Genomic DNA, 70,953 nt, shown 5'->3' with positions numbered 1-70,953 from the left:
TACCAGGGAGGCCAGAACTGGACCCATCACTCCAGGAGTGGCCTCCCCAGTGCTGAGCAGAGGTGAAGGATCCCCTCCCTCAGCCTGCTGGCAATACTTTGCCTAATACAGCCCAGGATACAATTCGCCATCTTTGCCTCAAGGGCACTTTGCTGGCTCACATTCAACTGGGTGTCCACCAGGACCTCCAGGATCTTTTCTGCCAAGCTGCTTTTGAGCAGGTATGGGAAAAAAAAGAAAAGAAAATGCTATCAAATTAGATGAGCTACTTTATAAATTTCCGAATTGGTAAGTGGATGATAAGAGAGTAGATGAGAGCTAAGTAGATGATATAAATGCCATCCTCCCAGGTTAGTGAGAAGGAAATGTTATAAAGTTTTAATAGAACAGAAAGCCACATTTCTGCTGAGGGAGCACATTATGTATTTTTTAGCTGTTAATGATACTAAGCTGTTACGGGGAATCAGTAGTGACCTGCTCAATTCAACATGTGTGTCTGAGTCCACACCTGAGGTGTGACAAACCTTATGTTTCAAGTAGTGGGGTACGCTGCTCAAAAGGAACATTTTAAGCACATAGCATAAGGGTGTTTATTTTTGCCTACTAACCTCTTCCGGCTGCTTTAAAGTCTATAACAAAAATGCTAAAGAGACTTAAAATACAATTTTGTACCTTTTTAGCAAAAATGAAATCCAACACTTAGACTGCAGGGCTCCAGCAGAGATGCGATGGGTGCTCTATGTTCAGCCAACCCCTCTGGAATAAACTGGCTAAGTTGAACATTTTCTAGGCCTGCAAAGCAACATTCCCTTGATGCCATCTTTGCTATCACAGCTCATGTGGAAGGTTGGCGGTGTGGTGGCCTGGAGGGCATTGCTGCCCATGAGAGCAATTACGCTGCTCCCTCCGCTCGTAGACCACCTTTCCGAAAGGACTTCAAGGTAGGGAACCATTTTAAAGGTGAGATAAATTTATCAGATGGCAGATGCCGGCTTCTGGGTGCTCCATTTTTTGTGGTGGGAGAGGTGGACAGACCTCCTGTGCTGCTCCTCCAAGACATGCAGCTATTTTCAATCCACTCTGGACAGACTAATAATTCTTGAAAATTTTAAATGGAAAGAGAAACCATATATGATCGCTACAATTGCCTGTATTTTCTCCAGCTTTAATTACTTAGATAATTGTGAGGAAAGATGCAAAATACTCTTTGAATAGGCCTCTTTTACAAATGAAAATCAGGATGTGTGGTTGGAAAGCCCCTTCAGACAACCTTCCTGGCGCAGCTCCTGGAAGCAGCCACCAAACAGTTCTTGTACGACTGCAGTTGCAGAAGATGCCAAGTAACTGAACTAGCCACACGGTGGAGCCAGTTCTGAGGAGAAGAAGGTCGAAGCATCCCGAGAGGTGCTCCTCCTGGCTTTGGGAGAAGAGATGCTGCCTCCCAAAACTCCTGGCAGGTTTCCTGCTTGGTGTCTTCCAGACATAAGTAATCAGTGGGCCTTCAAATAAAGAGCAAACACAGAAAAGCAGTTCTCAACAGGGAAGAGATTTAGCAAGCTGTTCAGCAAAGCTAAATAGCAGGGTTGAATGCCAGCAGGCACGGGACCCCAGCTACTGACCCAACTGCTGCAATGAAAACAGATTAGGGGAAGAGTTTAATTTTCTAGATGCTTGAACATCATGGCTAATTTCCGCCCGAAAAAGTATTTCAGCAGGATCTAAAACATGGCCTGTGACTCAGAATAAGGCTGTGATTATTTCCGTGGACACTACAAGCTGTGAATGAGAAGTATAACTGAGCGGCATCGTCTGTATTTCCAGCAAACAAAAAGGATTGCTGCAGTAACTCCTTTCAGACAATTTTTCTGTTCATGGTGATGGAATCAGTTCAAAATTAATTATCAAGCAAGTATCAATTAACCACATCATTTGAAGGAGAGGCCAGGATTTATCGTCCCTGGTGGGTCTTTCCACCAGCCGGGCAGGAGACCCTGGTGAGCCGCCCCCGGGACCCCGAAGTGCTAGGTGACAGCATGTCACCCTTCAAGAGGATGGTTTGGTGGCTGGGAAATCCAGTTAGTAATGGAGCGGGTTAGAAGAGACCACAGGCTCTGCAGAGACGCTGCTTTTATGTCATGTTGCAATCTCCTTCCCTCCAGCAGTCCTGTCTGCTACAGGCTATAAATTACCTGTCCCCAGCTTTCCACACCAGATAACCACTTATTCACCTCCTTCCTTCCCTCCCTTCACAAACACTTCATTGTACAGCAGCAATACCACTTGTTTTTTCTGGAGTTTTATCCCAGTTATCCTTTTTTAGAGAGGGCTAAAGGCGGCAAGCTGTGATTGAGCACAATGAGTGTCCCTTAGGGAAAGGGATGGCCGGAGATGTTGTTAGTTCCTATTAAGTGGCGGTGCCAAAACTTCACAGGATCAGGCTTTATATGACCGGACATATTTAGCATTTTAGCAGTACTGTAAGTGAGGATGTGCATCGTTTCCTGGGATTGTCAAGCCTTTGATGGAACTCTTGGTATGCAATGAAAAATATTATTACAATACTGTACTTTCTTAAACATAGCGGGCATAATTAAAGTCCCACCCGCAGAGGTCAGATCCATCTGACTCACTATTGTTAAGAGTTAAGAGACTTCCATTTATTTTAACAATGGCTTGTTTAGAGTATGAAGTCAATGAATTTCTTGTCTTTGTGGAAGGTGTCATTTTACTATGCCAGGGACAATGTGGGGTTCTGGAGTAAAGCTAAAAATAGAGGACAGATACTATTGGATCTGTTTGTCACTTAACAAAAATTAAAGCCACTTCGATGAAATCAGCAAAATTATTATTTGCATCTGGTCCTCTATATTTAAAAGTGGGTCCATACCTTTAAAGGTAGGATTGCTAAACCAGTAAGATTGTAGCTTATATGAAGCAATAAGACTTCTAAAAGTTTTGCCTACTTGTTTTATCACTGTGAACTAGTTTAGAAAAAAAAATATATTTCTCATTTTTATGTCAGTTTTACTGTCTGGAGCTCTTGCAGAAGCACAGAACTGGTGCACTGCACCGTATTTGTATCAAGGATTGCATTGGAACACTGAAGTTCTCCTATCAGAAGAAGAAGAGTTTGAACTATTATTACCAATAACAGCAAAATAATTATTAATGAAAGCGATTAGCCAAAAGCAATCTCTATTTTTTAGTCTATGCATTTGAAAGCCCTCTGTGTATAATTAGTTTCATGATTTTACTGATAATGGCCACTTAGACCCAGGGCTTCAGAGGCATTTCAGTTTGGAAATCTAGGCCAAGCCTTCTGCCCGTGTTTATTATTAGGAGCCTAAATAACTTTGTGGAGTCAGACATTCATCCTGCTAATGGAAACACATTAATCTGTACCTAACTCTGTTACTGTGAACAGTCTGGTTGTCAAGCTCGAAAAGAAAAACAATGAAAAACAGAACTCCTTTCTTACTCTTTTAAGTAAGGAAAGTGGGCAGAGAGCTTCCAGCGGTGGGGAAGGTACTGTCTGAGTCCCTGGTGGGTGGCTTTGCAGATGCTTTTGAGGAGTGACCTGCCTGAGGTGTGGGGCAGGATGGCCGTCACTGGGGATGGAGGCCAGTGGGCAGCCCTCCTCGCCCTCTCAGCGAGAGGACCGCGCTGTAACCGCCTCATGAAGTAGCAAAACCACAGCAATTCCAGGGAATGTGTCTTCCAGCTTTCATAAGGCAAACAACTGGAGCACCCTGGAGGCTGGACATCTCTGAAGAAGATGTCTCTGGAACGCTGCAAACCCCACTGGCTGACCCCACAGTGGCCACTGGAGAGCTTAGGGCTGTGCTCATCCCCGTGCTCGGTGGGCAAACCATCACCTTGCCCAAATCCAGATTTACTGATCACTCAGCAGCCCAGGAGCAGACTTAATCACAGAATCACAGAATGGCAGGGGTTGGAAGGGACCTTTGGAGATCATCTAGTCCAGCCCCCCTACCAAAGCAGGTTCACCCAGAGCAGGATGGACAGGAACGCATCCAGGAGGGTTTTGAATATCTCCAGAGAAGGAGAAGAATCGTCTGGAAGTGCTGGAGACCTTAGGGCTGGCTGTGCTCACACCCATGCTCGGTGGGCAAACCATCACCTTGCCCAAATCCAGATTTACCGATCACTCAGCAGCCCAGGAGCAGACTTAAGAATCAGCTGGGACTGCATCTATATATATTATACTACTTTTCTTTCATTCGTGCATGAGAGAAACCCAGCCGCACACACTGCTGCCTGTGGTGCTGATGAACGTGCTGGGTAACCGAAGCAAAAGATGCCGGCAGCATCTGGCAGAGCCAGCAGCCAAGCTGGAAAGGAGTAGGAGGGACAGTGCCCTGAAAGCCACTTCTCAAATCGTTGTACAGACCTCCGCAATTTTTCTCCTCAAGCTGAAGGGTAGAGGGCAGGGTTCGACACAGCACTGGAATGAGTCTAAATTTTCGTTTGTGATTGATTTTGCTGTCTTCCTTACATAACCCACCTAATCCTGCCTCCCGGCTTGGTAAATTGCAGCCCGCAGCCCTCTTCTTAGACATCAACCCGGAGGATCGTGATGAAAAGCAAATCTCGTTACCCATCAGCAGTGCAAGTGATAGAGAAAGGAAAGGAAAGAGAATTGTAACTTTGCTGCCTAGATTGAATCAGTTTTATCTTCATTTTTATCCAGTATTAGTTCTTAGACACACAAAAGCCATCGTGCCTGGGGGTGGGGAATGAGGTAGGAATTGCACTACAGGATTTTCCGTGACCAGAGGAGCCCAGATCTCATGCTGAAGGTGTAGGATTAGGGAGTCAGGGGCCGTGTTTATTCCAGCGTCCCCAGTTAAGCCCACAAATGAGTAGTGAGGATTTGCAAAGAGATATTGAACTGTCCGGAAGAGTGCTCTCACTGACATATCCTGGCCAGGAATAGCAGAGTGAGGCACTTCTTAAAACCTACTCTTATTTATTGACCTAAGCAGGAGCTGAGGACTTCTGGCAACTTATCCCCAATGGGGAGACTGAGCAGCTGGGACATCTGACCTTGCACACCCCACACCCTCCCTTGGTACTGGGGAGGTGCAGTTTTGCCTTTCATTCTTTACGTGCAAAAATGAGGGCAGTGCAGAAAGTATTCGGGGTGGGGGGGTGGGGGGGGCGGGGATAGGGCAGAAGTGGCCCCTGATTCAGTCACTGCCACCTTGAGAAAGGTTGGGGTTTTACATGAGTAACTTTGGTCTTGTTTCTTCAGACAGTTGGGTTTTTTTCTTAAGGTAAATTTGCTCTTTGCTGAGATGAAAATAAGGTATGGTCAACGGGCGCGCGGGGAGGAAGGGGAAGGGTGAGCAGAAGGAGGAACTGGTGCCATGGCCGCTTGCATGAACCTTTATGCCTCAGAGTGTTTGGGGAAGTGGTACTAGCTAGATATCTGCTGTACCCCAGCCATCTGCACCTGGAAAACTGCTCTCCTGGGGGAAGGATGTTCAAACCATCCCCCACAGACTTCAAGGATGAGGTAAAGGAGGGTCTCCTGGTGAGACAGCACCATCTTTCCTAGGCCATCCTTCACTGAGAGCTTAATCTGGCCCCGGGCAGAGCGAGGGGACAGGGGGTCATTGCTCCAGCTTGTGAATGACAGATGGGGGCGATGCCATCAGAGCGTGCACGGCCCTGTCTCTCTTCGACCAGCTCTGATTAGGAACCTTGTGTTTTGCAGCAGTAGCAGAACAAATGCAATCAGGAAGGCCACGTGAAATCAATTTCTGTTTAATTATTCATTGCATATCTCTGTGCTGTACTGAAGAAATCATTCCAAACCCTATAGTTCCCAACTACTTTCGGCTGCCTTCCTGAAGGTAAGCATGTGACTCTGGTTTCGATTGCTACTGTAAATATACAATTATTTATAAACTACCTCACAGGGACCATATGGTCCCCTTTTGAATAAAAATGCACAGACGGAGCTGAAAAAAAAAGATCTGTGAAGGAGAGGCATAGTAAATTGATGCGTAGTGTACCATCTGCTTCCATGTGCGAGTGATGTTATAACAAACTGCAGGAGGCACAGCTAAGACAACTGTAGAGAGCCAACTCCTTCGTGGTGTTTGCAGATCTTCTGCTGGTCTTCTGCCTGGTATCAATTTTGTGTTGTCATTTGCTGCGGCAATATACCAGGAAAGCCATATTGCCTAACTTCTACATGCTTAGGACTAACAACCCTCTGTGGTTTCCCCTGCATGTGACTATCTGGTGAGAACCCCTTAATTTGATTTCAATTGCTTTGAGTTTTGTTAGGTTTATGAAACACATTGAGTATCACCAATCAACCGTGATAGGGTTAAAATGCTTCTGACAAGGTCTATTCTGTAAAACAGCAAGAAAACTGATGTAGAACTTCTCATTTGTTGAAATATTTTCCATACAGGACTGAAACATCACGGATTTTCTTGGATGATGTTAGAATAATGTTTGTGGTACTTCTCAGTTATTACAAAGGAGCTGAGAAAGCTGCACAGATCTGGTTTTCATTATTGTAACTGTAATATCAGGATGCCACAAGCACAGGTGGAAGCGTCGTTGATGCCGCTTGGGTTACGGTGCAGCAGTGCGAACTGCTGCATGAAGATGATCCGAGGGCTGGAGCACCTCTCCTATGAAGACAGGCTGAGAGAGCTGGGGTTGTTCAGCCTGGAGAAGAGAAGACTCCAGGGAGACCTTATAGCGGGCTTCCAGTGTCTGAAGGGGGGCTATCAGAAAGCTGGGGAGGGGCTGTTTGCAAGGGCATGTAGCGAGCGATAGGACGAGGGGCAATGGTTTAAACTAGAGCTGGGTAGGTTTAGATTAGACATTAGGATGAAGTTCTTTACAATGAGGGTGGTGAGACACTGGAACAGGTTGCCCAGAGAGGTGATGGAGGCCCCATGCCTGGAGACATTGAAGGCCAGGCTGGATGAGGCTGTGAGCAACCTGATCTAGTTGAGGATGTCCCTGCTTACTGCTTACTAGATGACCTTTAAAGGTCCCTTCCAACCCAACACGTTCTATGTTTCTATGATTCTGTTCTATGAACCCTTAAATGGGTGGCTGTCTGCACAGGGAGAGTGTAGCTCAGTACCAGCCAAAGGGCAGTGCAGGTGGCTATGGGTATCAGCAGGTTGTCCCTGTGCTGTGCTCCATCCAGCGTTGCAGGAGCCAGGCTGCTGGCAGTCCCTTGAGAGCACAAAGGCAATGACTGACTAATTATGGGTTTATTATGGCAAGAAAAGCACACACAGAGAGTTACTTTTGTTCTCACATGGTTTGGGAACTCAACTGAAGGCCAGGAAGCCAGGTCTGCCCTTACCTGCCCGGCCCCTAAGAGCAGGCAGGCAGAGACCATGGGTCCCCAGGTCGCCCCAGTGTTTGGGGAAGGGACCCTCAGGTCTGAGCTGCCCCATGACAATCCTGCTGTGGCTGCACTGTCTGGGCAGGGGCGAGAGGAGAGATGTGTGACAATGCTCAGGATCTTCGTAAAAGCTCAAGAAAAAGATCATTTTCAATAAAAGAGCAGAGGGAATGCACATTTTAAGAATATAAACACTGCACATTTTCTGAATCATAGAATAGTTTGGGTTGGAAGGGACCTTAAGGATCACCTAGTTCCAGTCCCCCTGCCACGGGCAGGGACACCTCCCACTAGACCAGGCTGCTCAAAGCCCCATCCAGCCTGGCCTTGAACACTTCCAGGGACGGGGCATCCACAGCTTCTCTGGGCAACTTGTTCCAGTGCCTCACCACCCTCACAGTAAAGAATTTCTTCCTCATATCTAATCTAAATCCACCCTTTTCCAGTTTAAAACCATTACCCCTTGCCCTATCACTACACTCTCTGATAAGGAGTCTGTCCTCATCTCTTCTCTAGGCCCGCTTTCAGTACTGGAAGGCCACCATAAGGTCTCCCCAGAGCCTTCCCTTCTTCAGGCTGAACAACCCCAACAGGCTGAACAACCCCAACTCTCTCAGGCTGTCTTCATAGGAATTAAGATAATGATTATAATAAAGTAACAATATTATGATGAATAATATTATTACCAATATTAAAATGCATTCAAATTGCTCAGGTTTTGACACTGAAATTCCAACCACAGAGCAGAGGCTGAGTCAGACAGAAAAGGACAGAAGCGTTAAAAAGGCAGTTATAAATAAACTGAGCTGCCTTATTCTCCTCCCCTGTCCTCCTTGAGGCCCTCAAATGCAGGATGGCAGGCAAACAGGCCTTCTGGCCAGCATCTCCTCGCCTGGCCAGCTCTGAGGAGGTGTTGGGCGTCTCATGGGCACTTTCTTCGTTTGCAGCTTGTTTTGTGCCTCTCTGCAGAATACACTGAACAGAGACTTCACCATCTTGACTGGCTGTGCACTGGGGTCAGCCTGAGACTCTCCGCTGAGAAACAGCAGTGCGAAATGAGATGAGAGAGTAGCACATTACTAAAAATGAAAGCATGGCTCATCAAGGGACCTATATTTTCGCACAAAGCTTTTTGACCCTCTGTTGGTCTTTCCTTACTTCAACCAATATTAAGGATCCGTATGCAATGTTGTCCTCTTCTAACTCCCTTTCTAGGCTTCTCAGATGATGTGCAGCTCACTGGAGCATCTCTTTACAGGGTCTACCAAACTCTCTTAGCTTTAAAGCAGCCGAGAAGGAAGACAGTCCTTCTAAAAGCACCATCTGCTGACTTGAAACAGAAAAAGCAGCAGGCACCCAGTGCCTTGCAGGTTGGTTAAGGCCCTCACAAGAAATGTGAGCTGGGCTGCTACATCACACACATACACACACACACTAGTGTTGTGGTACGAATATTTTTTTTCAGATGTCAAAGCAAAACACGAGGTATCTGTCTTATCCCAGGTGTAACCCTATAAAAAATGCTGTGAGTACCAGTGAGGCTTGTGGTTGCCTCTCATTTCCTTGCTGGCTGTGGTGGATTTGTTCCACAGGTCATCGCGAGCTTGTACACTGGAGTAACACCTCAGTTTCTGCGTATTCAGATATAAAATAACAGCAGGGGAGGAAATACTTCTGGTGACCCAGTTTCACCGGAGTTGAGAGCAGATGTGTTTTCTGTAACATGCAGTGCTGCTGCAAAGCCCGTTGGTTTAGTGCTAAAGTGCTGGTGTCCGTGCTGATTTACCTCTTCATCTTGGATACGAATGATAAATTTGTGTCAGGGAATAGTCCGCATGTGAAGCCCACAAGGAGAAAATCGTACAGCTAATGATATTTTTGCTCAACTGACTGTGGAGATGAGGAAAAAGAGCAGCAACAGCTAAAGGCACACTTAGCAATATGAGTGCATATGCAAAGTAATGTTGCCTCAAGAACAGAGAGGACTCAGGTGCCCAGTTGTGCAATTCTCAGTAGCCGTCACTTGCCATGTTGGCTACCTCATCACGGCTTGGGCCTCACACATTAGATGGAGTTTCACTGAGCTTTACAGCTGCACTTCGCTTTAATTTTTTTCTTTTTTTTTTTTCTTAGTTGAGATTTGTGATAATGTTGCTCTGAAAGACCTGGAGCTCCTACAACTCCATTGCGGTAGTTTTTATTCCTTAAAATGTTTTCCTCAGCAGTGCAACACTGGCATCCTTTGCTATTTATTTTCCTGGGGTTTTTTTGATTCTCCACATATTTTACAGAGTTTTTCATTCCTGACCAAGGTTGGAACCAATAAAATATACATCCTATATCAGCAATAAAAGATACAAAAGCTTGAAGCCTACCTAGCATTTTCCTTGTCCTCTCCATCCCCCCAAAACAATTCATGTATAACTTGGTGTCTTGGTAGAGACCCATTAAGGCAGTTCTTCAGATTATGAAAATCTAAAACATTTTATCAGATTGTATAAATCTAAGGCTAATTCCATTGACCACAGTGGCCTCAACCATTTCACAGCAGGCTGTGAACATTGGAAAGTCTGTGGAAGTGATGCCTGGGAATAGCTCCGTGTATCTAATAGTAAATTAGTCTGGGCCTTTTCAGTAATGTTCCTTCTACTTAGTGGTGGCTGCTAGTGACCTTTGTGAAGTGAGCTCCGTACCAGCACCCACAGAAGTGTTACCAGCTGTCTGCTGGCACAATACTGACTTTGGTGGAGCACATACGGAGGGACACTGAGACAGCGCCTATAAAGTAGTGGGGTTGGAAACACTGCATGTTCTTCTTGTGGGTAAATGCCCTCGTCATGTTTGTCCCCTTGTGAAAAGTGCACCTTTCAGAGCTGGCTTCAATGAATCCTGCTCTCTGTGGGTGTTGTTTTCATTGCTCAGCTGTGCTAACCATAGTGTTTTCTCAGAGGTAGGTGGGTAGGTAAAGAGTGTGTTGCAAGAAGTGTTTTCTAGCAATTAGTTTTGACCTATTTTGTTTGCTGGCATCTGGACTGTTTGTAAAGATGAAAATCAAAAAAAAACCTTTCCAATTTTAGACAACTGTCCCCAGCCCTCAGAATGGCATTCAGATGCCCTCAGAGGAAATATGGGTTATTTCTGCAGTAAACAGGACTAATGGTCTTTTGTGCTTGGTGGAGGGTTGTAATGTAAATATAGACATGTTCTTACTTGAACAAACTGATTTATAACCGTCTTCTCTTTTAGCGAGATCGTCCCAGAGAAATCAGGGTGTTGGTGATGTGTTTGCCTGGTGGGTTGTAGTGCCACCCCACTTGCTCAGTGCTTTAGGTGCCTGCCCGGGGTTTGCAAACTGCATGAGGCGCATCTTCTGCTTACTGGGCTCATGCTCTGGTCACCTGTGAGGAGGAACTTTCTCCTTGAGGCTGACCAGAGCATGAGTCCCACCAAGAGCTGAGTTTGCCCCGGTGTAATCTGGAGCAGACAGGGACATGCCAGAGCACTGGACGAAGGGAGATAATTAGGTGGCAAGCGTGTGTCCAAGCACAATTCCTGTTCTCCAGATAGTACTCTGCATCTTGGTGGGCACGGCAGCCCTCTATGAAAGATTTCAGGCCATTCTTTATTCCTCGGCCCAGAGCAGAGGTGAGACTATCATCCCCTCTCTGGATTAGATTGGTCCTAAACAGTACAGACTGTGATCACATCTTACACTAGGAAATCCGCATCCCATGTGAAGATGACACGTCTGCTTTTGTAGTGATACTGAGTGTGTGCTGAAGCCATCAGCACAGCTAAGACTCAGTTATTCAGGCTTTTTCATCAACCGAGTTTGATTGTTTTCACTACCAGAACTCTTTAAGAAAACAATTTCTGCATCTCTTAGTACCCGCATTCCTGGGTTTTATTCCATTAAATAAACGGAATAAAACTGTGGGGACAGTGGCTTCTAGTTAAAATAATCTGCCTGTGGAAAGTGGAGAAGTTGACCCTGTTTGTTCTGCCCGGAAAGACGCCAATTAGTGCTCCACTCGAGTCAAAATTTAACAAAGGCTTGAATGTTCCTGTGCCTGTTGCTCAACAAGATTGTTTATCAATTTACAGGGAGGCCACGCTGCCTTTTCAAAGTGCTGCTGGAGACCTGCCAGCAGCAGTAACAGAGACTGCGCTCATTGTTTAAATGCCCCTGGATGCGAGAATGGCAGACTGATGCCTGTTTTCCTTTCTTTTTACGATGATCTAATTGCCAGAGATATATAATTCCTCGTTATGTCAGGGAAGTTGTTTCTCCGGCATCTGGTACTGCTCTGATTATCTACAAATGGTACCTGAAAATTAATAGGAGATCCAGCTTTCATGTAAGAAATACTAGTGAGAACTGTTGCCTGCACAAAACCCGAGGAGACTTCAGAGTCTGCAAGAACTGGCTTTGTCAGTGAACATATAATTTTCTTTTTTTTTTTTGTTTTTTAACTTCCTAGTAAATTACAGGCTTTGGTTATGGTTTGAAGAAATGTGTTCTACAAATGTTGTAGCATCTGTATGCTGCTGTTTTTACTGCAGCCGTTGTACAGGTCATTAATCCGATCTCACATCGTAAAAATTTCTCCACCCTCTTCATGAGTTCCTTTGTTATCATAACACTTTCCAATACCTTGGCGCCTAACTCCGCTACGCTCCCTTATAATTACCCAAGGTAGAACAACTGCATTTTTATCCTCGATGTGCTTGGCTCCTGCGGCGGGTGCTGCCGAGCCCCGCGCTCACTGCATCTCTGCAGCAGACTGCACATCCAGGAACACGTCGGGAGCTCCGGAGGGCTGGTCCCGGCAGCTGGGGAGCCATTTGGCCAACAGACCCTCCCCTCTCATCCTCATCGGCCACTCACCAGCGGGGCGTGGGCCTGGAGAGAGGAAACGGCAGCCGCGGATGCTCCTGCATCTGATACTTAAGTTTTACTTCTCTAACCGCTGTCAAACACCTCTGTGCAAGGGCTGTTGCCATCCGGTGCCGTGGAAGGGGAATGTTTGAGCAAATCCCTCCTGAGCGAGGTAAGGGGAGCTGGCAGCTCTGCCTGGGCCGCGGGGCAGGTCTGTAACAGGCAGTAACGGGGATGGTCCAGCTGTTGCAAAGCTTACGTGAAGTGAGCACTGCCGGGAAAACAATGGGGTTTGGAAAGAGTCACCCAAAGGTGTCCAGGAAGGAAGAGCTCATGACAGCAAGTCATGGGCACAGTCAACGCCTGGTACGTGCAAAGGGAATAGTCTGAAATGATGATCTCTACCAAAAACCAAGTGAATTTCACCAGCTTTTCATAACTGGCAACAGGAGTGTGGTTAAGGTTTGCTGACTAGTGGGCAAACACTGTCCCAAGGGGACGTGGTGGGCACGAGGAGGAGAATCTGGTGCTAGAGTTACCTCTGAGGAAAGGACCTCAGGCTTTAAGCAGGGTGGGATTTTCCAAGGAGGGGAAATGGTTCTTGGCAGCGGGGTATGTTCTGGCTCCTGCTGATGATACCCTTCCCTCTGTTTTTCCAGGGCAGCAGCCTCCGTGGGCCCATAGCACAGGGATCTCGCAGAGGGCCAGGCACCACTGCCAGCCTCCCAAGGTGGCTTTGCTCTGCAGATTGGCTCCCAGACAGGGCTGGCCTGCGCCACCCCGCTCCGTCGCAGATTACTTTCCTAGCCCTATTGTCTAAGCCTTGGCCCAACTACATCTTTTTCCAAGAATCCTAATAACCTCATGTGTTTCAAGCAGCGAGCCGTGGCAGGGCTGAGGTGCACTAAGCCAGCAGCGCCGTCCCTTGCCAGCGCCGTGGCATTTAGCAGTGTAACACCAACGGCTTTAAGAGACTCCATTTTCTGTAACTGTAAGTTGAAAGAGGCAGGGCACGTAATATTTGCAAAGTACAGATGCCAGGCTGCCTGAAAACTTCTGCTAACTCCACTGGGGTCTGTGGTAAGAAGTCAGTATTTTGGGCAGGGCCTGCTAGCACAACCGAACACAAAGCAAATGGTGCTGCTGGCCTGCGGGAGTGTGAGGAGAACAGGGTGTAAGAAGTGAAGCCCAGGTTCAGTTTATCAGAGGTCTGTGATTAGAAAGGCTTAGAAATGGTCTTACCACTCATCCCTGCTCTTACCATCTCTGCTTTCTCCACACTTCTTTAAGTTGGTGTGAGCGCTTAATACCAGCTCTTGGCACAGTGAGGAATGAGACATCTTAACAGTGGCCTGAATTTGGGCTTCAGCCTGAAGACCAACTGCAATTTCACTTGAACTTAAGTCAAACTAAGACCCCACTTGAGCCAAACGGCGTGGTGGTGGTGGGGGGTGTCTCTTCCCTCAGGCAGAGCTTGCCCTAGGTAATTTTCCTTTTTTTTTCTGGACTGGTCAGGTGAACTCAGAGATCTGGCTGACCTTGGGGATACACGAAGACCAAGCCAAACCAAAGGTAGAAGTTTGTGGCTGGAAAGGAGGTTGGTGTTTCTTTCTTTGGCTGTGTGGCTTGAGGTGAGCTTCAGGTGAAGCTGTCAGACTGCACTGCAGAAGGCAACAGAGGTTTGTTGTTGTCTCTGCAAGCAAGGAAGAAAATCAATGTAGCTTCTCTTTTTCCTCCACTCCACAAACCACGCTCCCATGTTTTAAAGTATGGCTCTGAGATGATTATGCTCGGCTGGGCAGAGAAGTGGGTATGCCCAAATAGGAGAGGCTATTAGACCAGGTCAGTGTGGAAGCTTTTACTTCTGGACAGGATTATGGCTTCGAGACATTTCCCTGGGCTTGGGGACTGGGCAAAGGCTTGCCAAAGATCCTCTGGTACATAAATCATCCCATTATTTCTCCCGCAGAGGGGCCTGGGGAACTGTGCCACAGAGATGTTGGCTGTACTCATCCTGTTCACTCAAATAAGTTCTTCAGTCGTACGGACAGGACTCTAGCCAAGAGGTCTTTCTGTAAACCGTCACTACAGCCTGAGCACTAGTAAAATTAGTGGTCAAAGGCAAAAAGCTAGCATTTTCCAGGCCCTCTAAGGCTTTGACAGAGGCACTTTGGCAGATCTAGCTGGGAATGCTGAAGACATTACTGTCCTCAGGTATCCTCCTCGTCCATCTGCTAATGGCTTCTGCTTCCGTAGCAGAGGGTCTGGCAGGGGTTTAGCTACTCCAGGCACCACTTTGGCATCTGAACTCAAGCCCAACTCTAACAGCAGCCCTTAAAGCTAAACTGCCTGACTGGCGAGCACTCGGACAGTCTTCAAGGAGCAGGCAGAAACAAGCCCTGGGCTTGAGAAACGCTGTCGTCTTCAGCAGCCCCAGTCTATGGGCTGGCTTCAGGTCCTTCTGAAACTGTATCAGAAACTCTACATTAATGTTCCATAGCCATCTATTGATGTTTTACTGCACTGAGTCTAATATAGTTGGCTTTGCAACAGCCGTATGGCGAGTTCAGTGAAAATGTTTGCATAAAAGTGGGGAGCACATGCTGTTTAAGGCATCATAATGATATACCGTCATCCCTTTGAAAGAAAGAGTATGGCCCCAACATTAGTTTAGATCACAATTTTAATGTTTAAAAACTATAGAGGTAACAGAGAGATTATAGAACTTAATACATTTTTTTTAATTATTATTTACACACAGAAACTGAAAAACTGCATCATTTATTTGGATATGAGCAGCACAAAGTATGGTGATGTTAGCAGGACCAAAATATTACCAATGACTCACTTCAACAATCTATTAGAGACGAGCTCGTATCAAGCGTACATCATTCAAACAGTATTGTCTATACTGGATCTGGGTGAGCCTTAACACACCTTGGGACACTAAAAACAGGTTTCTATAAACAGGTTAAAGTTCAAGTCTTGTGGAAAAATACCTTTACAGTTTATATTTTGTTGGCTATAACACTGAAAACAAAATGTACACTTGTATTAATTTGAAAAGCTCTGTAGAAGTGACTGCATATAGGGGTTTTTCCTCAAATTTGTGCTCACGGTGAAAGCAAACATTATTTCAAGTTTCATTTTCATCCAAGGCCATAAAGTAAACATGGAAAAAAAATACAATTATTTTTAGATGCATTTCTCAATTTCTCAACCTATGTTTTTCAGCAATCCTGAAAAAACCTCATGTTTACGTGCTTTACCAGCAAGAAAGTCTACGCAAGGCTCTTGACAGAGGCACTCTCAGGGCATACACAACCCTTCCCTCCCATAACCCCCACCCCTGGACATGCAGCTATCCCATGACCAAAATACTGGCCTCTGCCCATTCCTAGGGTGGGATGTGCAAGAAATCCCTGGCTGGGGATGCTCTCATCAGCCTCAGGTGCTAGCCTTTTGGTTGTATGATAGCAGCGTGCCTGGCTTTGCAGCGGAGGAGATGCCGCAGGACTCCGCAGGAAGGAAACTGGATAGAAATGGCACGGATTGCTCTGATTGCTGCCCACCCCTGGCCTGTAGTACTCTTTTTTTCCTGAACTACAGGCATTTCTGGTGGCTGAAAATGGAAACGCAGAAGTCCTGCCCCGACTTCTGTTGGTACTAGTTGGGTAAATACATGCCTGGATACAACATGGCATAATGCTGGGTCCAATTGCTGGCTGCAGTTTGCTCTGGTTTCTGCAAAAAAAACCTTTTCAGCACTTTGCTACCACCCGACCTCAGCTGAGGAGGTAAGAGGTACCTGGGTACCAAAGGGGCCCTTTACAAGGCAGATATTTTCCCCAGCAGGCAGACCGGCTAACTTGCTGTTGAGAAAACAGGGAGTCACGCACTGGGCTTACTCCTGGCAATTTCATTGCTCCTTTTATTTCTCTTTCTCTTGTTACGTTAGCGATGTAATTATCATTTCAAGTTTAGGATTTAACTTGTGAACTCTTGGGAGAAAGAAAAGGATATACATTTTGCTAAGTCAGAAGCTAAAGTATTTGTATTTCTATTAAAATTATTCTTAATATGCAGAGCCTATCTCAACACTTCTATATCATAGGGGATAAACAACTGCAAAAATATACAGCATCCTATTTATTTACAATATATATATGTACATAAAAATGAAATTTCCTACAATACAACACAACTGCATAGATTTGTCTTCAGAAACATAGGCATGTGTACAATTTGTGAATTTGAGACCTTTCCAGCCCTGTACTTTTTATTAATTCATTATCTTTTTTTTTTTCACAGTTTGTTACAGAAATCCTTACATTAGATACAAATAAAACATTCTTTGTGTAAGTTATAGGAAATAAGGATTTTCCTGATGCCAAGGGCTCTGGGGAATTGTTTAAGAAAGTACCCTGGCGCCAGGCGATAAAGCCATCTCGTGGAGCTGCTGATGGAGCTGAGTACATTCTGCTGTGCCTTTCTCCTACAGGCACTGGGGTGGGACGGTAGGACTGGAGGTGGGACACCACCACGTGGAAAGAGTTTTGTTTTGACCAAGATGCTCTTTAGCCTTAATGTAAGGTTCAAGCAAAGAAACGTATTCATTTAAAGGTAAGCTAGAGATACCATTCATTGTTACTGTTAGTATCAGAGAGAGCTGTGGTGCGTTGTAAGGCAGAGGTACGCACACAACCCATATCTCATCCAACCTGCGTCTGCACGTGTGACCTATTGCAAGTGGAGCAGGAGCTATGGGTCGGTATGTGGTTTGGGAAAGCAGCCCTCGGGAGCAGACGGGTGTCCCCATCCCTGACCTCGCAGGATGAGACCAGCCGTTCTGCCCTGGACCTGCACACAGGCTGGACACCACTCAGTCCGTGTCAGCCCTACAAAAGGTCTGTGCCGGTGCATGGATTTGGCATTGGCCCTCTGACCAGGAGCAAGCATCACCCAGAGAGGTCACCGCTCCCAAGATACTGTTCCCAAATAATAATTTACTGTGTTTTACTTAGCAGGCGTGTTTGCCGTCGGACAGAGAAGGGCAGCTGTGTTCTGCAACCATAAGGGTGCTTTAAGCTCATGACTATTTTCGTTGCAATGTGCTGTGGACTAGGAGCGGCAGCAAGGCCGTCTTTTAAGTGTAGGATTAACTCCTACAATCTTATTAGGAGCCCCTGCTTCTAATTAGTCCTTCCGTGTCCCTCACCACTCAATTGTTGCTATTACACAACCAAGAATTTTAAAGTATTTTGTTGTAGCTATTAGGAGCAATTTTGCATCCAGTCTATGACATTTGCAGTGCTCACAATAGTGATAAACTCTCTATGAAAAGAAAGCATGCTACCACCTACTAAGTAGATACGGTACTCTGGATCCTATTAATTTAACGACAGAGAAACTCCTACAGCATTTCACTGTGCTCTTAAAATCCTAGCTAAAATGTGGGACTTGTACATCGTTGGCTACAAGTTCACTATTCCAAATGAACTGAATAACAGCAGTACATTTTACAGATAACCTCATACAAATATTGTCATCCATCACTGATGTTGACAGTTACAGCAGGGTCTATTGCATTCTGTTAAGAATGTATAAACCTGATGAGAAAACAAAAAGCACGTTATTTCACGTTCATTACCACAGACATCAATAAACACATGATTCCTTTCCATAAATATCTATAAATATGATGCCAGTAAATCAGTCTAAGCAAAATTCCCTCTATTTTTTTTCTTTTTTTTTTTTTTTTTTTCCTGACACCCAGAAACAAAGTCTATTTAGAGACTTAATATTTTGGGTATCTATTTTTCAGTATCCAAGATATGCTTTGATGGTCCAGTACCTGGGGTAATTTCACTCTATGCACACACCCAGCTCATTCTTCTCCCTATTTATCCAGTAAAACTCCAGTATACAAATAAACTGGGAAAAAGAAAAAGGCAGAATAGCAAAGAGGAGAGAGAAGGATAGTGATGGAGGAGATTTGGGAAGATGCAAGGAGCAATCAGTAACCCAACAGCCCTTCAAGTCGAAGGAAGCTGGGTGCCAAAACTCAATGGTTGGTACTCTGAACACGAGACTACAGATTATTTGCAGGGTGGGGGTGGGAGGGAGATGTCGCAGTTGTGACATTGCTGGTACCCTGTGCAGCAGATCAGACCTCTAGCTCATACCTGAGTACTTGAAAGTCGCTCCCAGGATCTCCTCTCTCACAATCCCCCAATGCACAGAGCTGCACTGCTCATCAACCAGTAGCGGAAGAAGGATAAAGGGGGGGATGAAAGCAGGAAAGCCCTGGAGCATCTTGAGGATAACACTGTACAGCATTCTCAGGTCTGAGTTAGGTTTTTTAGGATAAGATCCAGAGAGATTATAAGGCACCTCAAACCCTGAAATGTGACCCCAGCAAGCTGAATCAGGGAATGGAGTGAGATGCTGGGCTCCTGCTGCAGTCACCAGGGAGGGCTGGGTGCCTGCAAAAGAGGGAGCCACAAACTTACATCCTGAGCTGGGAAGATGCCTGGAACGAGCTGCGAGGAGACAGGAACTTCTCTCCAGAGCTTGAGTAACACATGGGCTCATAGGCTTCTGTGTATGGACTGTATGGACTTCGTGAATAAGGGCAGGGATCAGTCTCATGAAGAGACAGCGCAGAGAGAAGTGGTGACCTGCACCATTGCAGGCAAAGGTTTGAGACCAGCTGCAGGAAAGAGAGTGACCTCAGCATGGGGCTCCCAGGTAGCTCAGTGGTTCGTGTCTTAAACGCTGGGCCAGGGCATGCTTGGGAGGAAGGACGCCACACCGGAGACCTTGCTGGGAGCCTGTGAGAGAAGGTCTGAGGGGCCAGGAGGATGACAGGGTAAGTGAACCCCATTCTGCAGCCTAGCAGGTCACTTTCCCAGAGGGAGGAGGCTTCCAGTTTTGTTCTTGCTGCTGGGCTACTCTGAGGACTTGGGCAGCCTGCAGAGTCCACTCTGCCTGGTTTCTGGATCACAGTGGAGTATCGGCAGAGCTGGGTACCTCGCTGCCTAGGCTGAGGTACGGACCTAGAAATCTGGGTTTAGTAGGCTTAGTTTCTGCAGCATGAATGCTCCGCATCTCGATGCCCAAATTCCAAAGAAGGCCCCAAACTAACTTCTCTGGATGTTACCTTTAGAAACCATCTTTCAAAGTCCTGAGAAGTGCTCTGTGATCTCAGCTTTCAGTGACTTCAAGCCATGTAGGACAAGGCAATGGCAACTGAGGCTATTCAATAGCTCACAGAAATCCCGAGATCCTGAATTCTCCATCCCTAACCTTAAAAATAGCAAGCTGGCAATGACAGTCTCCTTCCGCAGTTGCAATGGGAGTCAGCAATGAACCAGCTACTGGGAACAAGAGGGTCACTGCATACTGACAGGTACAGCTTGAGCACACCGAGGGCATCGCTCAGCCCTGGGGCATGAAGCGGGACTCCCTTCGGCCGTCGGTTCTTTCAGCGGGAGCCGGGTTCATATTTTGAGACACTTTTTAGCTCACATGGTGAATGACACAAAGTGAACACGTTGATGCTGCTGGCAGTGCACTAATAGATGTCTGCTCGGGATGGTTAACGATCACCTGCTTAGCGTTTGAGTCTCTACAAGTAGTTCTCTACACCAGCTATAAGGCATTAGGCAAATGCTTATTTTGTGGACAACAGATGCAAGTTACAGTGTTTCTGCTAGTAGTAATTGAATTTTGTTAATTGTTATGGAGAATAGATGAGAAACGTAAATGAAACATTTTAAATATAAAAAGTGTTTCTGTTTGTTTAAAGAAATGTTAAAGATTTCAGTTTCCATGAGAAATGCAGTAGTTTGGCAGGGTGAGTCAAATCCTGCTCCCGCTGAAGTCGAAACCCCCGTTGACTTCAGTGGGAGGAGGGTAAGACAAAAGAGAGGAGCCTGTCTCTACAAGGAATGTACAAATGAATCCCAGAATGGAAAAGGCATGAGGTATGATTTAACGCGTAGGTTTTGGTAAAACTGGAGCTTGCCACTTTTTTTTTTTTTTTCTGAGAGAAGTGGGGCATTAGTAAACAGTTTAGTGCTGAAGAAAACGCAGACTTCCTATGGAAATCTCCGACCGCCTGCTTCTCTTCAGGCTCAAGTACTGATGTCTTGGGGTCAAGTCTAGTTCTGGTCAGGCTCCAGCTGAAGTGTGCCAGGGTAATGGTGGCTGGTGGTGGCGGCTGTCCTTCTCCTGCTCCCTGCACCCCATCACAAAGACACACAGGTCTGTTCCCCAAAGCCACAAAACAGCCAGGCCCTGGGGTTGGCTCCCCCACCAGAACACCAGAGAGAAGCACCAGATTTAGGACATAACGCTTATACAACACTCATTTACGCTCTCGTGGTGCCTTTTGTGCCCATATCCGGAATGCTACACTTAACCCAGTGAGGCAAATGGTGCACGAAACAGCAACGGAACAAACAAACAAACAAACAAACAAACAAACTGGTTGTGTACAATTGGAGAGCAGAGTTTTGGCTAAAAGGTGTGGGGAAGGATGTGAACCGACATCACTCCAGTTGGGATTGATAACAAGAGGCGCTGCTGCCTAAAGGAGCACAGCAGGTTGAAGGGCTAAGGATAATAATGGAACAATGCAATTCATGGGCAGAAGAGGGGAAACAAATTAATTGTGATGAATTGCTATGAATAATGCTTTATATAGTCTCACAGACAATTAACACAGACTTTAGGCTGATCTGATAACTCAGTATTGGGGGACAGAGTGATATGCCTGTTGGAAAAATGGGTCTGTTTTCTGCAAGAAAATACACCCATAACAGTATTTTCAGTACTGGATAATCATTATTTGGATTTGATTTGAGTAAACTCACAAAAGATGGAATAGATAACAGAACGGATGGTTGCGATTTTGGTGTGTAGCAAACAGGGGTGTCTTCTTTTCAGAAGGAGGTGACCTTCAGTGGCCTTCGGTGCTGCCTCCTGATTGTACCCAGTCATAGATGACCAAGGGAATGCTCACTAGGGAAAACATTATCCCCAGCGCCAAGAAAAGAGAAGCCTGGAACAAAAAGAAAAGATAGTTAATGAACAAAAAGAAAAGACAATTAATTCAAGTATGTTAACTTCTCCTCTTAAGGAGATTTACAAGGTGATGTATCAAAGTTATCAGCTAAAATGGGATAGCACTTCTGGTAAAGACAAGACCCATAGATAATTAAACAGATTAGTGTCGTTAATAATTACTTGCTGAACACCAAAACCAATTTTTTTCTTCTTTCAATTCACTTCTTAAACACCGATCATCCCTAAAGAGGATCAACTGAGTCTGTTTTTAGGACCAATCGGCTCTGCTCTTTTCAAAGCCTCACAGAAATAGGTGTACTCTTCCCATCAGATATGTGTCCACTGGAGTTCAGCCCTTTCGTCTTGGGGTCTGTGTATGAAGCCACAAGTGAAACATTGATTTCCTGCCTGTCTGCTCAGAGCAGGGTCTGACCTTACGGTGCTTCCAGTGCATGCCCCGTTAGACTGGGAATACACAGGAGCGTTGCATCTTTCTAGCTGCAGCTCTTTCTGGGGCACGGATGAAATCTTTCCAAGGCCCATTCCCATCTGGTGGAAGCACCCTAAGTCTGACTTGGGTCCCCTAAAACCATGAGGAATACCACACACAGAGCACTTGGCATGCTTTCTGGATCAATGTGTTGAAACAGAGCAATCTTGCTGGGCTGAAAGGGCCGCCGAAGGGCGATGGAGGGCTACAGCTCGCCAGCCAGGGGAAAAGCCCCTCGCCCCACAGAGAAGGGCCCCCCAGAACACACACAAGATGCCCTGCGTGGTAGGGCCCCTCCAGTGGGAGACCCCCAGGGTAAGCAAAGGAGAAAGGCAAGCACGGCTGCCAGCTGACTGAAGCAAGGATGGAAAGTAACGTAAAGAAGCTCACACATATGTTCAGATTAGGTACGTTTGCATCTAGCACATTATAAGGAATAACACGATGAAAGTGTTGCATTAACGGGAAAGGAACGCATACCCAAATCCTCTGAGTCAACTTGGATCCATCCTGCTGTGTAATTTTTAAATACAATGATGAAGGGAGAATGAAAATCAGCATATTGGCAGAAGTGACCCCTGCAAAATTCAAATAAATGATTTTCGTTAGTTGTCAGCATCAGCTAACTATTGTGTTGCTGATTAGCAACAGTCTTTTATTAGTAGTACAAAACCAGGATACTGTACCTACAACTCCGAAAATATCCTTCATGGTCGGGATGAAAATGACTAGCAGGTTGATGATAACCAAAAGAACAAAAGTAACCAAAACGTGACGACATAGGTCAAATTTTGTTTTCCTAGCCAGTTCAAATAATGATGAACGCACCTGTAGAAAGAGAGAGAGTTCTCTGTCAGGTACAGTCTGTAAGCCAATTCAAAGCTTCCCATGTTTATTTTAACCAGTTCTTCATGCAACAGCAAGTGCTGCATAGATCCGTCAGAAACTGTGGGGTCTCTGATGTCGTGCCCTTTGAAATAGTTCTTAAAATTCATTTGATATTTCAAAACTGTAGGCATACAAGCATCTGCAGTAGGAAATTCCTCCCTTTCTGACATGCCTTTGGGGATCCTTTTGCACTTAAAAATGTACTTCACCTCTGAGCCTGTTCCAGTGAAGTCATGTGAAGTAAGAGAGGGCCCTTGTGGATTCAATTTAAAACAGATTTAAGATTATAACAGATTTTAACAGATTAATTGATTTCCTGCAGGGAGAACTTCTCCAGAAGTTAGTGGGAGTCTGGTGTGGGAAAAGACTGATCCAACCTCAAGCTCTTTTTGTAACTCAAGATCAGGTCACTGCCACGGCAACTGCTGGACTGTGGTCTGAAGAAATGTGCTGTGTACAGCCATTACCAACTTCCAAACCGCATGGAGCTTTTTACTTACAGTGAAAAACAGCACCGGCACCGTGAGTATCACCGCAACGATCACAGCCAAGCGCACGGTCAGGATGAGGATGTCATCTTTGCTCTGGTACTTGTGAAGCAGATCTGACTGCACATTGTCTATGGAAAAGACAATAAGATAAGTGTTCTGGCAAACAGGCAACCCGTTCACAAAAATCATTGCTTAACAACAGCCTTCTTGAACAACAAGTGATTTATCTGCAAACAAAAGAGTATGGAATGAAACATTCTTGAGTTAAAACAGCACTTTGAACCAAATCCTAATGATCCCATTATTCCAGATTAATCCTTTGGAGGCCTGATTTAGGAATGCATCCTAATTCAAGACAGCACATGCCTAAGTCTAAGGTAATTTTCACTGTAGGAAAGACAACAGTGAGACATACATGAAAGCTTGCTTACATATATACATATATAAAAAAAATAAGTAAAGTGAAATAAGCTATTTCTAATTGGTTCCATGGGCTTTTTTTTTTTTTTTAAGTGTCAAATGATATAAAAATAACCACATGCACTGCAACGGCTGAACTTAATATAAACTACGAGGTTTTGAGCTAAATTAGTCTAAACAGCAAATAAACTTCCAGCGAAAAGCAGTACCCCTGTTCTCAACCAAGAACAAAGTCTATCTGGGGTCAACGCTCAGCGGGACGCTCTGACATTTGCGCTCAAACCCCTCAGCAGCTCCTCCTAGGGCTGCCCTCATGGGTTTTTTCTTCTTGAGCCTGCCACCCACCCAGCAGTGCCTGCAGCTCGGCCCCAGCAGCCAAGACAAATCGCGGGGAGGGGGGGGGGGAGTTGTGCATGTGTGCCTAATGGGGAGGCGCTGGTGACATTTTAATACGACCTCCTGCAAAAACATTTCCTTGAAGCTGTGATAAATACTGCAGAGTGGGTCTGCGTGTGCTAACCAACAGGAAAACCAAGCTGCTGAGGGACCTATGTGTTTTTTTTTTTTCTCTTTGTAGCTTTTAAATATCTAGGAGCAATAACCTAATGGGGTGGCTGTTAAGCGCGCCACAAAGCATACTCGCTACCCCTGTTTAGGCTCGTATTTTGTTTCTGCCTGCTAATCTTAGAAGGCTGGTGGTAAAACGTAACGCCTCTTAAACCAAAGTCCTTAAAGGGAACTCGGCAGCCACATCTAGTTTAAAATCTTTGGCACTTGGTAAAACCTCACGTGTCCCCGGAGGCAGAGACATCTGTCCTGTGGCAAAACGCCTGCGCTCCCCCCCCAGGATGCCCTTCTGGGGAGAGACCACGGGTCACCACCACCTACGCAGTGCTTGAATCCCCACCAGGAGAAAGAAAACGCTCTCCCACCTCCCTGCAGATTAGGAGTGGGGTTTTCAAGCCGGGCACATGCACAGCTTCTGCGACACAGAGCTTACTCTGCTCCTGCAAGCACAGACTGCAACTTCTGTACCGCTCACGGACTGCAGCCAGGTAGGAAGTGAAGGGCAAGGCTTACAGTTGAAGGTCTGTTTTCCTTTCAGCTAGATACACCACAGAGCCCAACCACAGTGTGACCTTTTAGGGGAAGAAAAACACCTCTTTTCTGTAATTCTGCAATGTAAATATAGTCATCACTGCAACACTTTTGAGAACACAGCAAACAGACAAGTACTATTGGCGTAAAGAAGAAATGGCCATCATAAAAATACTGTTCTTACCCAGGTAAGGGTAGAGAAGAGGGTTAGGAAATTGTAAGCGAACATATGACAGATAAGGTCTCGTCAGTCTCGAGGGGATGAAGGATCAAAGTGGAGGAATTTTATATTCCTTCAGTGTCTTTTTTGCTGCCTGTCATGGCACTGACCCTCGGAGAAGCCCCAGTGGAGCCGCACAGCTTCCACCCACAGGCTCTCAGCGCTGGGGACCAGGGACGCCTGCTGTGGGGAGAGGCACACGAGACACCCCAGGGATTCCTCCGCCATTCCCCCTCGGGAGGGCCAGAAGGACGCAGCCCCTACCTCCTCCATGGACTCCAGACCCTCGTCCTTGAGGGGCGTGGGAGATTCCCAGAGAGGAGCGCCACGGATCTGCCTCCTCAGATCCCTGGGGCAATCACATCAGAATCTCCTCCCTGCCAAAGCGAAGGGGTCCATGCTGATTTACACCCACTTGCTCCCTGGGGCTGCTAATTTGATGCATTTCTATGAAAATGCGTTAGACGGGAGCAGTTGGATGAGAACGGCTGTTGCTGTTGTCACTTGCAGCGTAGTTGCGGTTTTATTGGGAAAATTAGAACAGATGACCTCAAGTTACTTCAACACATGCAGTCTTAAGGCCTCATAATCAGAATGAGAGCCTGAGAAAACAAATAGGAGATAGATACACCTTTGGGAAAAAAAAAAGCCAGATTTCATATTTACTTATTTTCTTTCTCTTGCAATACGTGGCTCACAAGGAACGGTATCATGAATGAGGAGATTGTAACAAAAAGGTCACTTGGAATAGGATGGAGAAGACTGATGACCTTTTGGTGACTCTGAGGTAAAAGGCAAACATCAGTTTTGTCATCTGTCTTGTAACCCCTTAATGGTCCCTGGAAAAAGACACTACTTTGCAACATTCCCATTAGACTGGAATATGGGAGTATCTTCCTGGTCAAAATTAATCTTTTATACTATTTTACTTAATAGTTGTGCCATTAGGGCATACATGTTGTATCCTTTAGCGATACAACATAATTTAATTTGTTTGTTTCTTTAAGTGAATTGATATGCATGAAAAGAGACAGGGTGCAAGTCTCAAACACTGAAAGAGCCATCCTTTGGTGTCGGAGCTGGGACAACGCTCAAAGCTTCCCCACCTTCGCTGCCAGTTTATTTAACCGAGACCTGAAGGGGTCGGCTCTAGGGACAGTGGGAAAACATTTGGTCCTTCGCCTCTATGATGAAAGCGTCAATAAGAAAATGAAAAACCTGTGATGGCTGATTTGATACACATTTCCTAGGACCTGCTCTCAAATCTGTCTCATTTTATGCAGATATGCATGCTCCAGTCGTTACCAATGTACACAACATTCAGGAGAGGACCTTGGAAGAAAAATCTTAGTGGGGCCCAGCTAATCCCCAATTCTCTTAAACAGCTCTCTCCCTCATATTTTGAATATGCCTTTTGCAAATACTACTTTCACTTCTGCTTTTCATCCACAGGGGAAAAGGAAGAAAGGATTTGTACCTTCAGTATGAAAACTTGATGGAAAATTATTTGAAAAAGTATTTTAATATAAGTGGATGGGACTTTCCTTTCCAGCTGGGATATGCTATTGATTTCATATGTATTCCCTTTCTACTTTGATTGGTAAAGAACTGCATACTTACCGTAGAAAGTCAAATAGCCAAATATGGCAGTCATAAAGTACATCACAAACATGGCAAAAAATGAGATATTGGAAACCAACTGCATTTTTTTCTGTGAACGGCTGGAAAAAGAAGGAAAAAAGAACACATAGCAATAGTTAGGCTGGATTTTTCAATAGTTGAGTAAAAACGTATTAGGTCTTTGCATAAACATTGTAATTCTGGGGAGGCTCATGAATGCATTTTCATTTGAAACAGGAATCCATTGACAGCTGCACAAGGAAGAGAAAGACTGAGGAAAGGGTCCCTACTTAGGGTTTAAGTCAAGAAATGGTGGGTCCGCCCTGTGGCTCTGCTCCCTGGCCATACCCACCTAAACAGAACGAAGGGTGAAGCCTGGTTGGGAGGGACGGCCCTTAAACACTTCAGTAATTAAATCAAAAGGCCAAAATAAAGAAAGAGTAAAATTATACACAGGAAAAAAACACATTCTGCATGTTTGCAGAGAAACATTTGTGTCCCCATGGGTAGAAAATAATGAATGTATGCAGACCACTGTAGACCTGTAAAACAGGCTAAGTGCAAATGTTTCATTTTTAGATATTTGTTCTGAAATATTCCCACTCTGGTACCTAAAGTTAGACTTTTAAACACACACAGGAATGCCTTAAATAGGCACCAGGGAACCTGCTGGAGTCCCCTGAAACTCAAAGCTCCCAACAAGTGGTTGGGACCTGAGGGCACCCATGGGTCTGACTGACCCCGACCTCTCCCCTGGGGCTCCCCCCATGGCCCAGCAGCCCATTGCAGCCCCCCAGGGCCACCAGCGATGCCGCAGCAGGGCCGGTCTCCAGCTCCCCACAGCCCTGCCCAGCCAAAGGTGTCAGCGGGACAGCCGTACCGGCAAAGGCCTTTTAATACAGGCGAGCCTGAAAATACTTTCTTTTCCTGGTACCGCAACAGATTTTTAGTTGCTCTGGAACAAACGCCGTTAGATGAACACACGCTTCTCTCCTATGCCAAATAACAACCGGCACAACTTGGCTCTCCCCAGGCTGCCGTGTACTTCCAGAGAAAACTCCCAAAGTATTGCATTATCCTCAACCTCCCTCGCCCCCGCCCCAGCGGCACGCCTGGGAGGCCAGATTTCCTAGCTGACAGCCACGCTCGTTGGCTTGTTGGGTGTTATTAAAGCACATCTCCTCCAAATGGCGCGAATGACTCAGAGCACCTCTGTGCTAACATTTTCCGTGCAAAGCGGTTCAAAACAATTAACTGGAAAAAATAAAAAAGAATGGCTTACTCTTTAAGTTCGCTGTAGATCGGGAGGACTGATGGGTGGCACACAAATGCAAAAGCAATGGTGGGCAACGCGTACACGGTCTGTTTGGAGAGAATTTCAGAAAAGAAACTAAGAAGTATTTCCCCCAGTGGCGTGAAGAAATGATCTGTGTTCAATTACCTCAACTCCCAACTCTCTGGACTCCTCAACCAAATGTTGAGAGCCTTCAGAGAAGGTAGAAGACCTGTCAATTAGCACATATTTAATGAAATATGGAGAGCAGCGCTCTTTCAATGGGAGGACAAAGTCTTTGCGTCGGCCATGTGAGCACGGTCCTGACTCTGCTCGCAGAGCCCAGTGCTGGATGCCACAAGGCTGCTGGTTTTGCTCCCTGGGATAGGTTTCCCTGCCCAGCTACTGCCACCGTTACTAGCACACCGTCACACGTAAAAGGGACGTATGGTGGGTCACCGCTACGCTACCCTGCCTTGGCATGGAGAGGGGTGCGCACCCGTGGTGCTAAGGCTTGAAGTCCTGAAGAGGAAGCCCATATCCAGACTGTAAGAAAAGAGAAGAGGAATGCAGAACTTACAAATAAATGGATATTTCAAGGTACCAGACTGAGTCCCTTCATTTCCCAGGCCAACAAAAGGGCTAGGAGGGCTGTGGAGGGAGCATGCTTTTCCTTGGGGAAAGAGAGAGACCGTTACGTCACCAGGAAGCGCAGGAGGCCTCCAGGGGGGTGAACCTCGCCCCCTTCTCCACCAAAAACCTCAGTGGGTTTCAGTCCTCAGTGTACAGCCAAACTGTATGATCTCAGTGCCCAAGCACTTCCATTCTCCCCAGGGAATGGGTATGAGCAGAGACCACATGAAAACCAGGTCCTCCTGCGAGGACAAAATGAGTCCATCCCTACAGGCATCTCTCCCTGGCCTTCTGAGATCTGCTCGCACTGGCCACAGGTGTCCCCTTCCCACAGAAGCCATCCTGGGGTTTGCCCCAGGCCCAACAGGTTCAGTAAATACAGTAGTTGCGCTCCAGCGATCCCTCCTCAGCCCAGGCCTGTGCTGCCTCCTCTCCCTCACTCACAGCACACTACTGTTGTGGAGTCTCCATCTGTGGAGATATTCAGAAGTTCCTGGACAGGGTGCTGGACAACCGGCTCTAAGTGACCCTGCTTGCGCAGGGCGGTTGGACCAGATGACTTCCAGAGGCCCCTGCCAACCTCAGCAGTCCTCTGATTTTGTGAAACTGTCTCTCCTCTCACACACCAAAGTTGCTAAATTGACTGGGAAGCTGTTGGCCCCAAGGGCAAATCTCTAGAGTTCAGCTCCAGTGTGCCTGGTTCAGATGGACTGATCCTTCTGATGTGCCTCCATCGACTCTGAGGCAAACGCTGACCCTTACCGTAGGAGAAGACAATGGTCCTTCAACGCTAGCTAAAACATATTTACAGCTAAGCTGCTATTGCACACCAAGTTAACTAATTTTTGGTCTGTCCCACCACATCTGAGCTGATGGCTACCCCCAACTAAAGAAAAGTGCTTGGGTTGGCTTCTTCAACTGAAGCTGGTAGGATGAATTTCAAAAAATTTAATTTTTGCATGCATGTGCTATACATATGCATTCCCTCTGGATGCGACTGCGACACCCCGAGGACCCTGCCCTGCTGTTTAATGAGCACTGTGCCCCAGCACAGCTGACAGGAGCGATCCTCCTGCTCCCACAGCTACAGCCAGTTGCTCTTTCGCATTCTCTTGGCACAACTTTTCCTGCAGCTGTGCGGCGATGGAGGAAAGCATCCAGCTGAAAGGCAATCAAATTTTTGCTGGATTAGCTTTCAACTGTATCCTTTTCATGATCCAGTTCACCATATGGCTACAGAAACACGTACCCTGTCACAAAGAAGTGGTTTGTGTGCAGAAGGACAGAGGGATTACTTCTGGGCTTTGGATGCAGGAATGGCTTACTCAGCCTCTGCTGAACTACAACCTTGAGGCGGAGTTGCAGAACGGGACAGTAAGAAGCAGTGGAAAGGAAAGTTCTCCCAAATAAAGTGTTAGTTGTCTGGTGGTAGCTTGGGCTCACAGCCTTAGCACGTCTACCACCGGGGCAGAGCAAGACTGCAAAGAGGAACATTCAACACGGCATCTCCATAAGACTGGGCAAGGAGGCCCATTGCCCGTTCACCATTGGAGCATGAGTGGAAGCATGGAGAATCAGGCCCCATGTGGTGCTGACCGGATAAACAACATGGGTGTACGTGCATATATTATGTGAATTAAAAATAAGTATTATAAAAAGAAACATACCTTGGAATTAAAGATAACATACTTTGGCTTACACATATGTTCATGTGCTGAGCTATTTGATAGGATAGGTGATGTTGCATTTAGCTCCGATCCGCCACAGGGAATTTGAAACTTCTTGTAAATAACCTAGAATAAGAGTGGAAGACAGCTAATTGCTAAAAATAATTTCAAAATAAAGGCAAATTAAAATGAAAACATCAGAGAAATTATGAATATCCTATCAAGTAACTCTCATCCAACAAAGAAAGCAAGCTGAACTTACCACTATCAGGAAAAATACCATGCAGCTTAATGAAAATCCACTGGTATAGCCAAGATACCCTGAAACAAATTAAAAGGAAATCTCATACAAAATTATTTTATTAGCCATATCTTGGTTTTTACTTTTTGTTGCTTAAACGTATTATACATTTAATATGTGTCGTGAGCTTCTGGCCAGGACAAAAGCATGTCCTGTTGGTGTGTGAGTCTCCCACGTCGCAAGCCTCCCAACTTTCAGACAGACCTGAGCTTTGCTCTGACTGGTTTGACTTTATGGCAGTTTAACTAATTTTACTTTTGAAAGGGGCTGTGATAATTGAAACAAACCTGAAAAGGTGCAATTGCAATCAGAACGTGACCCAGATTCCCGGTACGAGCCACGTCAGCTGACTATGGGTTTTTTTCTCAAAAGGAAGATCCCAACAGGACTTCAGTGCCAAAACTTGTTACATGGTTTTAAAAAATACATTTTGTACCAACTGGCATCACTGTGGACTCAAGGACATTTGAAAATGCAATCTTCTATACATGTCTTGCTTCAAAGTCCAATACTTCCAATTAACCTCACCACTAAAGGTTTCGATGCTGATAGAAAAATAAGTTATTTTTTTGTAATCTAACAATTTGTGAACTTATTTTTACAGGCTACACATAAAATAGAATTGCTTTATGAAGTGAGGACCCTCTTAACTATAATTTTTCACATCAGTTTCCACAATTGTAGGGGTGAAGCTGGTTTATACTGAGTTCAACCACTATGACAGTTTAGGCCTACTTGTTCCAAGATGCTCAAAACACAGTTTATTCCTGGACCAGGGAGGCTACTTAGATTACAATGAGAGCCATTTTTTTTTCTTTTCTAGTGGAGTTGCCAGCGTGGCTGTCAGTAGCGCGATGTCTGGCTTCCTTTATTTTATTCCCACAATGGCATTTGCATCTTACCTAAATTCTTAAGGAGACATAAAGGGAGGATTATACCAAACGTCACCGTGACAACAAGAAGCCGCCCATCCACATACCATGCCCTGTATAAAACATTAAAAAAACCACACCATGAGCACACCGGAATCCCTCTCTAGTTTTCCTCACATTCGGTCATCCTCTTTGCTGCAGTTACAGAACTATCTTTGGTTTCCTTACCCTACAAGCTCCTACAAAAGGAGAGATGTGGGCCACATCTAAACTTCATAGACTCATTAAGTACCCAGCCCTTGAAGCATGGCACTGCTGAGACTGAGATACGGCAGCTTTTCATAGTCACTAGACAAAATATCACCCTACTGCAGAGATCAGTGAGTGGGACTGAGAGGCAGAACACCCCCCTCCGTAACAATTCATTACGACAACCACAATTCATTTGCTAAATCACCCGGGCACGTGCCTGGAGCAGCAAACCAGGCTCCTGAGGGCTGACACACACTAAGCCAGCCCAAGGCTGTATCTCCTTCTAGCAAAGTGCTTTGAATCCTTCCGGAAAGCAAGAAAAGGGAGAAGGGACAGCGTTAGTGACGTTCTGTACAACCTATTTCCACTGCTCGGTCCAATTTAGTATGAAAGCCTGAGGAATGGGATCTCTACCTTCTTCTCGTGCACTACAGCACACCATATAACCTAGCGCAAAGGATATTTACCAGTATAAAGAAATACCACCCCTCTGTTAAAGAGGCTGCTAAATGTCAAGGAGTGATAAGTGGCAGAAATCTAAGTACACTATTCTGCTGTTGTCACATGCTAGTATTTAAGAATTTCATGCTATGGACAGTGCTTCAGGGGTAAGATCCTATAAGATGCTAGAGAATGCAGGGAAATACATAACATCTTAAAGTTGCATTGTTCCCAATATCTTCAGGTGCTGCCTAACACTGTAAAAGGCTGGATACTACAATAAGAGGTTTGTATAAATCACAATTCTTCATGCAAATCTGGTGTGCAAAGAGAGTAACTAGTGATGACTTAACCTTTCCTTTTCCTTCCCAAAGTTATCTTGGTTTTTATTAACCCCCTGAAATATTTCTGTGAAAATCTACTTTGACAAACCTAAAGAGTATCCAATACTTAAGAGCCTTTATAAGCATATGCTTAAACTTATCTCAACGTTAAATTCTATGATCTAATCACCAAAATTAATTCAACTTACGAAAAAGTTTCTTCTTTTCCCATTAGAAACTTTATGGCAGAAGGCAGCTCATTTTTGACTATGAAGAGATAGCTCAACATTGCTGGAGGAAGAAGAAAGTCAGTTTAGAAAATAGGTAAGATGTTTTGTGGAACAAGTACAGAGAAGCATCCCGAACCTTATCCCACATCAGCGTCTGATGATAGAAGACCCTGAACTCTAATTGACTGTAAACTACCGATCATTCAGTAATGCAGCCTTTTTGAAAGGCTGCATGCAAGATATAGCCACAGCTATATTGAGGAGCATGAAGACCCCAAGGTGTCACTGAAAGAAGGAGGAACTTGACTGGTTGGTAGCTGTAACATTATTAAGATGCTCCTGGATTTTGTTTTTCAATACCCCTCATCTCCTTTACCTCCAACGTTCTGGAGCGATGTAGATCCAAAGACAATCATTTTCCCTGGGGTACCGAAGACCTGCTCGCCCAGCTTTTCATACACCATGCAGCCTGCATGAAAAGAAATGAGGAGAAAGGTAACAAATACACCAGCGAAAGCTGTTGCGTCAAAACACTAATGGTTCCTTTTCAGCTGAACGCCCATCTGTGCAGCCACATCTGCCCTTTGCAAGTAAATAGAGAGCTCTCTTGTAATTACTAGGGCTGAAACTTGTGCAGGAATGTTTTCTTGACGTCTATAAATGTTATCGTTGGCTACCAGTCACTTCTGAAATTGAAGCTCCTAATGAGGCTATTACACCCCTTTAATGAATCTGTCTATACCCCTAGTGACATGTTAAGTTCTGGTATCCCCATCGGGTTTGCACCTGCCATGCCAGTGACGTAGAAAGCCTCCTCTCCAGACAAAACTCGGTACAGCGGGATACACAAGTTAGGACTGGCAGCCTGGCCACAGCAGACACAGTACCGCGATTCTGCAATTTCCCTTGCTTTGACTAAACGATCCAAATGAGGGCAGCCACTGGTTTACAGGAGGATTTACAATTTCTAATGACGAAGCCTTAACTTGTGAATTCTCACTGTGGTATGTTTTTTGGGAAAAGCAGGGCAAAGTGTAAATTATAACTAAAACTTCTTGTTAAATATCTGTCAAGCTTGAGAAACTCCTCTATGAATTGGTTTGCATTTCTGTTAAATATTTTTTTCCTTGGCTGTGATTTAGGCTGCAAAAACCCTGGACATTGTGAATATGGTGAGATACATGAGAACAGAAAGAGAAATATTGCTGATGTTACACTGTACAGATGATTTTTAAACTGCATCCCATTGTTTGGTTTTCTCTATATTTCCTTATAGCTGACATTTCTGCTTTGAAGCTTGTATAAACAATAAGTTTGAGCTTATATGTACCAGCAGCATAGAAACCAGGGCTTAGATTTTGAGAACTAACAGGGCACAAATGTGTCCACAATTAGGCATACGTACCTAATTTAAATGGGCAGTTGGTGCCATTATACATGCTATAGCAGTAACTCATGTGTGTCCAAATGACATATTAAAATATCACAGTGTTCTTGTGCACAGATAATTTTAAAAATCTGTCTTCAGAGATTGTTACCCAAGGAAAGAGTCTCTTGGACTTCAGACCACAGAGGCATTTAACACTGTGGGTAACTTCTAATTTCTGCATTTAGAATATATTTTGCTTACAGTTACACTTCTCTCTGTGGAGGAACTGTTCCCTTTTACTTTCTCGTAGGAAACCCCCTACTGCATCAAAAAAACTATCAGTAATTTTGCATGAACCATTAAGGACAAACTGCAAAGATTCATTATATTTCATTTGCATTTGGTTTTGTAATGCAAAGAAACTATATGACCTGTTCCTTCTAGCTCACTGAAGACATCTCACGTTAGCAGAATTCACTCTTTGTCCTAATTTTTTCTCTTTATAGTGATGGTCAGATGCTGTTCTCCATTGCCATGACATAAATTTTTTAAATTCTGGGTTTCTGCCCCAAAATGTGTTAGGCCTTTCTATTGTGTCAGCCAAGTGATAGAAACTCCATCTTACACAAAGCACTTGGCCTTATTTGAGCACTTTTTACCTCTTGCTCTTTACAATTCTACTAAAATGGTATAATAACATTTTAAATTACCTGTTTCCTTTGAACACACCAACAGGAGATATATTGAATAAATAGACAGCAGTGTCACTGAAACCAAGAGCAGCCTACAAAAGAATAGAAAATAAAACCTACTGTAAGAGCTGAGCTCTAACATTGCAGTATTTCACGTCCGGTCATATTCCCGTTGACTCTGAGATAATTTTTATACTCTTCTGACAATACAAAAAGGCCTAAAAATACATGTGATTCACATTCTTTTTGCACTTCCACCACACCACCTTGGAGGTAGAAAGCTCTGCACGCAGAGGGATTCAACCAAGTAAAACTTAGCGGAGATGCAGAGAGCAGCCTGTTACTGAGTTACATCTTTATATATCAAAAGACGAATATAGTTGCCTTTTCTGATAGGAATTAAGATTTAATCAGAGCGAGGATGAGCCAGGTATGTCCCTCGTCACCCACTCTCAAGCTTTTTTTCTGGAAGCAGAGCAAAAATTGCAAAGGGTTGTCCTTTATTTAAAGACTTCCATACCAAATGGAAGCAACTTTGCCCCAGACATGTTTCATATGCTACCCAAGGGGCGCCCAAATGGCTTTTTACGTGCCTCCCAGTGCCCAAGGAGGGGGGGAGGAAGGAAGTTAAGGCTTGACTGCTTTCCCCTGGGAATAAAGGCAGAAACCAAAGGCTTATGCTATGCCCAGGTGGGGACTGGTGTTCCCTCACTGATGTCACTCCTGGTCTGCCGTGATCCATGATTTGACTTCACTTAGAAGAATTGCAGGAAGTAATGACCAAACTGTTTGTGTAGGGAACTTGCTGGCACAAATGATAATTAGTCAGTGCCGGGGGCTCAGTGCATAAAAACACATTTGCTCATTGCTCCATGTCTTTAAGCCAAGCACCATGTGTGCCTTCCTCTCCAACACTCTGACACACAAAGACCTGATGATGTTTTCATGATGTGTGTGAAGAGCACTCGGACAATCTGTTGGCAATTCCTCTCTTTATTATGACAACTACCCTCAGGACGCCGAGCAAAACAAGCCTAAAATTTAACAGAAAACAAGCTGCTGTCATAGATAGGCAGCAACATGTCTTTTTCATAGGAATACATAGAAAGAAAAGGAGGAGAAGCCTCCTCCCTCCCCTTTTTTATTATTTGAGACTAGAAATACTTTACTGCCAAATAATGACCCACAACTTTCTTGGGGCCAGAGGAGCAGGGAAAAACATAAAGAGGTGATAGGAGGAACTTCTCTTTTGCCAATAGAGAATGATGGTTGACAACAACAACACACTCCTTGTACAGCCCAGAGGGTGTTGCTCCTTGGGGAGGTGGGGAAAGGAGATTGTACTGGCTGAGGTCACTCTGCTCCATTTTTTACAGATTTGCTAAGCCTTCCTTCTGCCCTCGTTCCCTGCAGAGCCGCCAAGCCCCTGTCTGCCTGGAGGCACGGTGTGCTCACAGCTCCCGACGCTGGGCCGCTGGGCTGACTCACTCCCAGCCCCAAATGCCTCTGGGCTCCGCATGCCAGCATCAAGTCTATTTTAATATTAAAAGCTCCCGTTTTTCAGGCACTGAGCTCATGGAGCCTTTGCAGCGGTAAAAATAACACTCCCAAGCAGCCAGGTATTTATCTGATCTGTTGTCCTTAGCTCCCCGTAGGGTTCTTACAGAGACACTTGGCATTTTCATTAGGGCTGTATGAAAAACTTGTTTGTGTTAGGACTGTGGTATGGACAGGGATATTTGCGCCAGAACCACCCCTTGGAAAGGAATGAAAATGTCCATGCCACTCGTTCTGCACAAATTCAAAACAGAAGCAGGGAAGCTTGCGCTGCAGTCCCAAAAGCACTCCCTTGCCCGCTCTTAAAGGAGCGCTGCTGGCTATGCGAGCAACCAGCACACGCAAAAGTCACCTCCCCCCAGCAAATCCAGAATAAACAGTTTAGGGCAGGGGACTGATACAGTGCTGGGAAGAACACGCTGTTCCTGCAATGCCACTGCTGTTTGCTCCCAGCTGCCGCATTACCAGGTCAGCTGCAACACACGCTGTCCCCAGCCCTCTGTGGAGTCCCAGGATTTGGGGCCAGAAGACCTGTGAGGCTTGTGCAGTTGCCTGTCTTATTGCACAGAACAGCTTTGAACCCTCACAAGGTATAAGGCACAGAAGAGCATGTCAGAGCACAGGGTTTGCCACCGTAGGGTATCCTAGAGGGCCGGTCTGCCAGCCTTCCCTAAACCTCTGCAGGAGTTAGGCTACGCCTTCATGACTGCTTCCAGCCAACCCTAGTAGAAGCGGCTGCAGAGAGTAGCGTGAAACTTCAGTTGTAGTCTTATACTATGCCTCCATCTAACAAGCCCCTGTGCCTCAGCAGGGTTTTTCAGGTCATGTGCAGTGCCGGGCTAAATGCAGGCTGAAGCACCTTGAACTTGGCCGGCCTGTATGTCTTTGCAATGTGATCCGTCATTCTGATCCCAGCTCTCCAGGATGAAACCACTGGCAGTGATGAGTGCTCCTGCCATCCCTAGGTGTCCTGGCCCATCTCTGACTTCCCAAGCCTTTTGTGCCATCTTTCTGCAGTAAGGGCGTTCTCCCCTTTTGCATACAGGAAAGGATGCTCTTCTTTGGTCTAGGCTGTATTTATCAACAATACTGGGATTAAGTTCCTCTGAGTTCCTAGCTCAGTTGTTTTGCCTAGAAAGCATGACATCTTGCTATGGCATTAAGCTATGCAAATAGGATGTGAGAGTAGGTACTCATTGCCATGTTTATTTTGCATGTCTTATGCCAAGAATATAGGATCTGAACTGATCCAGGTGTGCATGGCAGGGCACACTTCACACTGCAGAAGCCTGAAACTTTTGAGAGTGAAAATCAGGCCGAGTCTGCTTTGTTAGTGCTGAAAATGCTCCCTTAATTTCTCCGCCTCTGCTTTCTACTTTTCAGAGATGGTGCATGCCAATACTGGATAAAGCAACCTAGAAACTCTCCAGAGCTGTGCTACTCAAGGGCAATGAATGTAAGTGCTTCCTCATGTGCAAAAAACAATGAAACTATTGCTGGGACTCTAATCACTTGTAAAGCAGAAATTGTTCTAAGATCTACCTGTGATAGCGACAGCAGAACTATACCTTTATGGGAAAAATGCACTGAATGAGAGTGTGAGAAAAAATCTAACACTGATGGACTAGGTTTAACTAGATTATTGCATGATAAAAGAGAACATTTAAAGCATTTCAACTTTAAGGCATAACTACAGAAACCACATTAGGATCCTGTATCTCCAGGCTTCAAAGGGGAAATCTCTGCTGGCCTGGTCAGTTAGGTCCTGTTAGCTTCCTTACCTTTGATCTCAGCAGGCTGGTCTATCTCCAGGCCAACAGATCTAAAGGCATTATCAAGCTAACAAAAACAATTATTCTCTTTTAAATACACACAGTTAGTTCTGTGGAGAATAATGCTGTTATTTACTGTATAAAATCTCTACATTCAGATTTGGCAGCTTTTCGTACAACGTGGTGGTACAGATCTACACACTTACTACTCGGCCCAGTCACCATCACACGCTGTTGGAAGTTTCTCTGGTGGTCATATCACTGGTCTGATCTACCCCACTTAAAAGAAACTGCCTTTTTACATTCTTTAGAGCAAACACATTTCACATTTCACTTAACTCTCAATAAAAACTGCTGGAAGAATAAGAAGAGGATGAGATTGTAGAAAACCAAAGCAGTAAGGAGGAACTGAGGATGCTCCTTGGGTGAGACACTATTATTACAGAAGAGGTAACGAGGCTGAAAAGACATAACTTTTTTCTTCTGGTAACAGCAGTTTTTGTAACCACCAGTCTGTCCCCCGAGGAGTGTGCTTGTCAGACCATGGGTGAAGTATCACATACAGGTTAGGGTACCGGATAAAAAAAGCAACAAAAATAAAATGAACTCAGTCTCTCTGCATAAGAAAGACCTAAATTAGAGTCCAGCTACTTTACAGCCTAGCTCAGTGACAACACAATTATGAGACTTCGTACATTCTTAGTGTAAATGGATTAACTCCTTGGATTATTCCTAGATTTTACCCAACCACAGCAAATTGTAAGGTAGTGGCATGGATGTAGCTATCCTGGCACAAAACCCCAGAGTAGATGGCCACATGTACCACTTTGTCCATCCACTCTGCTATATACAGTGCTCATATTATATATTTCCCCAAAACCTAAGAAATAACAAAAGTTCTAGATTTTTAGGTTTGACATTCAAGAAATGACACCTCTTTAGAGTAATCTGTAAACTCAATAACTGTGTTAAACAGTTCTCAAAGATTGTAAATTATTGTATTTCTTCCCTCAATGAACATTTATTACTGAAATCTGCACACAATTCCCAACTGATTTCTTAACAATCGCTTTTCACAACGAAATGTCTCGTACCGTGAACCAGAATAACACAGAATAACACTGTGTCTTACTCATTCACTGGCACCGTTTCATTTTTAAACTATAAAATTCTCCTTTACAAAATGCCTTTTTTTTTTTTTTCTGGAGTTAAGTACTCTACCTCAACTCTTTTTTTATACTAAAATCTTGGCTGTATTTCTGTTGGCTCTCAGGGACTCTCACATAAGAAACTGAAGAAACTGTGGGAGTGAGATGAAAATATTATATGTAACATATAAAGGAATATAAATATTCTTTTTATTGGTTAAAAAAAAAAGTAGTTATTGCACCATGCTTTGATAAGAGCTCTGGAGATCCTGTGACACAGGTAAGAACTAGGTACTATCCCACTGCAACTATGACTACTGAATATTTCCGATGTATGTGTAGCTTGTGGACCAGAGGTAAAATCCCTGGCTAGGCTCAGGTCAGTAGTAAATAACATGGACTTTGTTTGCTCTAGCATTGCAAGTAGTGGTTTTTCCCCCCCAAAAAAAATAATTGACTGAAAAAAATTGTCCAAAACTTGTAACTAACATTTTCAGGCTTGAATGCTGCACTTGATTACAGATAGACTATAAATTCCTCCGCTTGCTGGCAGCGCACATGTTCTTTAAACGCGGTGAAACTGTGCGGAGATCAGCTACTCACCACAGGAATACTTACAGAAAAAGGAGAATTCCCGTGTTGGCCAAAGCGAAAGCGAGACCCAAAATCCCACTGCCCATAATCGCATTGCTGAGGTTGAAGACGGACATCCCCAGTGAAGTAGTTCCTGGGATCTGGAGAAGTAAAGGGAGACGTGTCAGCAACAGCTTGGAACGGAGCAGGGAAATGCGTCTATGCTTCAAACTCCATGTTTTGTGATGTATCAGATATAAAACTACTGCTATGGAAATGACTTAATAAAGATTGGTTTGGAAGAGGAAAAAGAGTCGCTGAGCCCTGTCACAGCTACACTCAGATGGCTGTCCTATAGATTTTGTAAACTGACATAAACGGTATAGGCAATACACAACTCCTACTACACTTTTGATTTTAAACCCTATCTTTCACTACGCCTGTGAAACATCTTAGGCACATGATTTATATATTGTAAGGCCATAAGGAACCACTGGGACTTCCTGCCTAACACAGGCCAGAGGGATTCCCTTGCCTCAATTCAACCAAAATGCTTGGGTTTTTTGATTTGGGTTTTTTCCAACTGCTGAGCACAGGCAATTCCTACCGGAACCTAAACTTCAATTATAACTGTGTGTGCCCAGCACTTTTGAAGACCATGTCTAAATGTCCTTCATACACACAACATGTGGTTCATTTTGACAGGGAAAACAACAACAAGAGAGACTTACATATTCATCACATTTCTTCTTCTCCAGGTGGCTGTTCGTGAGACTTCTTCTGCTTTCTCGATCCGAAATAAACTTGCTGAAAGAAGTCAGAGGATTTATTTCCAGCAAGTGTTTAGAAAATGCAAACACATTAATTCCATGAGCAGCACGTGATTACAAAATACGCAACATATAAAAACTGTATGCAAAAAGAGGTCAAACTCATAACTATTTCATGAGCCAGATTATGCTTCACTGATACCAGCATACACTGGGCATCAATAAAGGCAACACTAGCACAAGATCAGAATAAATACATATATTCAGAATGGTCTTTCAGGAGGTTTACTAAAGCATCAGCAGCACTTTTGTGGATGGGAAAGTAATTTGTTTGCACGGACACTAAGGGGGGATACTTCTTCAGGTGTCCTGCAGAAATACGTGTGACTGGCACCCTGCTCATGTGGTTAGCATAACTAATGCCACTTTATAAGGCAAACAGCCATTCTCTGTGACTGAGCAGGTCATGTATTCATTCCCGTTCCCTCGTTATCAGGCCCTGAAGGTCCTGTGAACCAAATAGACAAACCAAGCAGATTTCTTCTTCCCGTCCCTGTTGGCCTCAAGACTTCTGGGCACCAGCCTGATTACTCCCTTCCTTGCCAGCCTTGAAGGCGCCAGGCACCCAGCTCACCAGGAGGTGGTGATGACCCCCTCACAGGAGAGGGAAGTCGAACAGCAGTCAGAGCATTGTCCATAAAATCAAGCAGTCACAAGTCCTAAGTGGGGAACTTGGACCAGATCTGCTGCTGGACAGTGAGACTCAGGACACCCCAGTGTCCCACCCCACAATCCTCTGCTTCCTCTGAGGACTGTGTGAGTGACTCATACTCTTTTATAAGATTTTTGAGTCTAGATTATAGTCTAGACCCAACACAATCAGGGCAATCCCAAGCACAATACAGGCTGGGTGGAGAACAGATTGAGAGCAGCCCTGAGGAGAGGGACTTGGGGGTATTGGTTGATGAGAAGCTCAATGTGATCTGGCAATGTGGGCTCACAGCCCAGAAAGCCAACCATATCCTGGGCTGTATCAAAAGAAGCGTGGCCAGCAGGTCGAGGGAGGTGACTCTGCCCCTCTACTCCGTTCTGGTAAGACCCCACCTGGAGTACTGTGTCCAGCTCTGGGGCCGCCAACATAAGAAGGACATGGACTTGTTGGAGCAAGTCCAGGGGAGGGCCACAAAAATTATCTGAGGGCTGGAACACCTCTTCTATGATGACAGGCTGAGAGAGTTGGGGTTGTTCGGCCTGGAGAAGAGAAGGCTCCAGGGACACCTTATTGCTGCCTTCCAGTACCTAAAGGGGGCCTACAGGAGAGATGAGGACAGACTCCTTATCAGGGAGTGTAGTGATAGGATGAGGGTAATGGCTTCAAACTGGAAGAGGGTAGATTTAGATTGGATATCAGGAAGAAATTCTTTACTGTGAAGGTGGTGAGGCACTGGAACAGGTTGCCCAGGGAAGCTGTGGATGCCCCATCCCTGGAAGTGTTCAAGGCCAGGCTGGATGGGGCTTTGAGCAGCCTGGTCTAGTGGGAGGTGTCCCTGCCCATGGCAGGGGGGTTGGAGTAGATGACCTTTTAAGGTCCCTTCCAACCCAAACCACTCTATGATTATGATTGTTATACTGACACAACAAACCATGTATTAAGATTGGACCCAATTTGCAGAGGGTCCAGGTGATTAGAAATCATAAGTTGTATTATAAATTCTGTATTATGCCACTTATAGATTGCACTACATCGATTCTGCTTGTAGAAATCCTGTGCCATTCTAATCATAAATTCTGTGCTACACAAATCATAATATTCTGTTAAGAAAAAAGCTTTAATTGTAACTACGATTTAGTGCCATAATCATTCTGCCAAGGATCCCTAAAAGACACTGTCTGTCCATTCAGTGTCGGGGGACACTGTGGCACCCTGTGAAACCCTAAATTGTCACCGTAGTGTTGTTATGGCTGGAGTTAAGAGGAGGAAGAGGTGCCGCACGCAGCCAGCACTGCCTGAACCAGGCGATGTGCTCTCTTGGTGCACGGTTCTGGGCTACCAGATTTTCATTTAAATGTCTTTCAAAACCCAATACTGAATTCATCATACAGCAAAATTAAACACTTCTGTGCAGGAAAACATGGAATAAACAGCTTTTCTTTCTCTGCACCCTTTACTTGTTCCGTGTCCTTGATATATCCACTTTTAGGAACTTATCGTCACCAGAACAAGATTTGCCTCTGGCGGCCGTGTCAGTATCCTTGGGATTTACAACACTTCTGATTTGGATGAGCTCTTACTTTCTCCCAGAGCCTCTCTTCAGCAAACATTTTAGTTTGTATAAAACATTCTTTCAGCTTTTCATCTTTTGAAGGTTTATGCGCAATTAAGTCCCTGGCATTTTCATTAATCCACAGATGGTTCTTAGGCTGCACCGGCTAATGCATCAGCCGTCGTACGTGTTACATACCGAACCGGGGGCTGTCACCAAGTGTCAGACACCCTTTTTGCTGTAGCTAAATTAAGGTGGCTCTTCTTAAATTAAAACAGACAAAAAATATGTCTGTTTGTTAAAAAATATGTCTGTTTGTTAAATTAAAACAGACAAAAAACACGAAGAGCGGCACCGCTGGTCCTTTCCCACAGCTGGGAACGTCTACTGGCCGGGGACGTACAGTTCAAACTGTGACTCAAGGCTGTGCATCCCTTGAGTACATCCAGCGGTATTCGGGCAGGTAATATAACCATGAACTCATAAAGACAGATCTCTATCAAACTTCCCTACCACCCCAGCTGTGGCCTAATTACTAGCAATATATGCTATTGCAGCTTCTAAGTGTATGCCAAAATCATGCAGTTGTAATTCTGATGACTTGGCTTCCACAGCTGACGCTGGGTCCTCTGTCTTTAACATTTTGTGTTCTACATGCACATTTTGAGCTTATCCTTTAAATACAGGCATAGCTGCCAAAATGTATGTAGTATTTTTGCTGGTTTCGTTGCAACTGTGACTCCTACCCATTGGTCTGCTTTGACTTCCTTTATATCACTTAGAACCACCTATAAGCTTCTCCTAAATGTTTTAAACTACTAACTTCAGCAACTAATTTGCCGCAAAATATAGACACTGTGCCAGGTTTACCAGTCCTAACGCAGTTGGAATAGATGGCTGAACCTCCCCCACTGTTTTAAGAAGTGAAAAGCAACCACTTCGAAGGTAGACTGATCCAAAATTAACTTTCAAAGCTCACTGTGTAGGTATTTCATCCTCATGGAATAAAATCTCAACCTGATTCAGAGCGTGTGCTTTTTTTTTCCCCCGTGTCTGTTTAAAGCCCATCTCTTGAACGCAGGCAGCAGAGTGTGAATGGTTTGAAAAAGACATTCCACCTCTCTCTCGAAACACCCCGCAGGCAATTTGTACAGGCAGGAGCACAGAGAAGAGTTTTGTCTCTTTTGGATTTGTAAGTGCTGCTGGGAACATCTGTGGACTTTGCCTTCTTCTGTCATTTATGGAGATCATGTGTCATTTTAGATTTTGTCAGAGTTGTGATAGAAGTAACTAGTCTGCTCCCCCCACTTCTCCTCATCCCTCTGCAGCCAGTCCCCCCTTAATAATTACAAAAATAACAAATATGTAGATGCTGTTATTATTGCCACCTGGTATTAAAGCTCAATGAAAAGTATTTTTAAAGAACTAACACATGATAAAGACAACACTCGAGTAATATTACTTGCATATAAAGCGACCGTGGGACTTTCCATTAGAATACTTTTGACAGAGTAAACAGTTTCTGCAGAACTGGTATCTTCTGTGGCCAACAAACACATTATTTCCTTCTGGAGGGGACTTGAACAAAGCTAGTCTGATTTGATAAATTGATCTAAAGTGCTTTCTTTTGAGTTAGTCCTACGTTAAAATGGACTGGGCTTATTGTCCAGCCTCTCATCTCCTATTATAAGCTGGGCTCCTCATCCGCCCCATGTTTAACACGTCACACTGCACATTTTTCTCCAATTATGCTGTGTGATGCGTATGTACGGGAAAGCAAAGTCAGACATGGGAATGTGGCCACCGGGCTCTCAAATCACACCTTTTATGAGGTATATAGCATTGTGCCCAACTTTTTTTATGGGCAGGCAGCACCTGCCTGCCAACCCCAGGATGGCTTGCCCAGAAAGCTGAGCAGCCATGCAGTGGTGAGGGATGTGGGGTCCGCCTGATCCGGAGGCTGCGCTGCATTTGCTATCGCAGGCAACTTAACCTGCAAGCCCAGACGAGAAAGGCTGCCTCAGGACCAAGCTCGGTAGGTGGTACAGACGCACCATAAGACAGCCTAAGTTCTCCATAAATGGAATGTATTACTGAACTTAACTTAATAAATAAATAAATAAATAAATAAATAAAAGTAGGGGGAAGGTAAACCAATGGATTCAACAGAAATTTTCCCAGGATTTTGCTTTTTATGAACATTTTTTCATTTCAGGGTGTTTTTTTCCCCTACAGCATATGAAAGGGAACATATGTTGGAATACTGGAATTTCTAGTTAAACCGTGACATACATCTGCTCTGCTTAATAGATTTGCTTAGAAAATGAGCTATTCATTGTCACAGAATGTTGTATATTTGACCTTTATAAATATGACACGAATGAAGTGAAACGACTGTTTACTGCAGCCTCTCCCAGCCCTCCCAAGGACTAGAGCCCACTGTGACAGGTGCTGTGGAAAAGCGCAGTAGGACCGTCTGTGCCACCAAAGCCTTGTGACTCCCTGACAAGCATGAAATCCATTTCCACTGTTTGTTCTCTTCATTTCAAATACTTTACTCATCACTAAAAGACATAACCTGTTCTTATATATTTCTGCTTTCCTGTTGTGCTTCCTACATCACAGCTGAGTATGAGCAGCTTATACAAAACTTTTCAGATACGTTAATAAAATAGCCTGGCCAAAAAATAATCAGCTCATCCTTGCGATGAATGAAGCCTCATGGATAGCTTGGAAAGAACTTCTTCGTCTAATTCGTTTCCTGGTTTGATTCAGTGCAAAGTAGAATCTTAGTCTTATTGATAAAGTGGTTTTAAAAGGACCATGTTTAACTATGGCTTCCAAATTTAATTTATTAGAGGACTTAAATGAGAAATGTTCGATTAAGGTGATATCCCTGAGCTAATCATTTTGGCTAAGCAGAGTTAGCCAAAAAACATTTAGCCATCTCAGATATGTTTAAATGTAATTAAATTAAAGTGATATTTGACAATGCCTTAAACATTGGTTAGGGAGAGCTAGTTTTGCCAAGATGTCAGAACTTTATCCTTAGGCAACTTCTTAAACTGAGCTCTAGCTTGAGCAACAGCAAAAATTTCCAGGGCAGGCAGGAACAAGAAATGCAGAGGAAACCTTGTTCTGGCTTATACTATGAAACTTGGACCAGATCTGGGCATACCTACTGACAACCTTGTTAACTGAACAAGGGGTGCTGATAACTTACTAGTCGCTGTCAACCAAGACAGACATTCAGCCAGCAGCTTCCTGAGAGCACCATCGTAGTTACAGATAAGGGGTAGGGCATCTAATTACTGGTTTACCATTATGTGCAGAAATGGCAAAGTTTTGTAGCCAGGACACATAGTTAAAAGACACCAAAGCCATGTCTGGATTTGATGCGAGTCTCTTCATCAACATTCCCAGAAGAAATTCAACGTCTGCCAGCAAAGAAAAAACCCTCCCAATACAGACCCTTCCAAACAACATCCCCTCCCTACATACAACTGCATATATAAATGCATATTTAGGCCCAGAATAAGCTGGAAATCCAAAGAAAGCTAGAGAATTCTTTTCCAAGATCAAGAAATACTTGGGGTTTAAAACCAGACTTGGAATCAGCTCCTCACTGATACACCTTCCCCAAAAGACCCTTCAAAACTCTGTTCTGCATTGAGCTTGAAAAATTCTGCACGGGGAGAAAAATATGTTTAAAATTACATACAGAGTGCAAAATCAAGCAGGTTGAAACAAAAACAACAACAAAAAAGTTAGTTGAAAATTACAGATCTAATCTAAAGCTCAAGTGAAATCAACAGAAAAAGTCCCACTGATGTTGCTGGACTTTGGAGTTTCACAAGGCCTCACACCATGTGCCGGGCAGCACAACACGTTTTCTTCCGTTAACCTCTTATTCCTCAGAGACAGGGGGTTTGCCAAAATAAGTCATGGAAAGGGACTAACCACATCCTTTCAGGATGCATTTGGTGAGGCGTACGGAGCAGGGTCTGCCTGTGCGCTCATCACCCGTGTCGGTGCTTGCGCGGGGCAATGGCCACGGGTGGCTCAGCCCCAGTCCCAGGGGACGCCGATGGGGCTGCGCTGGTGCCAATGTGCTGCTGCACTGGAAGCTGTGGGCAGCGTGAGCTGTCTTGAAACTCTTGGTTTAGAAAGGGAGAGGAACATGAACATACTGGGATATATCAGGCAAAATATTCATGCACGGAATGCATGAGTAAGTAGCTATCCCACGAGCGCCTGGGCAGAGGGATAATAAAGAACCATAATGGACTACATCCTACAAGCAAATGATGAAAAACATTATCCAGAAAGGAATGGAAGATTGTGGAATATGTTCATCTGCCCCAGGAGCCAGAACGGTAACCAGAAATTGTCTCTCTGAGTTTCTGATGCTCTTTCCTCACCCCACTTTTCTTCTTCCCTTTGCAGGCAGTCTGGATCCGACCCAGACCTTGCCATGCTTCCTACGCCCTAACTCCACAAAGCACATCGTGACCGCTGAGGATCAGGCACATACGGCACACTCCTTCCCCACCCTCCATAAACATTCACTGAAAGATGAAGCGCTAACAGGGTTTTTCCCGTTAACAGTTACTGGTGGCACCAGCCAAAGCGCTGGGGAGGCACAGCCAGCCCGGTACAGCCACTCCTTCTCCTCTCAAGGATATAAATCCTCAGCAGGCTCCAGGCAGCGAATTTACCACTGTCAGCCCCTGAGCTCCTCATCTTATGAAGCGAGCCAGCAGGAAAGCAAGCAGGTTCATACAGGAACTGTTTTGTTTTGGCAAAGTTGGAGGGTTTTTTTTTCTTATTCTTGTCTTTTTCTTCTCTCTCTCTCTCTCTTTTTTTTTTTTTTTTTTTTTTTTTTTTTACAGAAGTGGTTTGCATTTCGTTTTGGCACTTTCCATCAAAGCAGTTGCATCAGAAAATTCCTGACCAGCTCTAATCTTCATCGGTGCAGCTGCGCTGCGGTCGCAGGGCTACACGGCGCAGCTGGCGACCGCCCCAGGACTTCCCCGGGCGGGTGGCGGGGGGCCAGGCTGGCACCCTCCTGCCGGGGGGGGGGCATCGCCCACGCTGCCAGCCAGGTCCCCTGCTCCATCCCGGGGCATGGCCAGCTGGTTTTGTTATGTGCATGGTGTGGCCAGTACTCGGTGCTTATTCCCGCCGAGCTCCCTGTCCACCCACACGGCCACAAGAGCCGCAGGACTCTACCCTCGCTTGGGAAAAAACAGCTGTTAGTTTTGCTTTTTACACTAGAGAGTGAGTGAGTTTCTCCGGGTAGCCAGAGAAGCTGCTGCCAAAAGGAAGAAAGGGCAATAGAAGAGGTTTTTAAAGACCATAAACACAGGTGGTGGCAGCCCAGCCATAACCCAGCAGGAGGATGTGCTGGCAGAGGCTTTCCCTTAGCACCAGGGCCGGGCAGGGCTGGATCCCCACGCAGGCACGGTCCGGATGGTGTGCTCCACCTCCCTTTGCAATGTTTGAACAGGAAGTTTGATCAAAAAACAGCTTCTTGTTTTACAGCTCACAAAACCCAAACAGGGTCCGTCAGCAGGTCTTTGCTATGAACAGGGAGGCTCAGCACCTGTTGGAGGCTGGTCGAGAGGCCTGAAGAGCCACTCTCAGGTGGAACTGGCTGCTCTTTGAGATGACCGGACAGCTTATAGGAAAAGCCTACAGCCTAATTTAAACATACGCAATGATTTTTACCAATATTGATAAATAGATGCATTTTTTAAACTTGACATGGGTTATAGGTATACGTCTCTCTTTTCCCAGCTCCTCGCCATCCTGGCTTCAGGGAGCGACAGTCGCTGCCCAGTTTACCTGGACGAGTTGCGGACGTGGACCAGGGCTGCATTTGCTGCCAACAACACCAGCTGTAAATCCCCAAGGGCTTGGGTGCAGGGAGGTGGCCAGGCAGGTTAAAATTGTCATAACACAAATCAAAGGTCAACAAAGAGATTTGCCCCAAATTATGCCGTTGGTCTCATTGTATTAATTATTGTTACTTCTTTGCTGTGTGCAAGCAGACATTTCAAAATGTTGGCTTTTTGCTACATTATATGTTTGTGCATTTTATTAGACTAATTTGAAAGATTCAAAACGATGAATAAATTGCCACTCTGTTTGCTTTATCTGCTGTTGCAGCCTATGCCCAACAGATGTCACATATGAAATTCAAATTACATCTTCAAATGGAGCATGACTTGGTAATGAATAATTCAAGACATATACTGAAAATTAGAATGCTGTTTTTAAACAGTGTGTTTCTTAGCACAGGCAGCGTCAGTGGAAAAATACTCACCTATTTATCTGGCCATTTTCCACCTCTGTGAAATCATTTGAATCATTGCTGATGTTATCATCTTCAGGGACAGTCATATTCTGCAATTCAGTCAGCTCTAATCCAGCTTTGAAAGGCATCCTGGGTGAGGAACTGTACGTATCCAAGAGTTTCTCCAAATATTAGTGTTCCGTTGGTATCTCTTGACTAAACTGCAGCCACAGTGTCAGCAACCTAAACAAAACACAAGAAAAAACCCAAAGATCTATACCACCACCAACAGACAGCATTACCAGAAGAAACCAGTGAAACCTGGGAAAGAGGGACTGTCCTTACCAACCAAATTTGTATTGTTAGGAGCTCGCGTTACAACCTAAACGCATTGCAGAACAGTAGTAACCTTATATGCCTTAATGAGATCAACTTCACTAACCTTACAAATTTACCCAGTCCCGCACCCAACTGCTGAAGACAGTACTGGTATTTACAAACTGCTGAGCAAACCAATCCTATTTGTTTCAGCAAAAAAGCTTAACCACCTAAAAATTCAGGAATAAAAATTAGTTGCTTGTCCAAGTCCAGTTTCAATATTTGGTGTTCGACTTACTTCTGTATGTTCTCCACGTTGCCTCTTAAAAATATAAAATAGCTTATGTCCACGCTGTTACTAAGTGGATGGAACAGAGGGATAGAGTTATCCCAGCACTCTGTTCTGCTGATATTTGTATTCCAGGCATTTGAATACGTTAAGGCTTTTTGGTAAAGAGTATGTGCAGGGGTTGCTTTGCGTATGGTTAAACTTACTCTGAACAAGGACAGAAATGGACAAAAACAAATCCCTGAGCTCATGTATCATAGGAAGAAAGAGTAATGTATATCTTGTGTCAAGCAGTTATTAGCTAGAGATCAGGTGATCTCTCCTCTGATGGATGTGTTGCTTAAAAGCACCAAGAATAACACCAAAGGCAGATCAGACAAGTCTGCTACGGTGACATATTTCCTCATAAGCAATGCAAATCAACTGAAAGACCAATATTTTCCGGCATCCGAACTCTCTCGGCTGAGCTACAACTCCAGCTTGGTGCTGAGGCAACAGGATGTTATTCACAGACGAGCTCCTGCACCACAACCCCCTCTCAATTCCCATTTTGTGAATGAACTTTCTGCAGTATTGGCAAACAACAAGTCACCCTGGGGTACATGGTGAACGCTCAGATGCCAGATTAATTCCAGGATATTTTCAAATTCTTGGGGCTACCTCAAAACCATCAAACTGCTCGCACGCAACCAAAGAAGCTCGAGCATCCCCGGCTCTTGCAGGGCACTACGTTGAGGCAGAAGGACATAGTTCACTTCTTCAGTTATGACATCTGCCTGTTTCAAATTAAGTTTACAAGACCCAGTACTTCTGGTTTATACCACATCCCCACCACGCAGAAAAGGCCTTTGCAAATGAGCTCGTTTTCCCCCTGTAAATACTTTCTCAGAAACGTCATTCTATCTTGAAGATTACATGTGCTCTCAACATTTCCTCAAGAGCCCAAACTGTCCAAATTTCAGGTGCAAAGTTTAAAGGTAAGCCTCGAGGCTTAGAGCAGGGCAGGATCTGCTCTTTTCTCCTGAAGGAGCAACTAAGCAGGTTTTGGGGGTGGCAGACAGGGCCTGGTACAACCCGGTGCGAGGACTGGGGGGAGGGAATGTGAGCTGGGTCCTTTTCAACCTCTCTACAGAAGAGATTTCCACTAGAGATGCCAGGGGAGCAACCGCTTGGGTATTAAAATGTTGGCACAATAGAAGAAAAGAAAAAAAAAAAAAGGATTTAAGCTGTGATAAATAAATGCCGACTGGCAAGCACAGGGTGCTTTTAGCAGTGACATTCTGGAACAGTCCTCCCGGAGGCTGTAGGGATAAAATAGTCTACCTATTTTGGAAGAGAAGCACAATCTTTTTATAAAAGGATAAAGCCACAGGAGATGGTGACTGCTGAGGTGGCAAGGACCGAGCCCGCTGAATCCTGAAGCTACTTGTGACCATGAGTTCCTAAAATAAACAATTCCTTAACAGACGCGACAACGTCTGTACCGAGATCTGTATCCCCTGGCATTTAAAAAACTGCGTAAAGGTTTGCCTAAGATTCAAGCGGAGCAGCTTTCCCTTTGGGCACCGTTTTGCATCGTGGTCCCCGAGGATGATTTTCAGAACTGCCTTGACATCGCCTGTGCTTAATAAATTCCCCATTAAGTGTTTCAGAAGCAGGTGCTGAAATTAGCGCTCCGGTGAGGTAAAGAGCGTGCCGGAGAGCAGACTCCCCAGCTCACTGAGGTGCAGCTCCCGCTTCGCGCCGTTCTCCCCCTCTGGAGCTGAGATGCTGCAAGGCCAGACCGGCAAGAAAACGGCTCGCTGCTTTATTCGCAAGGAATCTTTGTGATGCATAAATGACAAACTTTTTGTTTGTTTGTTTGTTTTAACCAAACCTCCTGACTCTACAAAAAAAAAAATTGATTGAATGAAGGTGCAGCAAAAGCTCGGTGCAAGCAGTGCCAGCTGAAGCACCAGCCATGGTTTCGGCAGATCCCGGGTTTCAGGCAGATGAGTTGCCCCTGGAGCAGCATGACAGCAGATGCATCTTTGAATCTGCCTCAGCTTCTTGCTAGGTTAAGTGATTTATTAAAAAAAAAACAAAACACCACCACCAAACAAACCCCTGAAACCAAAAAATTGTGGAGTGAAATAGTGCATTGCACTTCCAAGTATGAGAAAACCCGGTCTCCGCACCAAAACACAAAGGAGGCTGAAGGGAGGGTGGTGGGGGACAAAAACTTTCACTGTCACAGCAGGAACTCATCGCAAAGCCTTGGCAAAGGATAACCACCTCGTCCTTAGCACCTCCATCTGTAAAATGAAGATGATAATAGCGACAATAGCACTCAGTTTGTGAAGCGCTTGCAGATGCAGAGGGAAAGGGTGATAGAAGTGTTGATACCTGGAAAAAAAACCACTATGCAAACTGCAATTTTTTTTCAAAGTTAACTTTACCTTACACATATACAGAGCAAACCCTTTGTCATTGCTAATCACCCTAGGCACCCTCCAAAGTGAGTGGAGTACAGGTGGTCACGTGAATTCCACCCCCAAATCACCTATTATAGATTTCAAGTTAATGGATGCGACAAAACGCAGAGTCTAAATAAAATCTACAGGCCGAAAGAGTAGGGTTCATGTCAACTGGCTTTATACCCTACAAGCTGAGTGTCCGCTCCAGGCTCATCACTTGACCTCTACAGCTGAGCCAGGCGCTGCCAGAGGACAATCCACCCCAGCCCCCGGGAAGGGTTTGCAACCACCCTCAGCTGCTCACTTCCACACTGGGAGGGTTGGGATAAGCAAGTCGCCACCTCAGGGGTAGGTGCCACTAATGCTGTGGGAAGAAAAAAAAAACAAATAAAAAAATTGCTTCAACTAATAAAAATTCACCGTGTGTTGATGCTGAGCTGTACTGGAAGCAGCATGGTAGCATTTTTACTTTTAAGGCCTTTTCATTCAAGAAACATCATGAAATAAAAAAGCTATCTTGGCAAAAGTTCCTAGACTGAGCTTTATTCCTAATTTCTGTCGAAAGGCAGTATATAATCATGTGAAGAGTGACTGTAGCAATCCCAATCACTTCCAGTCACTGAGCCTACTACTCTGCCCAGCCTGAAACCTCCCAAAAAGAAAACTTCCAGATACCTGCCATCAAACCTCTCTCTCCAGGCACACACACATAGTAAATCGACAAGAAGAAATAAGAATTTTGCTCTTCAAACTTTTCCACTCACGTGGGCAAACACTCCTCCTTGAAGGAGGAATCACCCTGAGAGAAACCCAGGAAAGAGCTAATGACCCTTCTAAAGGATTCTCAAAGGTCTGTGTTTGGTAGTTGATCCAGTCCCTCTGTTTAGTAGAAAAAGCACTGCTCTGGCCTAGGAGCTTGGCTTTCTCTTTAAACATCCCATGACATGCCTTGTAAAACCCATCATGGATAATTTACTCATCGTGTGCTCCTTGGAGAATATGGGAAAGATTACAACCGGTCACAGACTTCAGAAGGAGGACTGTGAGATGACACAAGTAGATAAAATGAGTTTATTTTTCTCAAGGATACTGAGACCTTCACAAGCCATTGAAACACATTCCAAGAACTGGGGTCATTTTTTCTGTTGCCTTCTGAAAATTAAAAAAAAAAAATTAATAAAATCCCTGCAACTCCATTTTTCTGGACTGCTAAAATTCCACAACAGGAGTAATGGGCTCAAAAAGTCTGCATTTGAAAAAATATGGTAATACAGACAATCTAACTTTATTTCTCCTGCTGGCTCAAGCATGAATCCTTTCTGGACAGTATCTGGAAAAGGTGTAATCTCAGAAGTTATGTTTTTCAGAAGTTGTGAATGTCTCAAAAAGTTTTGTTTGGAGTTTTCTTTGGTTTTTTTTTTGTTTGTTTGTTTGCTAGAAGTTCTGGTTTTAACAGTAACATCAATCTTGGTGGTAACAGTGATGGCTTAATCCACAGGCCATTCTTTTCATATCCGGTGAATCACATCATTCAAAAAGTACCATCTTAAGACACATGGCCGCCCAAAAGCTGACCCAGCATGCGAGAGGCGTTTGGGTAAGTGGTCGGGCTGGACACCACCTCGCCTGTCTCTGGGCATGGTTTTTGTCACGTGCCCTCACACACTCACTGGGCACTTCATTCACCGAGCGCTACCCGCAGTCAAACGGTCTTGGGGATGGCAAATATCCAAGACACGCTAAGCAATTTTAACTATGAAATTCAAGATAATTTGCTTAAAAGCTGAAATATGACTCAACTTTCTTCTCAAAGGGAGTTTTGCCAAAATCTCCTCTTGGTCGGTTACGAGTCATCAGAATCCAGCGCTTGAGTTTCACACAAGCTGTTTTTATTCCTGCAAAGCCTGAGATGTGAGACGTCTTTCTTTGCTCATACTTTTGAAAGTTGTCTCAAAGAAGAGCAATATGACCAGTAAGTCACCATGGATATAAATAATGAAACACTGAGCCTGAAACTCTGTGTACGGACTATTCACTTAAAAGACAAAAAGCAAGAATAGGCTTTATACGTAACAGTATCACATTGGGAGGTGGGGAAGCAACTCTCTCCTTTTTGTTCAGCGTTAGTGAACAAAATTAGTTAGCGGAGAAGCAACTACCTCCTTTTTGTTTGGCATTAGTGACACCTGACATGCGGAACACAAAGCTCCCGATTTACTTGTCATCTACAGGAAGGACAAAACAGAGAGATTAGAGAAGAGCCACCGAGATAACAAAGAGCTTGGAAATTAAAGACTGACTCACATCCACTGAGCAAACATCTGCAGTGTTTGAAATGTCATTGCCTCCAGCTCCTCGGTACTGCCCCTCTGCAGCCGGCTGCAGCCACAGGACCGGAGGAAGGAAGCGGGTTCCCCTCGGCCCTGCTGGTGGCCCTGCTGGTGGCCCAGCCCCGGTGGGCTCGAGGATGCCACGGAGAACCACCGAGGTGCCGGCACGCACCCGTCCTGCCCACCAGCAGTGGCGAATGTGGCGGCTGGAAGGCCTTCCAGCTGCTGCAGCTGTTTGCTTGGTGGCTGCAAGCCATCACCTTTCCTTTCCAGACTCCTCCTCTCTCACACAGCCCCCACTGCATGAAAAACAGTTAAAAGATAAGGTGTGGGGGGAAACAAACAAGTGACAGAAGACTTGAGAAGGAAGCTCAGAGAAGGATGCTATAAAAAAGAAGCGAAGAGCACAATTGTGGATTCTCAAGCTTTCCCTCGGTACCGTGTGACCTTGCGCTGCAACAGGAAAATGTTCCTGCTTGGCCCCATTGCTCTCCACACTGCCCTTCCATGCTGCCATAAAGAAAGGGAAGACAGTCCCAAATTAAGTCTCGACAGGCTACTCAGCTGATCAAAGGCAGGCAAATAAGAAATCATAAAATCCCAGTCTGATTCACCCAGTGATTCATTACTTTAGGCAAAACACTTAAAGATGAGCCATAAAGGAAAATGGTTTTAAGTACATTTTTGTTTTGAGCCCTTCCCAGTCAATTTAAGGAAGGCATTTGGCAGAGGAATATAGTCACATTTTTTCCTAATTATATTTCTCTGTGAAATTTTCTCAACAGCCTCGGTTTTGCTGAAGAGATCCCAGAACGCACCGCCACAAATAAACGAACTCTTGTCTGCCACAGATAGTGCAAGCGCTGTATGAGTGGGGTTTCACGGGCTACAGCAATGAAACAGTCTATCGAGATGTATTTGTAAGGGTTAAATATCAGCTCTGAAATTCTTATTTAAAATAAATTTTATACTACGGAAGGAAGAACCCTTTGCATAAGTTCATATGTAACTCACATTGTCTCCTGCCCCAGTTTACAAGTAATTTCTTTGCTTCAGTTTTCTTGACTGTAGGAGACTCAAAGTAATATTTACCCGATAAGCTTGTACAAATACTATGAGAGTTAACTGCAAAAGGGCCGTGAAACACTTTCAACATGAAAAAGCTGCCATTTTTCCCAAGAGTGGCCGCTCAAACTTCTTGGGTTGGATTAAGGTCACAGCAATAAATATCTACCAGAAAGGAAACTGAATTCAGGCTTAGAATATTTAAATATTCCCACGGCATTACATTTGCCTTCACAATACAAACTTTTAAAGCAGTGGTTATTGTCACGCTATGCGCTAAGCGTGTTTCTACAGAACTGAGCAAGCTGAGAAAAAGACAGGGGAGATCACAGGACGAAGGAAAGCCCCATTTCTGCTCAGTCACCACTCTCCCCCGGTAAAGAATAAACCCCAAAACCAGAAAACCCCAACAAAACGTAGGACAGAGATCCAGGATGAGCAGTCCGCAGGCAGAGGGGCTGAGAGCGCCCCCCCCCCCTTCCATCCTTTAAAACCCTTATATAAAGCAGGATTTGGACATGAAGGAGAATTGCTCCTCCATGTTCTACACCAGTCTGCAGGAAGCCTGGAACGACTCGGAGGAGGATAACCCACTGCACAGGGGGGTGTGGAGTGTGGCGCTGGCTGCCAACGCGTCTCCTGTCCTCACCAGGGCTGGAGAGCCCAGTTGGTCCAACTACAGCATAAATAGTCTCCAGTGACAAGACAGAGGATGCTGCAGTGTGCTTCAGTGAAGTGCTCTCTCTATGGTGCCTCTTAAAAAGAAAAAAAAAAAAAAAAAAAAAAGCACAACAAAAGCCCTTCCAAAACGGCAAAGTCAAATAGGAGTCACTCAGTACGACAGTGAAGCAGATCCCATTTTAGTCAGTGAATTTCCACCGAGCCACAGCAGAAGGCCTCTCTGCTCACCAGCAGTATGGCAATTCCTACATTTCAGGTAGGTTTTGTCAGTCTGTTTCAGCGCAATTTCTGCACCGGCTCCTACCCTCAAAAAGGGGTGTTATTGATACTCTGTATCCTTCAGCAACAGATGGAATTTCGCTTTAGAGGCTTTTTAAACAAAGTTGGTATTTTGGTGGCAAATGAAGTAAAAGTTAGATGGCAGGATGCTCTCTCTTTCTCCTCCTGTAGCTGTTTTTACTTCTGATCTAAGATAGTTAGAGTATCTTTTTTCTTTCTTTCTTTTTTTTTTTCTCTTTTCTTCCAGGATGCATTTTATCAATTAACAAGGGTCTATTCCTAATACCTTACTTTTAGAGCAATGGCTGGTCCATGTTATTTTGCCTTTCAAGCACGTGTAAAACCCAAACAAACCTAAAGGTGAATGAAGCATCGCAAAGCGCAGGTGACTACCATTCGGAATAGAGGTTAGCAGAAATGCCCCAAAGCTCTTCGTGGGACACTGAATAGCCTAAGGACATGTGGCGGGTTCAGCTGGTGGCACAAGCAGGCTGTAGCTTCACCTTCCATAAAACCAGCTGCCAACCAGGGAGGGTATTTCAGCCCTTCTAGTGTCACATGAACAAAGCACGGCTTTACACACCTCCTCGTCTCCTCTTTCACAGGGAGACCCGTCCTAGCTACAGGTTGCATTACAAACTCTGCAAAACAATGGAGCAAACCCCCTGCCATAAGAGCAGGCTGGACCTATATACCCGTGAGCGAACGCACATCCAAGGCACCCAAAGCTGCCCCTTTTTGTTCTCGCCTTGGGCTCATTAAAAGCCAGCAGCTTAGCTGTTACTATGTATTTACGGGCAAACACTCACTCACACACACACTCACTCACTCACACACACACACACACACACGGACACACACGCAGAGACACGCGTGCGCGCCGTGGGCCCAGCCTGCATTTTCTGAATACCGTGAAACTTCCCGGCGCTGCCCCTCTGGCAGCGCCGGCTTTAAGGGAAAGGCAGGAGCGATCCCCGGCGAGGCGGGGGTGAACCCGCGGCCGCGCATCTTGCGGGGGCTGCGGCACACGCGGCCCGGGCCGCGCACTTCCAGCCATCACATTCGCCAGGCTGAAACTATTTCATTTTATTTATTTTTTTTGGCGCTGACAGCGAAAGCTCCTAGCTGCCGACTGCCGGTTTGGTTTTTTTTTGTTTTGTTTTATTTCCCGTTTTTTTTTTTTTTTATTTTATTTTTGAAAGGCACGCCGCAGCGGCTCGCCACGGCAGCATCCCGGCGAGCCTGCTCCCCCCCACCTCGCCGCCCCGCCGGCCGCGGTGAGATGCCGCATGGCCGGCTCCGCCGCCCTCCTTTCCCCTCCCGCAACGATGCCGCTGGGCTCCCCCATCCCCTCCCCGACTCGCTCCGCGCATTTTTAAGGTTTGAAATCGGCAGGCCCGGAGGGGGAAGGAGGCAGGTTTGGCGGGGAGAGGCGGGGGGAAGCTGCGCAAACGGCGGAGACAAAGCGGCGGGCTCCGGCCCGCGCTGCGCGGCCGCGGCGCGGAGACAAAGGCTGCGCGGGGAGCCGCGTCCCCGTCCCTGTCCCCGTCCCCGTCCCCGTCTCCCCCCCTCCCCCGATTGCATCAGCTGCTGCCTACCTTCCCCAGGAGCCGCGGGGATCCCCCGAGGAATAATCCACCCTCTCCGGCGGGAGCCGGCCGGAGCACCCCGACAAATAATTACAGTGTTAATAATAAAATAAAATTAAAAAAAAAAATTAAGGAAAAGGGGCGAGCACGGGAGGGGGGAATTAAATTGGCGAAACGAAGACGGCGAGGAAGATGCCGCTCCTCCTCCCGCCGCGGGTGTGTGCATGTGGAGGTGGGCGGGCGAGCAGGCGGGAGCGCGCCGGGCGCGCCGCCGCGCCAGGGCCAGGGCCGGGGCCGGGGCCGGGGCCGCGCCGCCAGGTGCTGCGGGACGCGGAGCCCCGCGCAACCCCCGCGCAACCCCCGCGGCGCCGCCTCCCGCGGCCGCCCGCTCGCACGTGGCCCCCGGCAGGGGACCCCCCCCCGACCCCCCCGCCGCATGGACTTGCAGCACCTTTCTTTTTTCAAAAAACATTTTTTTTTTTACTCTTTTTACGACAACAACAGCGAAATACCATTTTTTCTGTCTCTTTTTAGGCCACGGCTTGCCCACGGGAGAAACCCTCCTCCAGGCAGGCTGGGTTTTTGCGGCGTTTTCCCCGAAATGGCCACGGAAGATCTGGCATCATCATGTTACCCAATTTCCTGTTTCGTCATGCAAAATATATAACCTGAAAATGCTGCCATTTGTGTGAGAGGTCAGAGCATTTCCAACTGGGGCAAAGACATGCTTTTCAGTTACAAAGGGGGATTTGATGTACAGGGTGATTTGCCGTAGCTTGTTATTTCCATCCTAATCTCTCGAAAGCATTGCATGGGCTTTTTGGTTCGGGGAAAAAAACTTTTTAAGAACAAACCTGAAGCAAGATGGCATTGCAGCCGACAAGTTTGAGACTGTCGTCCTTGGTTTCACTCCACGCAAGGTGTCACTTGCATGGGGTATCACAAAGCAAAAAGTAAAAGGATGCTAGAGCGTGCGGGTTTGGGGACAGTTGGCCTGGCCACCCGTGGAGGGGGGACGGCTGCTGGGAATCTCTCGTGGCAGCTTCTTGAGGTGTTTGTTCTGGAAGTTCCCCTACCAGGTCTCCTAAATGTCAGGCCAAAAAGGCAGATGACACACAAGAACAACTGTGGTTTTCAAATTACCACCTTTGCATGTACAAGTTGGTTTCCCATTTTAGTGCTCATACTGCATTTTTTTTTCACTAGGGTAGCTCTTTGAATGTGAAGCGCTGTGCAAACAGTAATTTAATTAACACCCATCGCACCCCGCTAGGACGAAAGCCATATCATCGTGGTATTGAGGGTGAAGGTGGAGGAAGCGCTAGCTGCCTGAGGTTGTTAAGCCAAGGATTGCTCTTTCAACACTTCCTCATGCGAATAAACCTCTCTGGGGCTCACACCAGTAGAAATTTCAGATCAACAAAGGATGTGGGGTCGGATTCCAAGCTTGGGGCTTGACTCGCTATCCAGACTGATATGCCAGACACCATCCCTGAAAGCAAAGAAGAAAGTAGTTGCAATTCACTCTTACTCAATTAGACTTATTTCTCTTCAACCTCCCGCCAAAACTGCTGAATAAAAATGTGTATTGTGTAGTGGCTGTGGTCGGGTGGTATTGTTGTATATAGGGAATATATATATTCTGTATATATATGTATCGTATAGAGGGAATAAGAAGAAACTCGACTTTGTTTCTTTAAAACAAAATGTAATTAGGCTGACTACCAGGCGAATTTGTTGCGTTCTGTTACCACCACTCATTTTATACCTGCAAAGGCAGGCCTTTTCTACCTTACGGATGATTTGATTCTTACCTTGTCATGTACATTCTTGGAAGAAAGGCAATTATTTTTCTTGGGATTTGGAAAAAATCTTTTTAGCATATCTTAACACAGCTCCACAAAAATGATAGCACTTCTCAGAAATGAAAACTATTTTACTTTTTTACTTTGCACTTTTAGTATTTCATGTCTCTCCACTCTTCCCCTCAATAGGGGGGGGTCAATTCAATTTCTGACTTGGTTCTGTTTGCCTTCAGGTTCTGTGAAACCTTGATGCTTGTGACCAGTATCTTCCAGTTCTACCTTTTATGATTTCTTGTAAGCTTTTTTTCAATAGGTTTTCATGCCTTTCACTCCTTATTGACCTTATTCACTCCTCCTGGGTCTTTCTCTTTATCCTTTTCACTTATAATCTCATTCCTATATCTGGTTTCAGATATACTGAAGATTCAGGAATTTGCTTTTACATTTCAAACCCATCATTGTTCTTCCTCTTGTCTGTCTAGAACTGGCAGTTCTCTTCTTGGATGCCTTTCAATGCACTTTTATCTAGTCAAAATGGATCCTCTTCTCTTTCCTCTGAAATAGCCCTGAGCCCTTCTCTGTCTGTGATAACACCGTTCCCATCCTGCTTTTGTTCAGACCTGCAACTTCCAAATGATCTTTAGATTATATTTTGGCTGCCTAAAATGCATCAACAGCCGCATTCATTTTCAGAACTACACTCTGAAGTGCAATGTTCTTCCAGAGTCTGGAAAATTCCCTTCTAAAGTGTTCTTCAAAAAATTACGCTTATTGACTAGCTTAAACTGTCTAATGGAAACTGCAGGTACAAACCAAGAAAAATATACCTACATGAGAAAAGTGAACTTAAATCAAAAGACACCATGTACTTCTTTGTTTGACTAAATTATCACACGTGTGACATTTGGCAAGCTTCTCCACGCACAGCTTATGAATGCTGTTTGATTTGGGGTGCATTTTATTGAAAATGGGGCTTGGTTGGCTTCTTTGCTGTCCTGTGCTTCCAAATTGCAGTGGAGCCTACGAAAGATTCCAAGCACAATTCTTGCACCTGGCACAAAGCTGATGACAGAGGGTCATTAAATTTGGATGATTACCCGTCCAAATATTTTACCCCTGGGCAAATATATGGCTACGGGCCAGGGGAAAGTGCTTGCTGGAGTTGGAGGTAGCTGTGCCTGGGGCAGGGGGATTCACAGCCGATGTGATGAGCCTGACAGGAGGAGCTGGAGGTGCTCACAGAGTTCTCTTCACCTCTATTTTAGTACATCCGTCATTGGCATGTTTGAACTTACATGTTCGTACTTGCGTGAAAGAGAGGAGAATAAAGAGAACAGATGAGAAGCGGAAAGCCAGCTGAAGGAGAAAAATCCTGTGTTTTGGAGAGAAGCTGCTTGCTGCCAGAAAGCAACCTTGAACATCTTTGAAGTCTCTGACTGGCCTTCAGGAACGGCCAAGAGTGATGAAGAAGCTCAGGGTGTAGGCAACGTCTATTTTTGCACCTCAGTGCTGCATCTACATCTTGTGCTAGTTGAAATAAAAAGCGTATAGGCTTTTGGGGCTTTTTTTGTTTCATTTGTTTTTTTGGAATTAAGACTTTTTATCCATTTGCTGCAGAGAGCCCATGAGCTTAGGTCTGAAGCCCTCAGCACAGGAAAGACATGGGCCTGTTGGAGCGGGTCCAGAGGAGGGACACAAAAATGCTCAGAGGGCTGGAGCACCTCTGCTATAACGACAGGCTGAGGGTGTTGGGGTTGTTCAGCCTGGAGAAGAGAAGGCTCCGGGGAGACCTTATTGCAGCCTTTCAGTACTTAAAGGGGGCCTACAGGAAAGATGGGGAGGGACTTTTTAGCAGGGCCTGTTGCGTTAGGACAAGGGGTAATGGCTTTAAACTAAAAGGGGGAAGATTCAGACTAGATCTAAGGAAGAAATTTTTTATGAGGGTGATGAAACCCTGGAACAGGTTGCCCAGAGAGGTGGTAGATGCCCCATCCCTGAAAACATTCAAGGTCAGGTTGGACGGGGCTCTGAGCAACCTCATCTAGTTGAAGATGCCCTTGCTCATTGCAGGGGGGAAGATGAACTAGATGGCCTTTAAAGGTCCCTTCCAACCCATTCTATGATTCTATTCTATGATTCCATGATAAGGCAGCCTCTAAGCTATGGGGCTGCTCACAGGAGGGGGGCAGTACTGGTCCTCTTTTAGGAAGTAGTTAGACAGTGTCTAGTAGTTAGTCTCTTCCCACCATGGCTTCACAGAGATGTGGGTGTTGCAGATGTGCTGCAGGCAGGAAGAAGTTGCTTGTACCTACTTGGGCTGAGGGTGGTTCAAGCCCAAACATACCATGGGGCCCACTGAGGTGGATGAACTCTTCCAGGGTGGTACAGTGAGCTATTGCACCAGCCAGTGCAACTTTTCTCTTGGAAATAAAGTAAAGTTTTCAACAAATATCTATAATTTCTCTAGTCTCGATGCTGGGATTTGCTATCAGACAAAAATAAAGGTTTCTTGAAAATCTACTACCATGCTAAAAGCCTGCTGGTGCTAGAAGAGTCCCAACTTGATTCTGTGACATTAGTTGAGTAGGATATTTTGCCTAGCAGCTGAGCAAGGAGAAACATCACTGACTATGATGCGTAATGTACGATCTGTACATGACTGGTCTTGCACGATACTCTGAAAAGAACTGCCCACACTTGTCACAGACTTCGTGAACACCGATAGCATCAACTGTGTTTAAACATGTGTTCAGCCGCCTCCAACTCTGCACGTTGAGACAATCCATTTTCGAGGGCTGCGAAATCTTGCATGCATGTCTGTGACTCTGTGATCATGAGATAGTATCATTTGTTAGTTTCCTGGCCAAAGTGTGGTATACAGCTACAATGACTAACCCTGGTTTAGTAGGAGGAGTTCTCTTCTGCTCTTCCTCTTTAGATTCAGGAGTTCATGGAACGAACCAGGTAGATGTGCTTTTTTCTCCTTACTTTCTGATCATCTGCTCTAACTCTTTTCTTTGGTCAGAACAAGTGTTTTACTGGAATACAAAGGTTTCAAACTTCTTGCGTGAGGCTAAGGAAATAGCAGTGACTAAAACAGAGAGATATGCAAGTATGATAGATGCCTGTAGTGGTAGTAAAAGCTTCACTTAGACACACTTTAGAAGTATGTGTAATGAAATGCTCTTTTGTTTAATCACGTTTAAGGTGTTGCTTCTTACCATCAATTTATAGTGCTATAGACCAATTTATATGGTCTGAGTAGATCATAAAACTTTGATGTTTCTGAAATGAATGAATTCAGACTTTGTTGTAACCATGATGATGAGTTGTGTGACAACACAAAGAGGAGAACCTCGCTCCTTTTCCCCAGAAAAGGATATTTTTTGCCATTCCATTTGTATAGAGTAATTTTAAAGGCTTGCTCAGCATTTTGAGGGATAGCACCTGTTATGTCAGGTTGCCAGAAATGGTCCTGGCAACTTGCAACTCCTAGTCCCAGCATAAGGCATAGCTATGGAAGATGGGATGTGTCTAGAAACATGAAATAATTGATAAGTGCTGTGAATTAAATTATACTAAAGATGATTTACTTAATCTGGGACTGGCCTGCTAGTGCACAGCCCGATAATTGAATTCTCCGCTGTTAAAAAAGATAGATTAAAAGATACATATATGAAAGAAAAAAAGATGAAAGTTTAATTCAGACCTTGTGTGCCAAATATCCAAATCCATATCATTAGTTAAAAGCATTCAGAGTTGCTAAGCATCTTTCACCACTGCTTAAATCCATGGGAGCTGAGGGAACTCAGTATCTCTAGCAATCAGAGCGCTCATTTTCCTGACTGTGTATGAAATTAAATGCTAACCTGTTAGTAACCAGGTAGCACATACTGACCTTTTAGTAATACGACAATAATGTATCTTGGAGAAGTTATGGTATCATGAAACATCATGAAATGAGTGAATCTGGAAAAAAAAAAAAAAAAAGGACTGAATTCTTATTTTTAACAATTCCCATCTAATAAAATTACTTAAGCTTTTCATGATGGTGGTAAAATGATGAACTCTTTAAATCACCACAGTAAAGAAACAACCGATAAAGATTAGCTTTACACACACGAAATTCATACTCAAGGAGCAGAGGTCTAGGTTAAAATGAAATCCTTTAAGAACACCTTGATGGCTAGTATTTTTTAAAAGAATAAAACAAAATAAAGCTATTGCCATGTCCAAGGACATGTTGGGAAGTATTGCTGAAATACAGCAGAAATAGTAAGCTTATTTAAGAGCTGAGGTTGTTAACACATCTGTAAGACAGGGCAGATGCCTCACGTGGAGCCCGGTACCCATCCCATGGTTCCTCTGGTATTTACTTTGGCTTTTGCCATTCTTTAAAATGCAAACAAATTCCAATTTCATTAAACCTAAATGAAATCAGTGAAAGCAAAATTTAATCCATAATTCACAAGGTTTTGGGTATCGTGTTCTGCGCAAGTCCTTCCCTGGAGACCGTGACAGTGCTGTAGGCCAAAGCAATGTTCTGTGCGTGCGTGTTCAGTGGTTATTAAAAGTGCATGCATTTAATAATGTGTTTATGGTGGAGTCAAGCTCTGTGGAAAAAAACATTAAATGGATGAAATTAAGCTAACTGGAACTTCATGTTATAAATATAGCCAAACTTCCTGATCTGCTCCAGACAGGGAAGTCTCCAGCACTGCTGGTATGGCTGCTTCCCTCGAGCCTCCCTCGCAGCACGGAGCTGGTCAACGCCATCACACCTCCCTGCTGTGCTCCTGAGCTCGAGCTGCAAATAAGGAAAAAAAGGCAAATAGCAGACAAAAATATCAAAGTATACAGGTCTACTAGCAGCTGTGCTTAAAAACATTCTGAGGTACCTGTGCGGTAACCTATTTCTCTTTCTGCTTTTGGGCTTCATATAGCAGCTGTCATTACAGTAATGAAGTGATTAGATCTGCTCTGTTGCCTAATTACAGGACTAGAAATGGCATGCATTCCTGCAATCTAGTTAAGTACTCCATATCTGAATCCTCTGATTTCAAGGGTAGTCTTTGGGAAATTATCTTTAGAGCACATAATTTATTTTTTTTTAAAGTGCACTTGATTGAAGTGAGGAGTCTATCATATTGTAGAATTATTGATTATGATAAGTACTTTGAACTTACACAGTGTTTTTCATCCCAGAATCTCCTAGTATTTTGCTACAAGGGGGAAGTATTATTAGTCCCACTGCAGATTGCAAACTTGGAGGAAAAATAAGAGAATATATTATTTATTTAGGATTCCCATCAAATGGTGGAACAAGACTAGGTAGTTCAAGACTGGCTACCCTTTGCTTTAATGTCCTTGAGGGGATCCTACAAGCAAAAGACTTTCTGTTGCATTTCTTTAGGATGAAGAGTCTTCCATGCAGGTCCTGGTGCTACAGATTTTGGGTACAAAACGAGACTGCTGGCAGCCTCCAGTTGGACGCAGCACTTGCAAGTTTTCATTCCCAGAGTAGTTCCCGTCTCTTTGTACAGTAACCAGGAAGTTCTCTGTGGTCATATTAATGATAGGAGCACAGTATTACAAGAGAAAAGATGTTTTAAAAGATTACCTTAATTATCAGTATATGCGTCTACAGAGGTAGGTCTGCCTTTATGCCAGCTCCTGACATCTTTGGAAATGGAAAGCCAAACCTGGTCCCTATAAGGTTTTATTGTCTGTTTTGTTGTCTTCCAGCAGCTGTATATTTGCCCACCTAAAATGTGTTGCAGGAGTTGTGGGCTTATATCCTTCTCCTGTCTGGGCTTACATCCCTATAATGTCCTATCTGGGACGCTTGGTGTGACCAGAAGTTGAGCATCCAAGTGAACACCACCTGCCTTGTCCTACAGCCTCTTCTGGTAAACGGGGGTTGGCGGAATTTGCTGTTCACTTAGCAATGCATACAACTAATTGTGTACATTCTTACAGCAAACAAGATAATGATTATCAGTGGAACATGCACAACTCAAACATCGGTAGAAGCTCTTCGCACCGGAAAAGGGATTCAGTAGTTTTGATTCCCACTGCTTTATCTCATCTACAAGTCCCTCCTGTTTTACCATCTGTTTCACATTGCTTAGTCAGAAGATGAAAAAATCAGGTAACATTTTAACAAAGCTGTGTCAGAGGAAAAGTACAATAAAATTTCTAAGACCCATGTAAAAGTTTAAAGGTTGGTTTAAAAGAAATTATCCCGAGGTAAGGGACAGTAGAAAAAATTCTCACAAGATCAGAGTCCAACACGTGCTTTACCAGTAGACATGGTGTATAAAGCTCTGGGTAACCAGAAAGCAGAAGATATATTACAATATGTAGTATATATAAATATATCTATATTACTATTTTGTAGAGAAAATTTACAAATATATGTAGAGCATACATTATATGTTAGCAGATGTCTACTGTATGTCTATAATAAATAAATTTTTAAAAAGATGCAAATGGGTTTAGAATGTGTATTTGATGCGTGAACTAGACTGCAGTTTTTCGGAGTGTTCTTAGTTCAAAATGGCCATTAGAAAACGCTGTCTTCCTAAAGCCTTGCCTTGGCAGCAAATCATAGCCTGATCCTGCAAATTTTGTGTGCTCAGTTACCGAAGTCGCATTGGAAATATTGTTATGGACTGGCATACACAAACCTGCCTGGACCAATACGTTTTTACTATTACCCTGATGCGGTTGTAAAAGGAAGGAGGAAGTGCATTTTGTAAATGTGTTCTGAAATATTAATGTTCATTGCAAATTCTACCTGATTCAGGTTGCAGATGCTTTTCTAAAAGATTGTCATCTAAAAATGCTGGTTTCAGAAGAGTCACGGTGCCGGTTTTGCAGAGTCCATCACCCCGCTTCACTCCCCGTGTGCGGGGGGCTGCGGGAAGTCACATCTTCGGCAGTCTCAGGCATTGTTAGGGCTGACTGGAAGCTCCTTGAAGTCAATGAAGACAGGCAGGTAAATAAAATATAGCCTGCACTGAAATACTTTCTCAAATTTGGTCCATAATGGGATGACCAGGAAGTAACGATGTAAATAATTGCTCAGAAGTTACAAGGGTCCAGAGGGAAGGAGCAGCCCGGGGAGGAGCATGCCTCCATCATTGGCTGTGGTTGCACAGACGTCTCTTTTGCTTTGAGCCAGGCTGGGGTCCAGGTTAAGAAGAACACTCCCCAAGCCTTGAGCTCAGATCAGTTCCCAGAAGGGCCGGTGCAGAGACAGAAACAGGCAGGTGGTGCCCAGGCTGCTTTGCTGCCCCAAAGCCTGTGCTGGCATTTTTAACTGACGTGAGTTGTCCACAAGAACTTGTCTGGGCCCCGACTTCCCACCGTTGGACAAGGGACTTTTTCTCCCACCCCTTCTTGTCCCCTTCCCAGACTGGGTGCTCAAGAGTCCCCGCTGTGCTGTTGTTTGCCCTGTACCAGAGCAAGTCCCTTTCTGGGACCCAGGCATCCTCAGTGGAGACACACCAGCACTGGAGGTGGCCGGGGCAGGGCTGGGGTGGTGGGACCAGAGCAGGGTCACAGAGTTGCCAGACTCCCTGAGGGATGTCTGAAAATACAGGGGAAGGGGCAGGTGATGCAAACCTCCAGTAAGACTGAGAAAGGACACTTTATGTGACAGCCTGGAGGGAGCACGGGAGCTTGCCCTGCACCCTGCGGTGGGAAGCGCAGCCCTATAAGATCTACGCGGCTCTCTGGATTATAAACCCACATTTATTCCTGCTTTCCGCATAAAAGAAACATGTCTGCATTTTTTTCTTGGGTTCTGCATTCTTTGGGTATTTTTGCACTGAAGTTTATGGTTTAGTGCAAAGGTGAGGGGTGTGAAAAACCCAGGCGTCGAGTGGCAGATCCGCCGTCAGCAACAGCTAGAAAGGGCTGACTGCCCTCCTCCCTTCTTGGCTGAGACAGGACAAATCCAGCCCAACAACTCCCCCCAAACCACCTAATGGTTGGAGCACGGCCAGCCTAGGAATTTTTCAGATTTTGATAGTGGTTTTAAGAAACTTGAATCAGGACCTGAAGGGAAAGAGCGATGAGACTTTGGGGCATGCCCACTGCCGGCAGTGAGAAAACCCCAAACCAACACAGCAGCCTGTGCTATAGGGACCTAGGAAGCTAAAAATATGGTATATCAGAACTTGTTTCACTTCATAATTCTGTTTGAAAATGTTCTGGGTTTAGCCAGGGGAGTGACGGATAGCAAATTTCTGGAAACATCACCCCACTCACAGTAAATACTCAGCAAGTAGAGAAGGCAACGTCCATAAACGACCAAGAAGCTCTCAAAGCTTACAGCACTGTGCAATTATTACAATCTGAGCATTTTTTAAGCAGAGCAAATATTTGCTTTCAATTTCATGGCTGGCTGTTGTGACGACGTACGTGGCTTCCATGGGCACAAGCATTCACTTGCTCCTTGTTTGCCTTTTAGTTTTCAGGCAGGAGGGTTCGGTGCCAGCATGTAGTATTACATACATAAAGCTATTTGCTTTTCTCTGACGTTCAGCTAGTCTGAAACGGCTACTGATGCTTTTCATTTAATTTCTCGTGTGGATTAAACAAACATGTGCCACTCACAACAAACACTGCTGCTCACGACTCATTAAGTTGTGTTTCCTAACCAGGTAATCAATTGCCTGAAAATGCTGCGACAACAGAGTTGATGAGCTGTGTAATGTGAAGAGGACGGTAACACAACCGAAGGCTGCCTTCTTCAGGCCTTTTGCACGCAACAGTGCTGCACTGGGGCTTCTAAAAATGGAGGGTTTTTTCCTCATTGTTTTAATCTCATCTTTGGAAAATTTCCGGATTAAAATTAATGTTTTTTTCCCCTGCCTTTTTCCTTACCTTTTTTCCCCTTTATTAAGGCTAGGTTATATCATAGATAACATTATATCGCGTTGCATCATGGAAAGGGTGGAGCGCCAATGCCATTAGTTAAGGACAGACGAACTTTTCTCTGTCCTAGCTTCAGGGCATGACACTTTCCTAATTAAAATACCCCACTGCCAGCTCACCTGCAGAGCTGATCCAGGCATCGCCCTGGTATTCCTGATGGGACACGGGGACAGCAAGCTCACCCTGCGCCCTTCCTCATCTTGGCAACGATATGCAAAACCGAGGTGGTCCATTCGGGGATGTTTGAGTACGGATATTTATTTGCGTGCTCTCTTAGAGTTTTGGAGTCCACGCTGTACATTTGGAGAGTGAAATAAAACTTTAAAAAATAACTTGGCAGTCTAGTGTTGAAAATCTAGTGGAAACTATTCGCCTGCTAACAAAAACGACCCCTCCTCCTGCATTTATCCAGTCTAAAATTCATACAGAATTCACTCATGTTTCATTCGCAAGCCTATCGTTTTCCCTAAGAAATTATTTCTTACTGTGAAAGTGTTTATTTTCTCCCATGCCAGTGACACGAGGCTGTTAATGTCATTACACTAATGCTTGAACTGTTCATATTGTTGTCATGCTGCTGCAGTAAAACTTGCCCTCCGGTTTCCAGTCATTTGGATGATTGTGTGTTAGCATATCAGCGGGATGGCAATGGCCCGGGACACAGCTCCTGCAGACGGAGGGCAATAACAGACGCTGGCAAACCGAGGTTTGTACGCGGAGTAAAGCAAAATTTTGAGCACACGAGGCCTTCTTCAGGTAAAGGTGTTGAAGCAAACTTCAAAGCTCAGCAGAAGTGGAGAGAAGCTGCTCCAAGCCAAATGAGGTTTGGGTTAAGTTAGGCCACCTGACAGAACAGGTAGCTGGTGCTTGCGCAGCAAAGTGGAGAGGTTTGATGAGTTTATCCCCTAAAGTGTGGGGAGGGGTAGTGCTTCACCTGCCTGACGTCAGGAAGGGAAAGGAGCAGATTGTGATGTGCAATGCAATTTAGCCAACTTACATTTGCTCCTTCTATTTCAGGCCTGCACAAGAGCTTGTGCTCCTGCAAGCTTTCTTTTTTTAAAAATTATTATTATTTTTTGAATTAAACGAGTTAATCTAACAAAAGATATAACCTCTATCTACAAAACTTTTCTTGCTTATGTTCTTATGCCTTTTTTGGCTACCATAAGAGACGCCTTTTGATACAAATATTCATTGAATACAACTTTGATATGTATGATAGCATATTCTCATTTTTCATTTTACAGTATGTGAAGGAGATAATATGTTGTGACAAAGTTCACAAAAACAGAATTAAATCATGATTCTTATGGAACACTACAGATGATTGTATAATGGACGCTTCTGAGAAGATGTGTTCCTCTGTTACACTGCAGTCTTTCCGCAGACCTGTTTAAGATGCATAGAAAGATTTCATTGATAGTTCTTTGAAGTCCAAATTGAACATTCTTTAGCTTATTTCTCTTTTCCACATCAGTTTGGGTATGCATTTGGTTTGGGATATATAGTTCTGTCTCTTTTCCTTTTTGCTGCTCTGTGAGTTAGGCATATACCTTTCAGAGAAGCAGGTGGTGCTTTTTCTTTAATAGAAACGTATTATGGCATATAATGCTCTTAATGACCTATCGTGGTGTTGTCCTTAGATGGGCTTCCCTTGCAGAGCTTTTTTCAGAGCCCAGATTCAAAGAAATGAGCAGCTGAAGTTCTGATAATCCCAAGCTAAATCTAAATCACGCTCGTACGTCTAAATATAAAACTAATAGCAAGATGCGATCAGGGTTTGCATATGTCAGCTTCATTTGCAAAATCAAATTCTGACAGGAAATGGAAAACAAGAGAATCATCCTCAAGAGGATTGTAATAACTCTGAAATTTGAATATTTTTATCTTTTCTCGTTTGATCCTCTTTAAGGATTAATACAGTGCGTCAGGACGGTGCCTCCTACACAGGAAACTTATCAGACAGAAAATAATGTTAAAAGGTCTGGTATCACAGCAGAGTGAAAAAATGTTTGTAAGAAGAGGAGAATGAAAAGTGAATTTTGTGGAAATAGTTGCTTTTTCATGACTCGAATACTTAACAACATCAGGCAGGAATTTTCCTAATTTTCTCTGATGTCTGGGATTGGCTTCTAATTAGTCAACGGGAAGGAAACACAGCAATATTGTTCCAG

General features: G+C 44.8%; 2 protein-coding genes and 1 long non-coding RNA gene across 5 annotated transcripts; 2 read left to right on the top strand and 1 right to left on the bottom strand.

Annotated features, from left to right (window-relative positions):
- Positions 1-14,961: 14,961 nt before the first annotated feature.
- On the bottom strand, positions 14,962-58,247 carry SLC38A1 (solute carrier family 38 member 1). 2 transcript variants are annotated; one of them, XM_054212957.1, is made up of 16 exons: positions 58,038-58,247; positions 49,052-49,264; positions 40,421-40,496; positions 39,735-39,850; positions 34,658-34,731; positions 32,955-33,047; positions 32,558-32,639; positions 31,363-31,445; positions 30,422-30,480; positions 30,160-30,285; positions 27,869-27,948; positions 26,587-26,687; positions 23,238-23,356; positions 22,536-22,677; positions 22,330-22,427; positions 14,962-21,354 (listed from the first exon to the last, which is right to left on the bottom strand). In XM_054212957.1, exons 2-16 carry the CDS (start codon positions 49,168-49,170, stop codon positions 21,253-21,255), a joined length of 1,470 nt encoding a protein of 489 aa, XP_054068932.1. In that variant the 5' UTR covers positions 49,171-49,264; positions 58,038-58,247; the 3' UTR covers positions 14,962-21,252. The 2 variants fall into 2 exon arrangements, with proteins under 2 accessions (XP_054068932.1, XP_054068939.1); XM_054212964.1 differs by lacking the exon at positions 58,038-58,247 and adding an exon at positions 54,389-57,624.
- LOC128914235 (uncharacterized) lies at positions 24,564-26,574 on the top strand. Its single transcript, XR_008468223.1, has 3 exons — positions 24,564-24,703; positions 25,668-25,753; positions 26,419-26,574. It is a non-coding gene; the product is annotated as an uncharacterized LOC128914235 (long non-coding RNA).
- On the top strand, positions 46,782-49,126 carry LOC128914225 (uncharacterized). Of its 2 annotated transcripts, XM_054212973.1 has the most exons (3): positions 46,782-47,099; positions 47,332-47,498; positions 47,616-49,126. In XM_054212973.1, exons 1-3 carry the CDS (start codon positions 47,006-47,008, stop codon positions 48,009-48,011), a joined length of 657 nt encoding a protein of 218 aa, XP_054068948.1. In that variant the 5' UTR covers positions 46,782-47,005; the 3' UTR covers positions 48,012-49,126. The 2 variants fall into 2 exon arrangements, 1 of the variants encoding a protein (XP_054068948.1); XR_008468222.1 differs by lacking the exon at positions 47,332-47,498.
- Positions 58,248-70,953: the final 12,706 nt, after the last annotated feature.

Source organism: Rissa tridactyla, chromosome 1, assembly GCF_028500815.1.
Source record: "Rissa tridactyla isolate bRisTri1 chromosome 1, bRisTri1.patW.cur.20221130, whole genome shotgun sequence".
Taxonomy (NCBI): domain Eukaryota; kingdom Metazoa; phylum Chordata; class Aves; order Charadriiformes; family Laridae; genus Rissa; species Rissa tridactyla.
The sequence above is the reverse complement of the archived record's forward strand: the minus strand, read 5'-3'. Positions and strand labels throughout refer to the sequence as shown.

What these genes read in the sequence shown, in the direction of transcription:
- LOC128914225 (XM_054212973.1), top strand. Translation starts at nt 47,006, where the DNA reads ATGGACTACATCCTACAAGCAAATGATGAAAAACATTATCCAGAAAGG. An exon ending in CTGCCCCAGGAGCCAGAACG is followed by an intron (nt 47,100 to 47,331) that starts GTAACCAGAAAT and finishes TCCCGTTAACAG; the next exon opens with TTACTGGTGGCACCAGCCAA. An exon ending in GCCAGCAGGAAAGCAAGCAG is followed by an intron (nt 47,499 to 47,615) that starts GTTCATACAGGA and finishes TTTTTTTTACAG; the next exon opens with AAGTGGTTTGCATTTCGTTT.
- SLC38A1 (XM_054212957.1), bottom strand. Translation starts at nt 49,170, where the DNA reads ATGCCTTTCAAAGCTGGATTAGAGCTGACTGAATTGCAGAATATGACT. An exon ending in GAAAATGGCCAGATAAATAG is followed by an intron (nt 40,497 to 49,051) that starts GTGAGTATTTTT and finishes GACTTCTTTCAG; the next exon opens with CAAGTTTATTTCGGATCGAG. An exon ending in TGGCTATTTGACTTTCTACG is followed by an intron (nt 23,357 to 26,586) that starts GTAAGTATGCAG and finishes TCTTTTCCATAG; the next exon opens with ACAATGTGCAGTCAGATCTG.